At 42.1% G+C, this 72,089-nt stretch overlaps 2 protein-coding genes, 1 long non-coding RNA gene and 4 pseudogenes across 3 annotated transcripts; 4 read left to right on the top strand and 3 right to left on the bottom strand.

Annotated features, from left to right (window-relative positions):
• LOC130138411 (probable protein phosphatase 2C 25) overlaps positions 1–466 on the top strand; it is a 1,339-nt pseudogene extending 873 nt beyond the window's left edge.
• A 9,989-nt stretch (positions 467–10,455) lies between these two features.
• Positions 10,456–23,466, top strand: LOC115662244 (tyrosine N-monooxygenase-like; annotated as a pseudogene).
• A 10,991-nt stretch (positions 23,467–34,457) lies between these two features.
• LOC115662243 (tyrosine N-monooxygenase-like) lies at positions 34,458–51,947 on the top strand (annotated as a pseudogene).
• A 369-nt stretch (positions 51,948–52,316) lies between these two features.
• Positions 52,317–53,924, bottom strand: LOC130138465 (uncharacterized). The gene is made up of 2 exons (XR_008816869.1): positions 53,650–53,924; positions 52,317–53,035 (listed from the first exon to the last, which is right to left on the bottom strand). It is a non-coding gene; the product is annotated as an uncharacterized LOC130138465 (long non-coding RNA).
• Positions 53,925–57,430: 3,506 nt separating this feature from the next.
• LOC130138539 (tyrosine N-monooxygenase-like) lies at positions 57,431–59,300 on the top strand. Its single transcript, XM_056312811.1, has 2 exons — positions 57,431–58,381; positions 58,671–59,300. The coding sequence occupies exons 1-2, from the start codon at positions 57,431–57,433 to the stop codon at positions 59,298–59,300; spliced, it is 1,581 nt and encodes a 526-aa protein (XP_056168786.1).
• Positions 59,301–60,509: 1,209 nt separating this feature from the next.
• Positions 60,510–63,927, bottom strand: LOC115667193 (protein SCO1 homolog 2, mitochondrial). Its single transcript, XM_030588803.2, has 7 exons — positions 63,699–63,927; positions 62,866–62,998; positions 62,621–62,699; positions 61,471–61,671; positions 61,297–61,386; positions 61,080–61,212; positions 60,510–60,648 (listed from the first exon to the last, which is right to left on the bottom strand). The coding sequence occupies exons 1-7, from the start codon at positions 63,764–63,766 to the stop codon at positions 60,525–60,527; spliced, it is 828 nt and encodes a 275-aa protein (XP_030444663.1). The 5' UTR covers positions 63,767–63,927; the 3' UTR covers positions 60,510–60,524.
• A 1,481-nt stretch (positions 63,928–65,408) lies between these two features.
• LOC130138410 (succinate dehydrogenase [ubiquinone] iron-sulfur subunit 3, mitochondrial-like) lies at positions 65,409–68,106 on the bottom strand (annotated as a pseudogene).
• Positions 68,107–72,089: the final 3,983 nt, after the last annotated feature.

Below are 72,089 nucleotides of genomic sequence, written 5' to 3'. Positions count from 1 at the left end.
CTTGAGTAAGTATATCATAGATGAAGTGGTGAGAAGAGACCGGGATGAAACAGAGATGGTTACCTGTAGACCGATTTGGATTTTTTGAATGAGGAATCACGAGGCAGCTCATGCTGTGTAACTGCGTTGATTAGAAGGGGCAACCACTTCGTGTTTAAGGCTAGAGATTGTCAAGCTGTTCTTTGTTGAGCCGGCACTAAAGAGGCTTGTACATCTGATCATAGGCTTTGCAGGGAAGATGGAAAGGAACGGATTAAGGCTCTCGCAACATTCTATTCATTCTTTACTTGTAAAAAGATACTGCACAATTAAGTTCTTTTACCTTAGCCACTTACATTCTGAAATCATCTGAGTTACCAAACTCTGCTTGTGTAGAAGCTTGTGAGATTTCTATCCATTTTCATGAAAGCTAAGATTAATGATCAAGCTATTGTATCATGTATATTATGTTTTATTTCTATGTATATGGAGTGGGTCTATCCATTAATTTCACTTGAGAAAATATTCTTTTCCATTGTTGTGGCTGTGAAAGTCGTTCAACATACATGATTTATGTCCTAATGCAATGGCTTCCATTCTTGTCCTGGAGTTTCTGTAAGCACCCATCGTGAAGGGAGCTTCAATAGAAAATCGAGTCCCCTCATAGTTGTTCAATAGCATAGCTTAGGATTGTTGTTGATAGTGTAGCTAGAATCCCCTCATAGTTGTGACTAGAGGTGTCAAAATGGGTCTTAGACCCATATATGACCTATTTATTTTTAAATGGGTTTTAAATTTTAAAGCTTAAAGATAAATGGGTCTAAATGGGTTGAGTTTAGAACCCATGTTCAACCCATCCACTAGACTCATCCACACACTATCTCCCTCTTTATAAAAATGTTTAAAAAAATCGAAATTTAATTATTTTTATTTGTTCTCTTTTTCTTTTTTTCTTTTTTCTTTTCTCTTCTTTCTTTTTTTTTTTTATTTCGGCCAGTGGTCGGCCACGGCGACCGGCCATCGGGGCGAGACGGCCTCGCCGGAGGCGGGCAAAGCTCCAGTTCGCCGGCCTCAGGCGAGGCTCGAGCCTCCCTGATTTGGCAAGCCTCTAGCTCGCCCGATTCCGGCGACCTCGAGGCTCGCTCAATCCTGACGAGGCTCCAGCCTCGCCGATTTGGCGAGACTCAAGCTCGCCGGCCTCGGGCGAGCTCGACCTCGCCAAATCGGCGAGAACGAGCTTCGTCGGCCTCCGGCGAGCTCGTCCTCGCCTGTGGTCGATCGCCGGCCACGGCGGTCGGCGATCGGCCAAAAATAAAGGAAAAAGAAAAAAATAAAAACAAAAATAATTAAAAATTCGATTTAAAAAATAAAAAAAATATATTATATATTATTAAAATGTATGCACAAAGTAAAATAGATGTTATATATCAAATATCGAAAAATATTTTCTAGTTTATTTTCAGGTTTCAACCAAACGTTAGAAATTTTTTTATTTTCTTGGATAATGACTTTATGGAAAATATTTTCTAGAAATGTCGCATTTTTCGTAAAACAAATAGAACCTCAATTTTAAAAAAAATTATAAAAATTTTGCACTAGCTTTGTATTGCATAAAATGTTTTAGCAATATAATTTAAAAAAAAATCATAAGAAACAAGTATTCTTAGATTAGGTTAAATATAAAAGTGTTTTAGCAATATGGGTCGGGTCGGGTATGGGTCAGGTATGGTCGGGATATTTACACTATAAATAAATGGGTCATAAACGGGTTAATGGGTCAATTTGGGTTGGACCATTTATAACTCGACCCAAACCCGACCCGACCCACCCGTTTAACAGGTCTAATTGTGACTTGCGACAGATGAGTTTTCAAAGCGAGATCTAGATACAAAAAAAAATGGATCGTTTTTTAAGATTCATGTTCCAATTCATCATCATGCTAGTTTGAGGTGCCATTGGCAACCCCCCTCCCCTCTCTCTCAAATGTTTCTCATGTTTTTCTAGAGGTGGAATCAAGGCATAATGTAGCATGTCTCCAACCAATAAGCACGAAATAACGTAAAAAGAAAGACCAATCCCAACACACTAGTGTAGAACATAGATCCGTGAGGGAGAGGATATACACCACACGAAAAAGAGGACTTCATAACAGAGCATCATCTCCTTTTCTAAATCAACTAATTCGAACTACTTCAATAAAATAACATCTCAAGCAAGCTGCAAAACATCAACAACACTGCAATCAATTCTCTAATAGACAAATCCAATAACCGAACAGCAATAAGTAAAGGGTTCACACTCCAATTTTTTTTAAATATGTCAACGAGTTTAGCCAGCATCGATTCAAACTCAAATGCGACAACCTCGCTAACCAAATATGAACGAATCCCAAAAAAATAAAGAAATCAATCCGTCTCGAGTCGATTAATCCTATGAATTTCAAATCAAACGAACAGAACATCTGGCAAAAAGTAGAAAGAACTATCAGAAGCTGAAGCGCTATTGAGAAAAACGGAGAGAAGTTCTCTTCTTTTTCTTCTGGGTATGGCAGATTCATCATATAGAACACTTGAGTTTGCCTATAATTTCCAGCTGACTCGAGATCGGGTCAGCCATGCCCAACTCAGAAAGTGCGAGCAAGCGAGCGAGAGAGAAGATGGGTTTAGCAGATGAAGCTACGAAAGCCGATGAGAATGAGCGTCGAAAGCCGATGAGAATGAGCGTTTGCACTGGAATTTCATTGTCTTTGGGAAGTCAAGTTTCAATTTTTAGCCGCCAAAAGGAAATCACTTCTCCATCAAAATCGTCCAAACCCGAAATCGGAACCCGAGGCAAGCGGTTTCTCCGGGCGGTTTCTGGAGCCGGAGTCGGAAAGGCGAGGCCGAAGGCGAAGAAGAAGAAGGAGGAGAGGGCTTCGGGTGAGCTCGGGAGAGGAAGAGAGAATGGGTTGCAGAAGAGAGAGAAGGCAAAAGACCTCCTTCACGTTACAGAGAGGAGAGAGGAGAGAGAGCGAGAGCTCATAAGCAATAAATATTTACTGTGGTCAGTACTTTCCCCACGAACCAGCCAGAGGAGAGAGACAAAAGGGATTCCTTCCATTGCCACGTCACGCAACACATGTCGTCTTTTGGGTGGAACACGTATGTCACGTAAGATGATGACGTGGTGATTGACAATCACTAAATATTTTCTCAAGAATCACAGATGGGACAAACAATTGAGACGAGGCATAAAGTGGGACTCCTAGTCAAGCTTATCTCTTTGAAACTTTTGAAATCCTTTGCTAGCTATGCTGCCAGAATATCATTTGAAACTTGACATTTTCTATAGGATCATGTTGCTTTCTCTAGATTAATTCCTTTGATATCAAGTGGTCATTTAGGCTTTGTTGACAATAAACATTTTAATTGTTTGCTATGTAAGTTGGGAAAAACATCATTCTTTAATGTTTGATTTTAATAAATCTATCTCTTATGCTCCTTTTGATCTAATTTACTCTGACGTTTTAGGACCATCTCCTACTCCCACTATGGGGTGATCTCATTATATTGTAATTTTTTATGATCATTCTTGTTATACATGTCTTTATTATATGAAAACTCGATCAGAACTTGCTCATATCTGTTGTGATTTTGTTGCCATGATCAAAACATAATTTTCTCATGATACCAAGGTTTCGTACTAATAGTGCCGTGGAATATAATGACAGAGTTTCTCAAAATTATTCTCAAAATGGTATTACCATTTCTCGTTCTTGTCCAGCAACTTCTCAACCTAATGGTTGAGTTAGAGTATAAACAAATGTACAAAAGTTGTATGCACTTTTCTCATCTCAGCCTCATGTCCAGAATAGTTTATGGGAGAGACTTGCAAAATTGTTGTGTACACTATCAATTGTACATCGTCCCCAATGATAGGTAACAACTCTCCTTATGAGTATTTGTATGATAGTGTTCCTAATTACAATCTTCTTTGTGTCTTTGGTAGTGTTCGTTTTGCGCCTCTTCATCCAAATGAATGTACGAAGTTAGAACCCCGTGCTCATCTATGTTGCTTCCTTGGGTATGACATTAAGTAAAAAGGGTATAGATTTTGAGATCCTGTCTTTAACCGTCTTCGGGTGTTTTGTCATGTCACATTTTGGAAACACAAGATGTTCTTATCTTTTTGTCCTTTCAAATCTTCTCCTACTGTTCGCTTCTTTACCAATCCTTCATTGGCTTTATTCTCTAAAAATGATATACTTCACTCTATTTTTGAATTTCCATCTTCAGAGATGTCTTCTTCTAATCTTGATGCAATTACCTCCAGTGATACCACTTCGGCAGCTTTGGACATGTTTGCACCATCGGCAGATTCTCCACCCTTGGTAATTCCCTTTTTCTCCTATTCATCATTCCACCCACATAAGTCAATCTTTTATTCTGCTTTGTAATTTCCATTGTTCACATACTATTGCTTCTTTTCACGAGCCTCGGACATAGAGAGAAGCTAGTATCTAATCCTCTTTGGCAAAATCAATGGCAGATGAGATGTAGGCTTTGGACAAATCTCATACTTGGGATTTGACTGATTTGCCTCATATTAAATCTGCTTTAGATTGCAAATGGGTGTATAAGATTAAAATGAAGACATATGGCACCATGGATCACTACAAAGCTTGGCTAGTAGAGAAAAGTGTTACTTGGGAATACATAATTGACTATGAAGAGAATATAGCTCATGTTGCACATTTTACTTATGTTCGCATTCTTCTTGCTGCCACCGCGGTTAAGCGCTAGTTTTTGTTACATATAGATGTAAAAAATGTATTCCCAACTCATTGAGAAAGTTTGTATGGTGCCTCACTTTGGATACACTCATCCTTCCAACAAAGTATGTTGATTACATCGAGTATTATATGGCCTGAAACATGCTCCTCATGCATGGTATTCCAAGTTTAACTCTGTGCATCGCCTAGGTGGCGGTGTACAGGGAGAAGGGATGGTGATGCATCCGCGCCTTAGTCCTCAGACGTGTGCAGGGAAGGGAGGAGGAGCCTCTCTTGTCCCACATCGCCTAGGGGGGATTCCTAGACTGGCTTGTGTAACGCATTTTAAAGCCGTGAGTGTTAGTGGGCCCAAAGCGGACAATATTACATATCGTAGACCCGGGGCATTACAGGTGGTGTCAGAGCCAACTCCCAACCGCGCGTGGGGCCACAGCGAGGTCATCGTTTCCATAAGGGGTGGAGAGTGTGACCGCCTAGGTGGCGGCGGGGAGGAAGGATGGCGGTGCATCCTCGCCTCAGTCCTCGGACGTGTGCAGGGAAGGGAAGGGGAGCCTCTCTTGTCCCACATTGCCTAGGGGGAGTCCTGGACTGGCTTATAGGGCTTAAGGTTTTATATCTGTGTAACGCATTTTAAAACCGTAAGGGTTAGTGGGCAAAAAGCGGACAATATTATACAATATAAACCCTGGGCGTTACAAACTCAATCATGGAATCTTGAATCTAATCCTTATGACCATGCTCTTTTTATTAGACACACATCTCTTGGGTCCACTATGCTACTCTTATACGTGGACAATATGGTTATTACTGGAGATAATTGTTTTGGCATTTCAAAACTCCAGCAATTCCTCAATCAACAATTTGAAATAAAAAATCTTAGGCAACTCAGCTACGTTTTTGGCTTGGAGATTACTTCATATTACTCTAGTTACTATTTTTCTTAAGCCAAATATGTTGCTAATCTTTTTTCTCGAGCTGGACTCACTGACAACAATGTTGCTCCTACTCTTATGAGACCAATGTCAAATTTGATGCCAAAGATACGACTTCTCTTTTGAACCTTATAATCTATCGACTGTTGGTGGGCAGTCTTATATGTCTCGCTATTGCTCATCTTAACACTGCTCATGCCACTCACGTCATCAATTAGTTCATGACAAAGCCATGAACAACCCATTTTTCTGTAGTCCTTTGGATTCTTCGTCATGACAATGGTACTTTATTTCATGGTCCTCACTTTTCTACTCATTCTACCTTAGAGTTGACAGCTTATTCCACTGCTGACTCGGTTGGTATCATCTAGGATTATTGCTCCGCTACAGGCTATTTCTTTTTCCTAGGTAACTCTCTTATTTCATGGCATAACAAGAAACAGACCACAATCACTCACTCTAGTTTGGATGCAAAATCTTGCGCTCTTGCTTATACGACATTATAATTATTATGGTTGCGATGGTTATTGAAAGACATTTTGTGTCATTCATTGTGGATAAACTGTCATTTACTGCAACAATCGCAATGCTATCCAAATAGCACACAATGATGTTTTTCATAAGCACACCAAACACATTAAATCATATTGTCATTTCATTCGATACTATGTGCATCATGGCACTACGGGACTTGTCTCTACTTCATCTGCTGACTAGACTCCTAATATCTTTGCCAAGACACATCCACCTGGCCATTTTCAAGATCTTTTCTCTAAACTCTAGTTGACTTCTTCTACGTCACATTGAGTTTAAGGGGATATTAGAGATATTCCCTTGATTTCATTTCTCTCTCAATATTGTGTGTTACTTCCTTAATTGATCCCGATTGATTATAATTGATATCGTAATGTTTTGTTACTTTATAGTAAAGCCTATATAAATAGGCCCATGTACTCTTCAATATGAAATATCGAAATACACATAAATTTTACAATTTTATTTTCCGCATTATTCTTATCTATTTCGGAACAAAAAACATATGTCCATGATGGGTCAATCAGATCAAATCAAATGGAGGGTTTTCTCTAGATTTACAATGGCGGATCGATACTGAACCATCAAAAGGTCAAAGGGTTATCCAAGCATTATTGTTATTGAATATTTCGCTTAGGTAAACCATTCTTCCACGAAACTTGCGGGAATTAGCTTGATGTGATGTCTTACGTTGCAAGAGCTTCGTCATCATATGAAATCATACGATGTGACTTAGGTTGTGCAAAGTTGGACCCAAACGAATTTAGTTTTGTCGCCACACTCGTGGGAATCCTTTGTTTTTTTCTTCCATCATACGAATCATTTAATTGCTGGTTCTCTCGTCCGATACGTTCATGATGGCTTTTGAATTCGGGGTTTTAGCTGGAGTTTGGGATGTTCTGCTCTCTTTGGGGGGATTCTTTCGGCAATGTTAACCGTGTGATTTCAAATATGGCATCATCTCACTCAGATTCCGCACACGAGAGAGAATAAAATTAATCAGACAAAGGTATGGTTTTCTATTTATTATAGCACATACGTACTGCTAAAGAATCCCTGTAGCAATCCATGACGTTTTCCCGCCAAGATAATTATTTAAAGTTCCTTATGTGAATAGATTAACCATTGTCTAAGCAATCTTGGCATTTTACGTCGTATGGTTATCGCATATGAAGAAGACTCCCGATTACCCTTTGTCACGGTTCCAGCCGATTGACCTTAGCCATGAGATCGTGTAGCACCAGGCAAGCTCATTCATCTGGCCAATCTTCCCTTCTAAGTATAGTTTGCGTGGCTTATATGGTGGAATGCTTTATTGTACCTGATCGTACTACGTCTCCCTTTAAAAAGAGTCTCTTTCACAATCAAAGAATGAGTCTCGATTCAATACAAGAACCGATTTCGGCTTGCCGTGACCATCATAAAAAGAGCAGCATCAACTCTCGATTAATTTGTGCCTAGATGATCAACTTTGCCTTTGAACATCTTTCACATAGGATAAGTCGGATTGAGACAACCTTGCTCTTAGGTGGGTATAGCATGTTTGTTCTTTATCATATACATCAATCTAAAATATGTATTTGAGATATATTATCAAGAGATGTAGATAAAAGGAATTATTAGTAGTACTAATGTGAGACTTTGTAGAATGACTGATGCTTTGGCTATACTTCGATCTAGTACTAAGCTTGGAAATAGGCGAATAAAGGGTCCAGAAAGATTTGAACTTATGACTTACTGCTCTAATGTCGTGTGAGATTTTGTAAAATCAAACCAATTGCTCTAAAAGTTTAAACTTTTAGTGAAGACTTGATTTAATATTCATACATTCTAACAACGAATAACATGCATATACACGTGAAACAACTAGTCACGAAAATCACACAAAAACCTCTTATATCCTCTGAATTCCTAATATACTATATATAACATCAAATTAGAACTATTCAGGTACATGAATGCAAATGTCCTTTCCTTCCCTCACCAATGCATCAACCCTGTCTTGTGTTTTCATCTTTTGTTATAACAAATCCGATTTTCAACTATAGCCTTGAAATATGGCTTGCTTCACTTCCTTGCCCCTAGTCAATGTAGCAGCTGACAGAGCCGCGGCTCATGAAATAAAAGCTCCCGTCAATAGCTGCAAGCTGGGCCTCGGCTTGGCGACATGGCTTGAGGCCGTCCAAGCCGCCGGACGACTGGCCGAGCATTGGAGCTGAAGTCATGCACTGACGAGAACGTTCTCTTCTTCCTCATTGGATAGACCAATTTAGGCCCGAGTTTTGTAGAGCTGATGATGTCATCACTCACGCGTACTGCCATTGTTGACGTTAGCACTTTATTTATACCCTTGATCGACAAAGCAGCCCTCTGTCCATTTTAGTTAAATGTAGCCACATCATTCACAATAAAAAACATATATTCATGATGGGTCATTCAGATCAAATCAAATGGAGGAGTTTCTGCAGATTTACAGAAGCGGATTGATACTGAACCAGGAAAAAGATCAACGGGTTATCCAAGCATTATTCTTATTGGAAGTTTCGTTTAGGTAAACCATGCTTCCACGAAACTCGCGGGCATTAGTTTTATCCGATGTCTTACGTTGCAAGAGCTTCGTCATCATATGGAATCATACGACGTGTATTAGGTTGATGCTAGTTGGACCCGGACGAATATAGGTTTGTCGCCACTCTGGTGTGAATCCCCATTTTGTCTTTCATTTTCCATTGTATCGTTAAAACAGTATGAAACCCCAGCTTGTCGTTCACACTGCCGGAAGAGCTTGCGCGTTGCCTCAATTGCCAGAATGGCCAAACATTAGTAATTATAAAAGGTTCGCTGCTTCTAAGATAAAGTGTCGCAAAACGAGATGCTTCGGATAAACTTGGAAGTCGGAACTTTGCTCGAGGGTCGTATGTAAGTTCGGCTCTTGATTCTATCCGGAAATTATCAAAAGAACATACTACTTGACATATGCGATAAAGAATGATTTTACTGCCAAACTCGCGGAGATAAAGCAGGACAAGACGAGCATATCCGTGCGAGGAGAATTTTCAAAACAGAAAGTAAACGCTTACCCTTGAGCATGTGATGAAATAGAACGGGGTTGAGATAACTATCGACCTAATATAATCAGCTATGGAGCAGACACTCAACTACCAGCTTTGTACAACGTTAAATCATTGGAAGCTGGCGTGAGCACATGGTGTGCGCTGTTCATCAGTTTTCTTATCTTTCCTCCTCGTCAACCCTTTCTCTTGTTTTCACCACTAATATCAAGTTTTCTTATATGTAACTCCTTCTATTCGACCTATTTTTCCCCTCAAAAGAAAAAAAACCGGTCATCGAGAGAGCGATCAAGCGAAATAATGAGCTGTCATTAGGGCGCTACATCAAAACTGGTTGCGCTTAATGACAACTCCACACTCATACTCATTCTTTCATTGGTATTTAAAGCGTTCGTAGATTTCTTCCACTTTAATAAAGTACTCGTAAAGAGAGTCGTATTAGCATGGAAAAAAGAATGCTCGACATGCACGTTTGGTGTCACCGACCAATCAAGTTGATATGACTTATTAATTTGGTGATACCACATGGCCATGTTGATGTGAAGTTGGCACCACGTTATGCACTTCTAGAAAATGTACGTACATAGATCACGTGTGCTGTAAACATCATTTAGCCTCCAAAGTTCCAAAGCTAAAGAAGGACAAGACGAGCATCTTTGTGCAAGTAGCATCCTCAAAACAGAGTTAAATACCAAAATACAAATCGAACTCATCCAAGTGAAAGAAGCTGGACAAGATGAGCACTTGATTTAGCCAAAAGGATAAGAAAGGTAAGAGATAACCACGATTATAAGAGTAGCGGTTCTTCCAAGAACGCGCTAGCTTTGGAGATTAAACTACCATATATGTATTTAAACTTGACGTTGAGACGAGAAAATACCTGAAGACATTGGCCTATTTAACTCAGAACACTTACTCTTATTGAATAAACTTGTTAATTCACATGCAACTCTATTCCGATTTCTTACATTTAAATAGAATTTCTTTGGATACTAACTAGCTTGCCTGTAATTGAATGGTCGATTTCAGCTTTCCCATATAGCCACATCTATATATGTGTATGTCCATGCACAACTCTCATATCTTCTTCATTTTCCCAAAACCCTAGTCTTATAAACCTCCGTAGGCCAAGACTAGCCAGTGTGTCGACGGTTCTCTGATTGCCGCCATGATGATGAGTTCCGCCACCTTGGCCTATGCCCTACTTCTCATGGCGCTAGTCATCTTATACAACATCATCAAACAATTTTGGTGCAAAAGCGTCAAAGGAAAATCCAAGCCGCTCCCGCTGCCTCCAAGGCCTTCCCCGTGGCCAGTGGTCGGCTGCGCCCTAGACGTGCTCCTGAACAAGCCCACGGGCCGGTGGATCCTTTGTTGGTTGGAGGAGATGGACACCGACATTGCGTGCTTCCGCATAGGCACTACAAAAAAACACGAAATTTGCTACGGAAATTTGCGATGAACGTTTTTCCGTCGCAAATTTCCGACGGAATTTGCGACGGATTACATTTTCCGTCGCAAATTTGCGACGGTTTATTTCCGTCGCAAATTTGCGACGGATTTTGCGACGGTTTTATTTTCCGTCGGAAATTTGCGATGGAAAATGTAATCCGTCGCAAATTTGCGACGGAAAATACAATCCGTCGCAAATTTGCGACGGAAAAACATTCGTCGCAAATTTCCGACGGAAAATAAAGCCGTCGCAAATTTGCGACGGCATTGTAAGTCCGTCGCAAATTTGCGACGAAAACAACGTCCGTCGCAAATTCGTAGTTTATCAGCCCGTGATATTCCAACCCTATCTCTCTCTCTCGCTCTCTCTCGCTCTCTCTCGTTTTTCTCCCTCTTTCATATGTCTGAAATCAGCAAAATCCGCGCACGCACATATTAATCTCGGTGAAGCCTTTTGTACCGGTAAGTGTCATAGCTAGCTTCGTGACTATTCGTCGTTGCATTGTAATTTCTTTTTTTTAAATATATATTTATGTTTGTTTTTTTTTTTGTATTTGCATCACCGGTTTAACGACCGGCGACCGGCGACACCTCGCCGGCCTTTGGATGAGGCTGAACGGCCACGCCGTTTTGCGACGGAAATAGTTTCCGTCGCAAATTTGTGACGAATAAATGAAAATTCTGTTGCAAATTTGCGGCGGATACTATGTGCCGTCGCAAATTTGCGATGGATACCTGATTCCGTCGCAAATTTGCGACGAATAAATGAAAATTCCGTCGCAAAATTTGCGACGGATTTGAGTATCCGTCGCAAATTTGCGACGGATACTATGTGCCGTCGCAAATTTGCGACGAATAAATGAAAATTCCGTCGCAAAATTTGCGATGGATACATTCGGTTTTCATCGCACATTAAAAATTATTAAAAAATGATTCTTAAGTGATTATTCTTTTTTGGGTATGTGCCTAATTGAAGTTCTCGCAATCCAAGTGGACGTTGCAATTCTCATCAAATTGATCACTTTCTCCTACAAATATTTCAGTCAAATATTTGGGTAAGTCTTCTTTACATTGTAATTTTTTCTATTTTTGCAATTTCATATTAATTGTTGCGTGAATAACAAAAATTATAATTTTCAAAATTTTATGGTTTTAATTAAGAACAATAGATATGATATTTTAAATATTTTACCAGAATTTTTTATTTTAATACAGACACAATGCAAAGAGAAAGGGCTTGGATGTATAATAAGAACTTACCTGGACGTCAAGGATTGACAGATGAGTTTCTTACTGGGTTGGAACTATTTTAAGACTTTGCTAGTAGTAAATATGAGTTTATGGATGGAAATAAGTTAAGGTGTCCGTGTAAAAAGTGCGGTAATGGTAAATTTCTTGTGTGTGATCAAGTTAGAGAACACCTTATTAGATTTGGGTTTACTCCGAACTATTATAATTGGACTTCCCATGGTGAACCATTTATATCTGATGAAGGATATGGAAGAAGTGACCAATTTTCAGTTAGGGAAGAATGTGGCTATTATGAGCAATTGAACCCATACGAGAGGATGGTGATTGATGCAGCTAGTTATAATTTTGTCATAGAATTAAATCATGCAAGTACTAGTTTTACTCCTACACGTGAACAAGTGGGTACTAGTCATGCTTCACAATTGGAAGATATAGGAGTAACGGGTTTTGAGGAGAATGTGTATAATGAAACTTTTCAATCTAATCAGTTCTGGGATGTTTTGAAAGTAGCAGATGAACCTCTATGGGCAGGTTGTGAGGACCACACTAAGTTATCGGCGACAGTTCGACTATTAAATATCAAGGCAGAGCATAATGTGTTTGCGGATTGCTTCAACTCTTTTGTTGAAGTAATGCGGGAATCATTGCCTCGTGATAACAACATGCCAAGTGATTTTTATGATATGAAAAAGCTAGTGGATAACTTAGGTCTTCCGGTTGTAAGGATTGATGTATGTAGTAGGGGTTGTATGATATATTGGAGAGATGATGAAAATGCAGAATCTTGCAAATTCTGTAGCCAACCTAGGTACAAGATTAATAGGAGGCCGGGTCGTAATCAGAAGCGTAAACCATACAAGCAAATGTTTTATCTGCCCTTAATCCCCAGATTGCAAAGGCTTTATGCGTTTAAAGCCACTGCTGAACACATGACTTGGCATGCAAATCATGAAACCGAAGAGGGTATAATGTGTCATCCTTCAGATGCAGAGGCATGGCAACATTTTGATAGAACATACCCTGAGTTTGCAATGGAGCCTCGGAACATCAGGTTAGGTCTCTGTGCCGATGGATTTGCTCCATTTGGGAAAACAGGAAAAAGTTATTCATGCTGGCCAGTTATCGTAACGTCGTACAATCTTCCACCTGGTATGTGCATGAAGACACCTTATATGTTTTTGACATTGATCGTGACAGGGCCGCAAAATCCGAAAAAGTTGATAGATGTTTATATGAAACCATTGATTGAGGAGTTACAACGGCTATGGGTTGAAGGTGTCCCTACGTATGACGTTTCTACCGATCAAACATTTGTTATGAAGGCTGCCCTTCTTTGGGCGATAAATGACTTTCCAGCTTACGGAATGTTATCTGGATGGAGTACAGCTGGGATCTTAGGATGTCCAATATGTTTGGAGAGGACAAAGTCATTTAGATTAAAACATGGAAAGAAGCCTAGCTATTTTGACTGTCACAGACAATTTTTACCGCCAAGTCATCCTTTCAGAAGGAATAAGAAAGAGTTCAGCAAGAATAGGACTGAAAGAACGCGTCCACCATTGAGGTTGACTGGCGATCAAATTTGGGAGCGTGTGCAGGACTTTCCAACTGTTGTTGAAAATCCGCACGGCACGACTTTTGAGTACGGAAGTACACATAAGTGGACAAAACGCAGTATATTTTGGGATCTACCATATTGGAAGGCCCATCTTATTCATCATAATCTTGACGTCATGCACATAGAAAAGAATGTTTTCGACAATGTCATAAATACTGTGATGGATGTCGCCGGAAAAACAAAAGACAACTTGAACGCAAGAAAAGATATGAGAGATATTTGCGATCGGCCAATACTAGCTATGGATGCAAGCAACAGGGGACCAAAACCGAAAGCAGTTTATACATTGGATAAGGAGCAGAGGCGAGTTGTTTGTTAATGGTTGAAATCTGTGCGGTTTCCTGATGGATATGCTTCGAACCTCGGGAGATGTGTTGATTTGAAGGAATGCAAGTTGACAGATTTGAAGAGTCATGATTGTCACATCCTGATGGAAAGACTAATTCCAATAGCTTTGAAGGAAGTTTTACCAAACTTTGTATGGGGCGCCATTACAGAATTAAGCAATTTCCTCCATGATATTTGCTCGACAGTGCTAAAAGCATCGCACATGGAAAAACTAGAGAGAGATATTCCAATTATTCTTTGCAACTTAGAAAGGATATTTCCTCCAGCGTTTTTTGATTCGATGGAGCATCTCTTAGTTCACTTGCCTTATGAGGCCAAAGTTGCAGGTCCCGTCCAATTTCGATGGATGTATCCATTTGAGAGGTAATGTTTTCTTTAAAATACAGTTCAAATGAGTTTATCATATAATATGTCCCGATAAGCTTCTTTCTATTTCAACTAGATTCTTATATCATTTGAAGAAAAAAGTGAAGAATAAGGCACATGTTGAAGCTTCAATTTGTAATGCATATATTGTGGAAGAAGTGACGACATTTGCATCATACTATTTTGAGCCGCAAGTTCAATGCAAGAGGCGGAGAGCAGGCAGAAATAATGAGGGCCCCATTGATCCCAATTGCATAGCATTCTCTATTTTCAATTATCTGGGTCGACCAAGCGGCGCATGTCAGTTTCGTTACTTATCAGGCGAAGAACTTCATGTAGCCCATACTTATATTTTACTGAACTGTCGAGAAGTCGAGCCATACTTCAAGTAAGTGTAAATTTGTAAATATATATTTTGCGTGTCAAATATTTGCTAATAATGATATGGCTTTTAATATTAGGATTTTCCAAACTTCAATGTTTGGACTACAACCAAATGAGTTTGACCGTTTGTGCGATGAACAATTTGCAGCATGGTTCAAGACATATGTAAGTTGCCTATGGATCAAAACCAAGTTATTAAAATTATATACATTATTTAGTTAAATATATATTATTAACTTTGCATGTGTAACCTTAGGTTCACAGTAATTATGATGAAATTGGAGGGCAAGGATTGCTATATTATCTGTCATGGGGCCCATAGTTAAGAGTTCGAAGTTGGCCAGCATATTTCATAAATGGATATAATTTTCATACTCAAGAATATGGAATGGGAAAATCCACAATGAATAGTGATGTGTCTGTTCGGTCATCCAATGGTGACAGTTCGAAAGATGATTTTTATGGCTTGTTGGATGAAATCATAGAAATAGAGTACTCTGGACCATTAATGATGCGGGTTGTGTTATTTAAGTGCACGTGGTTCAACCCCGTCAAAGGAATGAAGGTGCATACGAAGTTCAATTTGGTTGAAATAAATTACAAGAAAAGGTATATGAAGTATGAACGATTTGTCTTGGCACAACAAGCAATTCAAGTATGTTATGCATCATATCCTAGTTTGAAACGTGACAAAGCTGATTGGTGGGCTGTATGTAAAATCAAAGCACGGAGGAAAATCGAGGAACACTAGAAGGATAGAGCCTACCAACAGGAGGAAGTGTCTAACACGGTTGAAATTGAGGAATATAACATACAAACTTTACGAGATCCGTGTGGAGCAATGATAGATGTGGATCCAACTGAAATTTGCGAGTTAAATGTACAAGAATGTTCAGAATCTGATTTTCAGACAAATGACGAAGACGAGGACGAGGACGAGGACGAGGACGAAGACGAAGACGAGGACGAAGACGAAGACGAGGACGAAGACGTAGACGAAGACGAAGACGAAGACGAAGACGAAGATTAAAATTTTTGTCACAAAACACTACAGATGTGTAATTATTAATTCTACAAGTGCTATTTTGGTTGTTATCATTATTATTCTTGTTATTATTGTTATTGTGCTTTTTTATTATTGTTATTGTCGATTATTCTTTTTATTTTAATTGATCGTCCGAAATTTTGTCCTTAAATGCTGACAAGTCTAATATTATTAACGTGCCCTAACATTTCCGATATTCTAATTTCTATTGCAACATTTGAGATGCCTAAATTTTGGATTGAAAAAAAGATGTAGTAAATTTAGGACCCAAATAAATGAGATGCTAAATTTTTGACCGAAAAAAAAAAGTCACAAATTTACAACGTTCATGTAGTATGTGCATTTTTGCGCCGGACTCAAGCTGTCCGTCGCAAATTTTGCGAGAGAATTTTTACCGTTCGAAATTGTATACGGATAATTTAATCCGTCGCAAATTTGCGACAGAAAGTTGATTTTGCGATAAGATTTTTACCGCTCGAAATTTTCGGCGTAAAAAAAATCCATTGTAAATTTGCGACGGACTAAGATTACTGTCGCAAAATTTGCGACGGACGGCTGAGTCCGTCGCAAATTTTGCCGTTGAAATTTTGCCTTTCCAATTTGTGACGGAAAAATTAATCGGTCGCAAGTTTGCAACGGACAGCTTCGTCCGTTCCAATTTGCAGTTCCAATTTGTTTAATTCCGTCGTAAATTTGCGATGAATTTTTGTTTTCCTCAGGAATTTTTGTTGGTGAAAAATTTGCGACGGACTGGAGCGTCCGTCGCAAATTTGCGACGAACTTACTCGATCCGTCGCAAATTTGCGACGGACGTCAGCGTTCTGTCGCAAATTTACATCGTTATTACCCCTCCCCCTTCCCCGACGTCGCCCCCCGCCCGATTTGTGCATTCCCCCCCGCCCGTCGCCGTCGCAGCCGTCGCCGTCGCCGCCCAGCCGTCGCCGCTCGTCGCCGGTCGGCCCGCAGCCCCCGCCCGTTGCCGGTCGCCCATGCAAGCCCCGCCCGTCGCCGGTCGCCCCCGCCGCCCATGCAACCCCGCCCCGTCGCCCGCCCCCGCCGGTCGCGCCCTCGGCCCCGCCTCGCCCGCCGCCGCCTCGCCGACCTCGTCGCCGCCCCCGCCTCGTCGCCCCCCCGCCTCGCCGCCACCCCACCGGCCCGTCGCCCGCCCCGCCGGTTGCGTCAGCCAAGTACCCGGCCCGCCGTCGCCGCCCGGCCTCGCCGTTGTCGCCCGCCCGCCGGAGTCGGCCGGCCCGCCGCCAACGCCGTCGTCCATTGTCGCTACCGCCGGCCGCCGCCGGCCAGCTGCCACCGGCCTCCCGATCGTCGGCCGAGGCTATGGCCGTCGGCCGCTCGTGCCCGCCGCCGCCGCCCGCTGCCCGACGCCGTCGTCGCCCCCACACCGTTGCCGCCGCCCGACACCGTCGCCGCCCCTGACGCCGTCGCCGCCGAGCTCCGCCGTCGTTCGCCCGGTCGTGGCCGAGCACCTGATCGACTAGTCACCATTTGAGCTCACGCTTGCGCCGGGACCGCCACTGTTCTATAGGCCGATTTTTATTGTCCTTGAACCAAGTAAGCAACTCTTTAAACCCTAGTTAGTATAATTAGGTAATTAGTCGGACTTGTTTAAGGATTATTTAGGATCACTTTTCGTTGGCTAAGTTACGGGTCGATTTCAGGATTGCATGTGGCTTTGATCGATGGTCGACTGGTTAATTTGTCTATTATGTGGATGATTAAGTGTTAAATGACGATAATGTGATTGATTAAGCGTTTTCACAGAAAATGCTTGAAAATTGAACAATTCTATAAAAAATCAAGGAAAATTACGGAAAATTAAAACAACGGTATATGTTGGTAACAAATATGAAATTTGACCGTAAAAGTTTTTTAAACTTTTTAAAAAACAAAAATTTCATAATATCACAAAATGGCAAAAATTAATAGTGACCACCCATTTTCAATGAAATTTAGATTTTTTAACGTTCCGAGGAAAAAAATATTAAAAAATTAAAAATTTCCATAACCTTATAAAATGGCTTAACATAAATGTGGCCACCCATTGTGAGGGAAATTTTTATTTTTTTTGGGTGAAAAAAAAATTAAAAAAATATAAAATTTCAATACTGCATAGAATTGCCTAGAAAACATGTGGCCATCAACTTGCAGTGAAATGTAAATTTCTTTAGATGGCCAAAAAAAAATTAGAATTTAAAAATTTTCAAAACTTCACAGAATGACATATAATACCTGTGGCCACCCATTTTTAGTTATATTTAATTTTTTTAACGTGCCCTAAAAATTATTAAAATAAATAAGGACAAAAATTTTGGAAACTTTACTTAATAGCTTAGACTACTTGTGGCCACCCAATTTTAGTATGGACAAATTTTTTTATTTCACGAAAAAAATTTATATTAAAAAATAATAACTAAAAAATGTTTAAAATTTTAAAATTTCAAAACTTTACAAAATGTCTTAGAATATCGGTGGCCACTAACTTTTAGTGAAATTTTTTTTTAGGGCCCAAAATTTTTTTTTGCAATAATAATAATTTTTTTCTTACAAAACTGTACAGAATGACTTAGAATACCTGTGGCCACCCACTTTCAGTGAAATTTAAATTTTTGTACGTTGTCAAAAAAAATTTAATCAAAATGAATGCGATTCATATAGTGATGTTTAATACCTGTAGCCACCCAAATCGTGCTCATACATTGATGTTTCATATCAAAATGAATGGGATTCATAGTATATTTGTTTGTAGGAAATTGCACGTCATAAACACTCGACATTGGCTCATTTCAAGGAAACATTTTCTCAGTCTTTCCATTAAAATGGTAAGCTTCGTCATGTACATCATTATGTGTTCGTAATACGTATCAATAGTTTTTTACATATTCGCATAACCTTCCTACTTGTCAGTATAAACGTGGAGGTCACATGCCTAGAAGACAAGACTCTTCCTCGTCCTCGTCCCCGTCCCTTTCCTCTTCCCCTTTCCCGGCATCTAATCCTCAACCACAGTATGGTCCGTCACAATATGGACACGTTGGCCCTTCCTCCAACACTCAACAACATGTTACGGGACTTGGCCATATGCGAACTGAACGTTCTCCAGTTCAATCTCCTTTAGCTCCTTCTCCTTCCGTTCCACCCCATTATTCGGCGGAATAATCGAATATTGACGGAAACAGAGGTCAAGAAGATAACCGATTCTTCATATGCCCATTTGGAGATTCGTAAGTACTTCATTTTTTTTGTATATGTAATATTTAGGGCTTTAGATATTGATGTCAATTGAATTGTCCATGTTACACAATATTCATATGAATGCAGATTCACGGATGCTCCGTCTGTTGTGAGGGAATTGAACAAAATAGTAAGAAACTTTTGGATGGGAGAGTATATTACTTACAGAAATGTTCCAGAAGAAGTGAAAGAAATGTGGTGGAATGAGTTCAAGGTAAGTTTTACATATTTTATTTTCTCACCAATTAAGTGTGGTGTAGTAAATTGATGGTCAAGAATGATGTAAAGGGACCAGAACAACTCTGTAGTTTTCGATACCTAAAGGACCAAATATTTTCCCCGACATGAACTTTACAAAATCTGTCTATATTTATCTGGTGCATGGTTATGGATATGTAATCATCATAATAATTTTCTATTTGTGTTTTTATTCATTGCAGCGGAAGTTCAAGTGGGAGGAAGCGGAAGACAATGAAGTGAGAAGAATTTTTGATAAGAAAATAAGTGATTTTATGCGAAATGTCATGAATAGAGCGAAAAGCAAGCAAGCGAAGCCGTCTTTCTTTACAGCTAACAATTGGGAGGCAATTAACACATTTTGGGCATATGAACAGAGTCGGCAACTCTGTGAGCAGAATAAGAAGAATCGATCTTCTAGTTCTAGTGGTGGGTCAGCCACATATGCTGGGGGTTCTATCAACATTGCGGAGCATCGCAAACGAATGGTAAGTCTGTTAAATGAGTTATAAGTTAATTTAATTCAATTACTCATGTTTACATTTTGTAGGCACATGAATTGGGGACGGAACCGACATTTGCAGCTACATTTGAACGCACATTTCAAAAGAAAGATAAGACATGGACTGGCGATCGAGCAAAAGCTGTTAAGGTATGTAAGGTTATACTTTGGCTTATATGTAAACTATAATGAAAACCGTGAATGCTTTCAATATTTTTGGTAGATATATATATAGTGATTTTATTTTCATCTACATTGTTAATGTAGGAAAAATATGATAAACTTTTAATGAGCAGTGCTAGTGGTAGTGATAATTGTCCTGAGTTCCGGCCACTAGTTGATAATATGGCATTATGGATGGAGGCAACGGGTGGGGCGAAAAAAGGGAAAATATTTGGGATGGGATCATTATCAAGGATGTACATGCCGAATAGTCCTGGAAGTTCATTATCCACTGGGACTAGTCGAAGGAGGTCACGACCAGACGAGCAATTGACCCAAGAAGTGAATCGTCCGAATAATTTACTTGTTAAGAAGGATGAACGAATACATAACTTGGAAGAACAAATGAGAATCGTTATGCAACACCTTAACATCAATCGCTATGGCGATCCTCCTGTACCTCCAGCCAATCCAGTAGGTGATGGGTACAATGATGACCAACACATTGATGCCGAGAATGCTGATGATGATGATGATGATGAAGATTTTCTCCGGTCTTTCTAGTTAAAATTCTCAAAATCGGGGGTAAGCTTGCTTCATAATCTTGGTTTTTCATAATTTCACTCATATTCATATGTAAGAACATTTATGTTCGTCCCGAAACGTATTTTTGTTAACCCTTTTGTTATTTTACACCTAGTTCCACATCCATGCATAAACGCTTTTTTTATATTCTGGACTGATTTATGTATCGACATTTCCTCAGGTCTCGACAAAAGTGACTACTTTTGGTGTCCTACCATCGTACCAAATCCGCGTCTTCTTCTGTATGGTTTTTTTGCGTCTTCTATGGTTGTCCCGTCTCTTAGTTCATGTCTTGACTGTATTGTAAGATTGGATATCAAATAGTATCATGTCAGACTCTACAACTTTCCTTCTGTTATTTGTTTCAATTATATGTCATTGTGGCTGGTTTGTCAGAATTTATGGTTTGTTTGTTTTTCTGTTTCAATTATATATCATTGTCTCCTTTGATTGATATGGACAAGAATTTATGGCCGAAATGATATAAAAATAGCGACGAATATTTTAAGCCGAATTTTGCTATCATTAAAGTTTGTCACTAATTTGCGACGAAATTCGCGACGAATTTTCTGACGAAATTCGCGACAAATTTTACAACGATTTTGCGACGAAATTGCGACGGATAGAGTCGTCGCAAATTTGCGACGAAATTTGCGACGAAATTGCGACGAATTTTGCGACGGACAAAATTCGTCGCAAATTTTCGACGAAATTTGCGACGAATTTGTGATGACTTTTGCGACGGATTGAGTTCGTCACAAATTTGCGACGAAATTTGCGACGAATTTGGGACGGATTTTTGCGACGAATTTTGCGACGGACAAACGTTCGTGGCAAATTTGCGACGAAATTGCGATGGATTTTTGCGACGAATTTTGCGACGGACAAACGTGCGTTGCAAATTTGCGACGAATTTGCAACGGATTTTTGCGACGAATTTTGCGACGGATTGAGTTCGTCGCAAATTTGCGACGAATTTGCGACGGACATTTGCGACGAATTTTGCGACGGATCGAGGTCGTTGCAAATTTGCGACGAAATTGCGACGGAATATTTGCGATGAATTTTGCGACGGACTATGTGCCGTCGCAAATTTGCGACGAATTTTTTTTCGTCGCAAATTTGCGACGACCTTGTGAATTTTCCGTCTCAAAATTTTGCGACGACCTAGTAGCGACGGAAAAAAATCCGTCGCAATTTCGATTTGCGACGGTTTTTTCCACTATTTCCGTCGTAAATTTCGTCGCTAATCCGGTGTTTTTTTGTAGTGAGGGAACACGCATGTCATTCCCATAACCGACCCAAAGATCGCCCGGGAGTTCCTCCAGAGACAAGATGCCAGGTTTGCGTCGAGGCCCATGTCGATGGCAGCCGGGGCGTTCAGCGGCGGCTACATGACCGCCGTCATCTCGCCCTATGGGGAGCAGTGGAAGTAGATGAGACGGGTCCTGACATCGGAGATCATATGCCCGGTGCAACACAAGTGGCTCCATGACAAGAGGGCCGAGGAAGCCGATAACCTAGTGAAGCATGTCTTCAACGAATGCAAAAGCCTAGGGCAGGTGAACTTGAGGCAGACAACAAGGCGCTACTGCGGGAATGTGATAAGAAGGTTGGTGTTCGACAAGAGGTACTTTGGCAAGGGAAGGCAAGATGGAGGACCAACCATTGATGAAGAACAACATGTGGACGCACTATTCAAAGCACTAAACTATCTCTATGCATTTTGTGTTTCCGATTACTTCCCATTCTTGGTGGGGCTTGACCTTGATGGGCATGAGAAGGAAGTAAAAGATTGCTCGAGGACGTTTCTGAGGTTGCATGAGCCCATAATAAATGAGAGAATCAAACAATGGAGGGACGATTCAAGTTCGCAGAGTAATGAAAAAGAGCCACAAGACTTGTTGGATGTTCTTATTATGCTTAAAGACTCACAAGGGAAGCCATTGCTAACGCCACATGAAGTCAAAGCACAGGCTACGGTAAGAAATTTATTCTTTCTTGTACATAAACCTATTATCATCCTTTAAGGTTAGAAAGCAAACTATAGGACGTTATATATTTGGTCAAGACGACTTTGTTAATAAAATTGTACGAATCGAGCCTTACAACTACCCCAAAAAATCCTAAAGAAAGACTTCCCTATATATAAAATGACCTATAACGTATGAACTCAATATCTAGGCGTCCTTATGTCAATGAGTTATACATATCCCAAAAGCTCCTTAAGAAAAATTTTCCTATAATCAGGACAAATTTACCTATACTTTTATTTGCATATTGTGGTTATGAATTTGATTTCAAAGTTAACTTATGATGCATACAATTTTATACATCTTGATATGTGTAGGAAATTATGATGGCCGCGGTGGACAATCCATCGAACGCAGTGGAATGGGCAATGGCGGAGATGATAAATCGGCCCGAACTCCTTAAGAAAGCCAAAGAAGAAATAGTTGGAGTTGTGGGAAAGGAGAGGTTTGTCCAAGAGTCCGATATCCCCCAGCTCAACTACATTAAGGCATGCGCCAGGGAGGCCTTTAGGCTCCACCCAATTGCGCCGTTCAATGTGCCACACGTCGCCCTATCGGGCGCCGTAATGGCTGGCTACCGTATCCCCAAGGGCAGCCACATCCTCGTGAGCAGGATGGGTCTTGGCAGAAACCCTAAAGTGTGGGACGAACCCCTCAAGTTCAAGCCTAAGCGGCATATCACAAGTGATGCCGAGGAAGTCGTGCTCATAGAGCCTGACTTGCGATTCATTTCCTTCAGCATGGGCCGACGCGGGTGCATTGCCATGCAGCTTGGGACAGCGATGACAGTGATGCTTCTTGCCAGGCTAATCCAAGGGTTTAACTGGAGTACATTGGCTAATGTTTCGAGCATCAATCTTAATGAGTCAAAGAATGACTTGTCTCTCGCCGAGCCATTGATTGTTCAAGCTGAGCCCTGCTTGGCAAATCATCTCTATCCAATATAGAGAAGTATGTGACTGTAGTATGTGCAGAGCTTGTGTATTGAGAACCCCGATCTTTCCATATGACATCTTAGAACATAACCTTATCGATAAAGAATTTATTATAGGTTATATATTGTGAAAGCAATCTAATGTTAAATATTTCATGCATCATATAATTCAAATAAAAAAGGTGTGACATCCCGAAAATTTGTCCATTTGAGATTTATAAATTATTGAGTTTTATAAATGTATTCGCAGTTGATTCTCGTCCGGAACTGATCATTCCTGGGATACTAACCATTGGGGAAAGGCTAATTAGGGAATTAAATTCGTACGACTATTAGAAAATTCGATCGTGAATTTAATTTCGATCATGAAATCGCCGAGGTAATATTTTGAGCCACTGTTGGCCGATCTAAGGGTAGCCAGGGATCAGTTCGCCACTGTCATAGTAGTGGATTGCGGGTGATTCCGCCGGACCACGAAATGACTTAATGAATTATCCTGAACCTATACCGAACGATCGTACCCCACGGATCTAGAGATTGATCCTCGCGATTTTAATGACAACCGAAATTGGCACGAACCGAACGGACTTGCACGTGACTCGATATATTATCAGTCACGAGTCGAATATGCGAATTTCCCCAACAAGCCGCCCGTTAGTTTAAGAAACGCTCGAGTTACGTTTAATAGAATTTAATTATTTAATTTAGCCCAAATCGGACACCGGAAAAATTTGGAAGTCACAATGGGACGTTAGGACGACGTTGCGGTTGTAACGTGCAATTTTTGTTGCGCCCGAATCCTTCAGAAAAACTTGATTTTGATGAGAAATGGAGAATCGGGCCATTTTACCCTTGAGAATTAACAAAGGGCATGCTTTATGGGCAAAGGGCATTTTGGTCATTTTGCCCTAACTTTTTGATTGGACAATTTTGCCCTTGGACTTTTTGAGAAATTACAAGTATACCCTTGGATATTTTTGGTAAGATTCGATCTGGGCCATCGATTTCAAGATAAGATCGAATCTGGACCGTCGGATCAAAAAGATTAGAGAAGGTTATTTTGGTAAATTGCCAAGATTGGTCTAATTTGCACTATTTAGTCAAGACCAAGGCTATTTCTCTCTCTCCTCATCTCTCTCTCCCACGTGAAATCCCCCCCCCCCCTTTTTGCCGTGAAGCTCCCTCCGGTCACCCTCTCCCTCGCCGATCACCGCCGTCCGTACGCCCGCCGGACCGCCACCGCGCCGTCCACCGCTACGCCGTCGCCGATCCGCCACGCCGTCGCCGATCCGTCACGCCCCCATCCTGCCGTTCTCTCTCTCTCTCTCTCCCTTTTCGGTCCTCCCTTGGCCGTGAGCCCCACCGGCCACCGCCCAAGCCGCGCCGTCGCCGCCCAAGCCAATCGCCGCCCACCGGGAGTCGTATACCGTTGCCGCCGTTCCCGATTGAGTGCCGCCACTTTCCGTTCTAGCCGCGATAGTCTAGAACGCGGGTAAGTCGCAATCTAAACCCAACTTAGGACTTCGGGTATCGACGGGCGATTTTGGGTGAAACCGGGAATAGATTAGGTGCGGAATGGCATGATTTAAGAGTGGAATTAGGTGGCGGGCCTTAGGATTGAACTCGGAAATTTTTTATTGGAAATTTGAGGACAACAGTGGGCTGTGGACTACTGTTCATGGGGCTGTGATGGGCCGATCGGGACACAAGTTGGATTTTTAGAACCGAGAATTAATGGTGAGAAAGTCCCGTGAAGGATCGGAATCGATTTGAGGCCATTTGGTTAGAGAAAAATAGCGATTTCTGTGTTTTACGTGCGTTTGAAATATAATTGAGTTGGGATGGTGAAATTGAATGTGTGATTATGCAATTGGTTGATTTAATTATGCCTGTTGGGTGCACGCGTGGGCCAGATTATTTTAATTATTATTACTGGCCATGTCAAATGCTGAGTGTGCATGGATTTCGTGTAATTAATGCGTGCACGGGCCGCGTGTGAAGGGCCAATTGTGTGTGGCAAATGCTTGTTGAGCATGTGCATAAGTAAGAAAGTGAATATGAGATGGCATGGGTGATCGTGGAATTTGTGCCGTCCTGAGGCGTGTACTTCAACGCGGGACGATGCCCGGTTTTACCGGAAGACTGCCAGCCTGAGGCGTGTACTTCAACGCGGGTTGCGCAGTAGGTGGTAGATGTTGAGCCTGAGGCGTGTACGTTTACGCGGGCAAGAAACATGGCCTGAGGTGGGTACGGGTACGCGGGCCTGGAGTGTTGTGATAAGTTGGTCACAGTGGACCTGAGGCGTGTACTGTAACGCGGGTCACTGGCGAGAATGTGAAAAAGGATGAGGTTGGATCGGAACGAGTACGCAAGAATGAAAATTTATGATGCATGTAATTGCTTATAATGTGAGCGTGACTAACGTGCAGGGCGCAAGCAGGATAAGCGCATGTAAAATAATTGATGTGCCTGCTATGTGATTATGTGGCGCATGTGTGTGATTGTGTTTTATGAAATTGTCTGGAGGTACGTGATAGCCTAGGTGGGGTTTAGGGGTGAACTTACTGAGAAGTGTCTCACGGTTGTTTCAACCAATAAATTTCAGAACCCCGATCGGATCCATGAATCCTCCGCCACCGCCACCAGTGCGTTTTGGGGTGCCAGTGCACATCGAGAACGACATTGCAGAATTCCCTATGCCAGATAACGTGACCTGGATTAGGTATACTACTACCATTTTTGTAGACGTAGGACTATCGTTGTGGGAAACCCATGTATATACAGCCTGGTTCTTCCGGGATGCAGACGGAGATGAGTTCGGGTCCGTTAGGGGTTTTGATGTCCCATTTGATTTAGTAGGGGACTGGGACCCGTCCGCCATACCCCCGATAGAAGGTGAGTTGACTAGTGCGGAAACTAGTCTAGCCCAGTCGGGTATGCATCCGGCGCCGGCAGCGCAAGTATCATCAGGGGCTGAACATGAACCCGAACCCGAAGTATCTCAGGCTGAGGGCGACCCAATGGATATAGATTTAGAACCGATTCTCGAGGAGGAACCAGAGTGGGTAGAGGCCGAGGCAGAACCCGAGAATGTGCCTGATGAGCCCGAGGAGTCGGAAGAGCTTGTAGGAGACCCGGAATATATACTCCCGTTCGAACAGTATATGGATCCCAATTTGTGCCCGAGTTCAACTTCTTTGATTTTCTGGCTGAGGAGTATCAGAATGCAGCTCCAGCTGAGTCGGGCGACATCAATCACCCGATTGAGGTCGGGGCAGAGTCAGAGCCCTCAGAGGAGCAGATCGATCAGGAGAGTTCAGATTCAGGGGACGAGGAGTCAGACTCGGAATGGATGCCTAGCAAGGGGCGTAGGGACTAATGTAGGGGTTAAGAATAGGTGTTTTGGATGAGTACCATTTTTGAAGTCAGCATACCAGGTCGATGATCTTTTTGGTGTATTGGTGGTTAATTGCAGTGTGCTGGTACGTATGGTGGTTGTAATCTGTAAATATTTTATAAGTGGGTAATGAAAAGAAATATGTGTATTCTGCCTGAATATTCTCCACAGTTTAATTGTCCGGGTTAATTATGGATTCCGCCGTGCGTTAAATCTCTGATGATCGTATTTGAGGTCGGCGATAATTCCCGGGATGTCGCGAAATCGACCAGTGGCGGATGTCGCGAGCTCGATAGGGTTCGGGGCATGACAAAAGGCCTATTGTGTTTATGTAAAAGAGTCCAAAGGTAGTTTCGTGTTCTTTGGAATGACATGAGGTGCAACGATGCCGCTCGCCCCCCTTGGGTTTATCGCAACTGAAGCTAGTATGTATTTGCCTAAATGATTTGATATCATGCACCACCGGTGGCGACATACTGGTACCAGAGCTAGTATTTAAAAACGTGAGGCTAAGAGGTCTAAACCGAGTGCAATAGTAACAAATGTATCCGACTTTGTGCATGTGGATTCTGTACCCCCAAAAACTCCCATTATGGAGCTCTGACCACCAATTCGACAAATCTCACATACTTTCATACCATCGATGGTGCTGAGCAATGGTGATCAAATATTATGAAACGGACATGGCACTCCTATAATAACATTAGCAGGAGTAATCACCCTCTCGGTCAATCCTCGCACTTTCAAAGAGGATGAAAAATCGCTATTGTGGGAATCAAAGTACTGTGGCGTGTTCGGACATCAAGATGAAGAGGCCCGACTCTTAGGAATTACTAGCTTATCTGCGGATCGATGCCGAAGCAAACCCTCCGCCTCCTAAATAGATTGTATAGTTTGATGATGGTATAGCTCATCGTCTTTGCTTGATTGATCTCTCTAGTGAAGCTAACAACCTCATCCTACACCTGAGAGGCTTGAAGAACTTCATTAGGAGCTGTCTCAACAATGGGATCCTGGACTATAACAAGCTCAATTTGTGGTGCAAGAGGCTCTACAACCGTCTATATATATAGAGAAAAAAACACAGTGGTCCCAACTGTACTATTATTCTCAATAGTTTGTGAGCTATTATCCTCCTCGGCCACATCAAACTCCGAATACTTCGCTGTTGGTAATTCCGTAATTCTTGTATCACCATTGGGATTATAAAACTGATGCCCCTTCGAATGATCTGGGTAAGATACAAATTAACACTGAGTGGCTCTAGAGTCAAACTTACTTAAGGTTAGATTATATAACTTCACTTCTACCGGAGATTCCCAAACTTTAAGATGATTCAAGCTAGGTTTATTTTCAGTTCGTAGCTTAAAAGGAGTCAATGGAACAACATTAGTAGGAACATGGTCTAGAATGTAAAAGGCGGTTTTCAAAGCTCCATCCCTACAGAAAACTAGGTAAATTGGTTTTACTAATGATACTCCTCATCATTTCCATTAGGGTGTGATTGCCTTTTGGCTACACCATTTTGTTCAGGACTCCAAGCACAGTAAAACGAGCAATTATTCCAGAATCCTCTAAGTATTTGGCAAATGGCCATTTAAACTGTCCAGCATCGCCATACTTGCCATAATACTCACCACCCCGGTCATATATGAAAACCTTTATGACTTTTCCTAATTGTTTCTCGACTTCAGTCCGAAAAATCTTAAACTTGCCAAGATACTCACACTTTTCCTTAATCAAGTACAAAATAACCATATAGGGAATAGTCGTCAATAAATGTGATGAAATAAAAATTTATACACAAAGGTTCCATATAGATATCAATGTGAATGACCTCCAATAAGTTAGAACTATGAACTACAGTTTTCTTTTTTATCTTAGTTATCTTACCTTTACAATAGTCTACTCAAGTATCTAGGCCACTTTTAAGAGCAAGCAAAATGTCAGCTTTTATTAGTCTTTTCTCTCTTTCCCTAAAATTGTGACCAAGTCGTTAATGCCACAATGCATAAGACTGTTCATTAGGTGGAGATTTTTTAGAAGTAACTTTTTCAGCCGTATAAGCGATATATATATATTATTAGGAGTTAAACACAATCTGTACAATCCATTTGACATACTGCAACACCCAACCTTATTTGAATTAAAAAACATAAAAACTGCATTGTTCTTTATTTCAAAAGAGTAGTCACACATGTCTATTCATAATACATAAACTAAGTTCCATCTAAAGGTACATAAAATGTGTTTCTTAATATCAAATTAAAATCAGAATCTAAAATTAAAATGACATATCTCACGAACTCGACATCGACTTTATTATTGTTTCCATGGTGAGCTTTGATTTATTTTGATTTGGCTTCCTCCGATTTATAAATCCCTATATGGTAAATGCAACATAATTTGTTGCACAGCTATCTAGCCACCATGAACTAGATGGGGCTTCTGATAGATTGGATTCGTAACAAATGCCAAATAATCATTATCTGAGTGTTCACGCTTGGACAACGAAGTTTTATATTTGTTGCAGTTTTCTTTATGTGACCTTTCTTCTTACAAAAGAAGCGATGGTCAGCATCCTTCTTGAAGAATGCTTTCTTAGGACCCAAATAGTCAGAATGACCAGTGGTTTCATGAGTTCCTTTTATGAGTATGGTTTTTGGACCTCTTAGGGTGCGTTTGGTAACCATTCTGTTTTCGAAAATAATTTCTGTTCAGAAATAATTTTTTTTTATTCCATTCCTAGAAACAATTTATAAGCATTTGAAGGCGTTTGGTAACTGCCCAAAATTTCTTTTCCTAGAATAGAAAAAGAACAAAAATGCATTTAGTAATTGCACAAAATTTCTTTTTATTAATAATATTTTTATATTTCTTTCTTTTTTTTTTCTTCTCCCCCTTCTTTGGCCCATGGCTAGGTCACCGGCGCCGGCGACTGGCCACAAGCTAGGGCCGGCAAGGGCGTCGCGACCCTCGCCGGCTCCGGTGAGGACTGGACCCTTGCCACCTGGGCGAGGGCCACTCTAGTTAGATTTGGCAAGGGCAGCACCTTTGCCGCTACCCTCGCCAGATTCGACGAGGGCCATGACGCCCTCGCCAGCCTTGGCCTATGGCTGGTTGCCGGCGGCCACCAACAGGCGACCGGCCATTGGCCAGGAAAAATGAAGAAGCCAACCAAGAAGAAGAAGCAGAAGGAGAAAAAAATTTCTTTTCCATTTTTGATTCTTGTTCCCAGAATCAAGAAGCAATTTTTTTTATTCTTGATTATGCTCCAAAACTGATTCTGGGAACAAATTTGTGCAAATTTGTGCCTGTGAACAAAAAATTTACCAAACAGATTTCTGTTCTTTTTTTGTTCCATGGAACAAAATAATAGAATCAGTCACTATTTGGCAAATTACCAAACGCACCCTTACTCTTCTTATCCCTAACCTTACAAGCACTATCATACCTCATATTAAAGAGTCCTTGCAGATGCGTCCCAATCTCAGCATTAGACAAGACACGGTTCCTAACCACCAATGCTTCCATCATCAGTTGAGTAGTGCAGTTAACTAGCAAACCATTCTTCAAATGTTCATGAATGGATCGCTTCATAAATAACAAGAAAATCCTATTACTCTTTTCCAAGGCAGCAAAGTGTGCTTTCCGAGCTTCCGTACTCATGTCAATGAGATCTGCCGGCTTATTCTCAATAAAAGCAATATGAACATCCTCCGGTTCTATTCCAAACAAAAAATCCTCATTCCATTTCTTAAAGTTTGAATGAGTAAGAACCTCAATCGTAATGGAGTTGCCGTTTATAGAGAAGGTGATTGAAAAATAAGCAATGTATACAATTAGCATCATGTTAGTATTGTGTAACTTGAAACTATGGTTGTTGACGTTGTCTTGGTGAAGAGAACGATTAACTTGGACCATCCAATTTTTATCCCAAGAAGGAACTGTTTCAAGAATTTGTTGTTAACCACTAGAGATTGCTCCAGTGGCCACCCTTCCCACTTAGGAAGGGAGGGGTGGGGAGTTTGATTCCCTACCTTAACGGTGGGACTAGAGTGGGAACACGTGAGTGAGGGAGTACGGTTTCACAACTTGTGCATAGCATATAGCACATATAGTGGCTTGTAAAATATATATAGGATAAGTTATGATCAAACCAAAAAGGAATTTGTTGTCGGAAGAACTGCATTCAGAGCAAAAGATCGAGCCGTAATATCTTGTCAACATTTTATAAGAAGTCGATGTTGCTATTAAGATCCTTATACCTAAGCAATTTTGACCTTTTGTATCCTATGGCTATCGAAAAACAAGAATGCTCTCATGGCCCTTTGACACGGTCTAGGCCAATTGACCTCGTTCGTCAACCATGTAGCCCCCGACGAGCACATACATTTGGCCAGTTTTCCCTTTTAAATATCATTTACATGGTTCATGTAGTGCAATGCTCTATAGTGAGCGACCACACTATGTCTCCCTTTAACTTGGGTATCTCGTGTCATGAGGAAAGAATGAGTTTCGATTCAACACAACAATCGGATTCGACCAACTAGGGTGATCATAAGGAGAGCAGCATCACCTCTTAACTAATTTGATCATGGATGATGAACCCCGCCTTCGAAAATCTTCCTCATAATATTCCTCTTATCTGTAGGATCCTAGCACAAAATCCCTAACGCCTTTCCCATGATTCAGTGGTCTCGTCCGTCTCCCGTTCCTCATGCTTCTCCCGGTATTGCGAAGCTTACTTCCATGTCTTCATTGATTAAGATTAAGTCGGACCGTGACACCCTTGCTCCTACTTAAGCCCATATAGAACCATGTAAAATCTGTATTTCAGACATATATCATACTATCAAGACGCCTAAATAAAAGGGAGAATTATTAGTAGAGATAATAAACATGCCTATACAGGTGGAACAACTAGTCACAGAAACCTCTTATATTCCCAGAATTCCTCCGTCTATTATTAGCAATTTAAGTCGACTAATATTTATATAGAACATTAAATTAAAACTATTAAGGCATGCAATGCAAAGTCATTTCATTCCCTGACCTATCCATCATACATATATCTTTCATATTGTATTAAATTACTTATATGTATATATTGAGATTTATGCACCCTCTCTTTATGGTTTCTTCCAGAAAATATATTTTTTAAGTTTCCTGCAAATTTATCTTTTCAATGATTTAAATTTTCCACACCCTTTACCATTCTTGCAACCTTTGATTTCCAGTACCTACATTTCAATTTCTTTACTTTATATTTCTATTTAAAACCAACAAAGAACCCAATTTGTTCAAAGTCCATCAATTTCATCCCTACTTTAAGATTTTCACTTTTTTGTGAAACAACAATTATAAATAACATTAAATTAGAACCAGTCAGTGCAAAGTGCTTCCGTTCCCTCACCTATCCATCGTACCTATATACGCATCATACATACATACATACATACGTACATAAATATACATATATATAAATACATATCCATCAACTTTTCATGCTTTTTCATCTCTCTCTCCCCCTATTTTGTCATATTTTGTTATTACAAATCTGATTTTCAACTATAACCTTGAAATATCGCTTGCTTCTCTTGCTAGTCCCGGCCAATGTATTAGCTAACCGACCTGCAACTCGTGAAATAAAAGCTCCCATCAATTGCTACAAGCTCAGCTTGGGCTTGGCGGCAAGGCTCGAGGCTGTATGTACCAGCCGGCGGAGGACTGGTCGAGTGTTGAAACGAGCTGGTGGAGAAGAGATCGTGTACCGAAGAGATCATTCTATCCTTCCTCGATGGAGAGACCGATATAGGGATCGAGTGTCGCTGAGCCATCGATGTCATTACTCACGACTACCGGCATTGTTAATATCAATACTTTGCTGTGCTCTCTATTCTTAAAGCAGCCGTTTGCTCATTACACGCTAGATGCAGCCATGGGGTCAATCAGGTCAAATCAAATGGAGGGGTTTCTCTAGATTGCCTGAACCAGAAATAGGTCAAAGGTTAGGTAAACCATTCTTGCAAGGAACTTGCAGGCGCTAGCTTTATGGAATGTATCTTGCGTTGCAAGTGCTTTGTCATCATTTGAATCATCCCATGAGTCCTAGGTTGTCGTGCAAGTTGGAACCCAACGAATGCAGTTTCGTCGCCAGACTCGTGTGAATCCCTCTGTTCATATTCTAAATCATTTCGATCACATGGGTTTTGCAGTCTTCGTGAGTAAAATAGTATGAAATCCTATTGTCTCGTTCACACCATGGGCACGGAAGAGAGCTTGCTCTTTGCCTCGAGCCAAAATGGTCAAACATCAGTAAACCCTAAAAGGTTCGCTGCTTATAAGATCAAGTGTCGCAAAGAAGAATTTGTTTTGGATAAATTTATATCGAGGAAATTACCAAACAAGTCATAAATTTATTGTAATTGTGCCAACTTAGTCTTAAACCTTGATTTTTTTTGCCAATTGAGTTCTAAATCTTTTAAATCTATGCCAATTCAGTATTGACTGGAAGTCACTGACATGAACGCCGGCCGTCCTACATTGTACAATCGGCGTAGAATGACTGGCACTGACGTAGATATTTTTTAATAATATTTCGATATTTTTCATTTCTTTTTTTTTCATGTTCTTTTTTTTTTCTTCATCCCTTCCTTCTTCCTCGAGTTGGTCGACAAGGTCTTGGACATAAAATTTGGGAAAAAACTAGAGCTATGATGTGGAAATGCCACGTCACTACGGGTGATTTTGGATGGAGGGTTAACATATGGTACTCAAGTAAAAGCTAAAGATTTTTTATGAGACAAAAAAAAAGTTCAGGGTAAAATTGGGACCGGGTGATTTTTATGAGACTAAGAAAAGTTTAGGGTAAAATTAGAACTAAACCGAAAGTTTGGAGGTTTTTATAGGACAAAAAAAGTTTATGATAGAATTGGGACTTGACCTAAATTAAGAGTTTTTTTTTTTGCGGTATTAGGCCCAAAAATAAGGGGATACCTTAAGAATTTGCAAATTCACAACAACTCAATTTTTGGACGTACCACGTTAAACATCGTCAACCCTTTCTTCTTATTTTCAGCACTAATGACAAGCATCCTTAATGGTAACTCGTTCCGTTCGACATATTTTCTGCTCAAAAAATGTATTCTTTCCCTTTGTCCTTACATGGAGCATTAGTATACAATAACGAATCAGTCAACTACCAACGTACAAATTTGACTCATCAAAGAGAAAGAAGGTCCATGAAATGAGCACGTGATCTTAGCCCAAAGGCCGAGAAACGTATGAGATGAGCACAATTACAGAGTAGCATATCTTCAAATACTCGCTAGCTTTGGACAATCAAAACTACCACAAATGTTGTAGCTAGACTAGATGTGGAAGCAAAAAAATCCCTAAGAAAACATTGGCATATTTAATTCCTTGACTGAAGTCAAGTAATTGATTGGTCGATTTCAGCTTCCCTATATAGCCACATCTATATCGGTGTATGTTCATGCACAACTCTCGTGATCTTCTTCATTTTCCCAAAATCCTAGTCTTATAAACCTCCAGAGGCCAAGACTAGCTAGCGGGTCGACGGTGCTCTGATTGCCACCGCGATGATGAGTTTCGCCACCTTCGCTTATGCCCTACTTCTCATGGCACTAGCCATCTTTCACAATATCATCAAACCTTTTTGGTGTAGAAGCGTCAAAGGAAAATCCAAGCCGCTCCCACTGCCTCCGGGGCCGCCCCATGGCCAGTGGTCGGCTGTGCCCTAGACGTGCTTTGGAACAAGCCCACGGCCCGGTGGATCCTTCGTTGGATGGAGGAGATGGACACCGACATCGCTTGCTTCCGCATAGGGAACATGCACGTCATTCCTATAACCGACCCGAAGATCGCCCAGGAGTTCCTCATGAAGCAAGATGCCACATTCACATTGAGGCCCATCTCGATGGCAGCCCGAGCATTCAGTGGCGGCTACATGACCGCAGTCATCTCTCCCTATAGGGAGTAGTGGAAGAAGATGGAGCGAGTCCTGACGTTGGAGATCATATGCCCTGCGCGACACAAGTGGCTCAATGACAAGAGGGCCAAGTGTTGACACCTATTTTTAATTGCCCAAAATTAATTGTACAAAATTTAGGAGTTAATTTTCTTTAATTCCTAAAACAAAAAAAATATTTCTATTTAATTACATTGCATATAGATATTAGGCACATTTGCATTTATAGGGCCTATTAGAGCATATTTTCTTAATTAATTAAAAAACTTCAAAAAAATTATTATTAAAAATTAAAAAAAAAAATTTAATTCGACTGGTCGACCCGGCCCTTTCCTTTTTTCCCCCGCGGGCCCAGCCCACCCTTTTTTTTTTTTTCTCTCCTTTCCCCTCTATTCTCCCCTATCCCGACCGGCCACCTGGGGGAGGTGGACTTTCTGCCCCACTACCCAGCTGCAGCCACTAAAGTCGCGAAGTAGCTAGGCCGGCGCAAGGACCATTAATGACAACGACTTCTAGGCGGAGCAGGTGGCTGTTGACCTCTATAAAAGACAGCGAAGGAGAGAGAAGGGGGCGGTCTTTCTCAGTTCAGAACAAGAAACAGAGGAGAAAAAGAGAGATTTTCAAGGAGTGAGAGAGAAATAGAGAGAAAAGGAGAGGTTTGAGGGTTTACAAGGACTGAGAAGGATGCCAGCCAGCCTTCCCATTGCCCGTGGACCGGCCGGTGACCCCTCGAAGCAGTCATGACCAGTGAGTTTTCCCCGATCTCGAGCTTCCTTGCCTGCCCCTATTTTTGTGCACGGTTTGGCCGGGGCCCTGAAACAAGTCGGATTCCCCTTGTTTTCTGCACATACACCAAGTGTTCAAGGAAATGCTTCAATGAGGCTCATTTGTTTTTAGTTTCCGACCAGCGAACAAATGGTCGGACGGTGAGTTGGACGATCGGAGAGCTTTTTGGGGGTCCCGGGAGGCGAAAGCCAGGCTAAAATTGACCTGGGTCGGCCGACGAGATGCCGGATCTCGCTCGGCCGACGCCCCTACGAGTCTGTACACACTGGGACCAACCCGACCCAGTTCACAACCCGAGCTGACCGCTTGACCCGGTTCGAATCCAGAGATCCAACCTAGGTCAATGTTTTGGGTTGGATCCGTCGACCCGGGTTGGATTTGATCTGACTCGGATCCACTAACTTGACCCGAACTAATATTATATTAATATTATATGTTTTTTTTAATTTTTTTAAAAGTTAAAAAAATTATATATTTTTTCTTTTGTTGCCATATTTATTATTATTATTAAAAATAAAATAAAAAATTATTTTTTATTTCTTTTAAATTAGAAAATAATTTATAAATCAGTACTTTTTACTATGTGAATTATTTGATTAATAATCATGTTTAAATCGGATAAACCTATAGGGTTATACGGTAGGATTTTGTATGTTATTTTTACCACCGTTGTATTATTGTATGCATGTTGCTTTTAATTAGAATATAATTACATAAATTGCCATGTTTTGAATGTTGTCGCCTTAGTTAGGGATAAAACCCTAAGCTGCATGTCTATCTAGATTACTAATCGTTAATGATTGTGCACTCGGTCGATCACCTCACATGTTAGAAGAAATGTCCTAAAATCAATCCAAATTGCCTGACAAATATTTTTAGAAATGAACAGGGTAAAAAGGTACCGAAGGGAATTGGTTATCCAACTAATGTAACCAAGTCCCCGAACTCATTTAATCTCTGGTTCGTAGGAGTAGGGTGATTCTCCCGTTATCTTACTTGGGTTTCTAATTGACCCACCCCAAACCAATTAGTGGCGATTCCTAGATAAAAATCACTTGTAGGATAAAAACCTAAACCCCAAGTCGCGATATGGTATGTGCTTGGGAGAGCCCGAGTTAAGTCTTAGACCTAGATTTAACGCATACCAGGCGAGGCCCACTTTTGTGTTTAAAAAACCCAGAGGTTGGTCGCGACATCGAGGAAGCCGGTAACCTAGTGAAGCATGTCTTCAACCAATGCAAAAGCCTAGGGCAAGTGAACTTGAGGCACACAACAAGGCACTATTGTGGGAATGTGATAAGGAGGTTGGTGTTCAACAAGAGGTACTTTGGCAAAGGCTAGATAGAGGACCAACGATCGATGAAGAAAAACATGTGGACACACTATTCAATGCACTAAACTATCTCTACGCATTTCTGTGTTTCCGATTATTTCGCATTCTTGGTGGGGCTTGACCTCGATGGGCATGAAAAGGTAGTGAAAGATTGCACGAGAACGTTTAGGAGGTTGCACAAGCCAATTGTAAACGAGAGAATCAAACAATGGAGGGTCGATTCGAGTTCGGAGAGTAATGGAAAAGAGCCTCAAGATTTGTTGGATGTTCTTATTATGCTTCAAGACTCACAAGGGAAGCCATTGCTAACGCCACATGAAGTCAAAGCACAAGCTACGGTGAGAAATTCATTCTTCCTTCATGTATATAATTAATCATCATTGAAGGTTAGAAACAAACTATAGGAAGTTATATATTCGGTCAAAGTAGGACTTCGCTTCTATTCATTATTTTACAACTAACCCTAAAATCCTAAAGAAAGACTGTATATACAAAAGTACTATTGACACCTAAATTTTGGCGTATCATTTAGTGTAATTTGCATAGAAAATTAGGGATTAAATTTTTAACCCCTAAACAAAAATATTTAAATTGCATAAACATATAGTTTAGGTCCATTTAATTTAATTGCATTTTTTGCATCAGATTGGCAGTGGGCGAATGAGCTTAAAATTTCATCGAACGAGACTCGGCTCGCTCGGAAGGCAAGGGCCGGGAATTACAAGTCAAACGGGCTCGGTTGTTTTAATTTGAGTTTAATTCAGCCCATTATGCTTAATTAAATAAAAGCCCAAGTTAAATCAGCCCATTTAAATTAAATTAAACCTAAGCCCAAGCCTAAGCCCATTAGGACTATAGAGCCCATCTAATTGACCTAGGTTAGCATTATATCAACATGTTTAGGTCAGATTTCAAAGGGGGGGGGAGAAAAATTTTCAGATCTGATTTTGAGAGCTCAAGTGCGAGAGTGAGAGCTCAAGTGCGAGAGTGAAAGAAAGGGAGAGAAGGGAGGCCGGCAACACCACCACCCGTGGTCGTGCCTCCCATCGCGCGTCACTGCCGCGTCGGAGGACCGCCGACACCGTCCCGGTCAGCCACCATCACTCCTTCCCTGTCCACAAGTTATAGCCGTTGAAGGACCATCGTCGCTGTTTTGCCTCGCCGAACAGCCTGTCCCGAGAGGTTGTCGCTGCTGTTGCTGCTTCTCCATGCACTAGCCACGTCTTCTCCAGTCAACCGAGGAGCTTGTCAACGCCTCCTCTCCATCCTATTGGTCCACGAAGCAGCAGCTACAGTTTTGAAGATTCCCCATGCAGCGTGCATAAAGACGTCTTCGTTCGGCCGCTTTCCCTCGCCAAGGCGAAGACTCTTCCCTGTCCGACCAATCAACGAAGGCTGCGGGCGGTGCACGTCGGTGAGGCCACGGCAAGCACTTCGTCCAGCGCAAGATCAGTACCACATCACCCAGAACCGTTCGTGCATCGCTGTGAGCCCCCGCCAAGTTGCTGTTCAGCCGGTCATCGCCCCCGCCGTCTTCGACGCCCGTGAGCCACCGTGTCGTCGCCACCACCGCCGTCTCGATCCGCAAAGCCCGATCCCGATCCACAATTCGAATTTGGAAGTTATCTGCAAATTAGGTAATTCAACATTATCCGATATTTTCAGAATATTTAATTTCCTAATATGGGTGTTTGAATATTTCGTGAATATCATGTGGATATTTAGATATCTTAGGATAATGTTCGATATATCCGCAATATTTTTAAATATTCAAAATTAGGAAAACTTCCTAATTTAGCAACGTATTTGGACGACTATCCGACCTTATCCCTAAGGTTCGATACGCGGCGATACGGAAAATTATTATCTTATCCATAACTACTTGGGTACGATAATGATTTTTATCCGCTTTCCAAATTTGAATAATCGGCTTTCCGTCGATATCTATAACCCTATAGATATGACCGATAGTTTGATTTGTATGCCTAATCCGAGTTTGAAACAAATATGGCGGATCGCGTGGACGTTTTGAATGTGGTTGCTATCCTTGTTTATTTAATTGCTTTCCTTTTTCAAATAAACAGAAAATTCAAAAAATATTAATTAGATTTGAATTAGAGTTTTTGCATGTCTAGGAATCCTAAATATATCTAGAAGATAGAGTAGTTATTTAATTTAAATTAGGACTTGAGATGATTTATTTCCTAGTTTAAATTAAGTAATATTCTAATCTTAATAGATTATTCAGGTTATTTTATTACTTCGAATTTCCATGAAAATCCCAAGAAAAGAAGAATGAATTGTTTTAGGATAGATTAGGATAGATTGTATTCTTAATTTAAGTAATTCATTATTTCGAATTTTAATAAAAATCCTAAAAAGAAATCATGCTAGGGTAGATTAAGTCATCATAGTTTGCATGTTAATTTAGGCATTTTTATTATTCCGAATTTAAATTGAGAAAATACTAAAAATAATCATTCGTCTTGTCATTAGAAATAGGTCACGTCGTCGCACGACATATAGTTTGCATGCTAGGTTGCATTAATCACATGTCATTTTCGTATGTCATTGCATATAGGCTAGATTTCATTTAAATAAGTGAAAATCCAAAAAAGAAATTGAGTGAATTGCTTGTTAATTAGAAATCATATTAGGGTGTCAATGTGATTTTCTAGCTAACAATGCAGATGCTTACGTTGCTTCCAGGTAAATAATTCTTCCAAACTTGCAATTTATTTAATGCTTTCTGGGTGTTAAATTGGTGGTTTGCGCACCCGCATGATCACCTCACATGCTAGTGACTAAGTTAAAATGAATCCAAACTGTCTGCCAAAACATTTTTTTTTTGAAAAGAAAAGGTACCGAAAGAGCGTTAGACTAGACCTAGCGTAACCAAGTCCCCGAGCTTAGAATCTTTGGTTCGTAGGAATAAAACATATCTCCCTATGTTTTATTTAGGTTTCTAATCGACCTACCACAAATAGATTAGTGGCGACTCCAAGCATGAAAATTTTTGCATGTTAAAAACTTAAACCCTAAGTTGTGAATTGGTAGGGTTTGGGAGGGCCCGAGTTAGGCTTAGTCTTAATAATCCATTAGCCTGAGAGAAATTTTAGGTCGCGACAGCTTGGCGACTCCACTGGGGATTTGAGTTAAAACTCTTAGTGGACTTAGGCCAGTTTTTCTTTTCAAAAAAATATTTTTGTTTGGCAGCGAGGATCCCAGGTACGTCCCTAACATTTTAGGTGTTAAATGTTTTTGCAGAATGGGAGGTATAAGGGGAGGCGTGATTGTTAACCCTTGTTTTGCAGGGAGGTGTTTGGATGTATGGTTTATTTTATGCACGAAGCGCTGTATGATATAACCTGTTGTGCATGTCTTGCATTTACACTACACCGCACACATTACCCGCTGCCGGACCTGGGCGGCATAGGTTTAGGATGGTACTGAGACAGCAGACACCCCGACCACACCCGCGTGGTATGGGTCGCCCTTCTTGGTCCCGAAAGTTCTTTCACGGTGTCATTGAGTTCCCACCACGGTTGCACCCTTTGCAACCCGGGTCGGCTCCTTGACTGAGCCGGAGTCAGGGGAACCCCGGCCTAACCACAACCATGACTGGTTTAGCCCGGTAATCCTCGCGTCTCCATTTTGCAAGCCAGAGTCTAGATAGAAATCGAACCTCACATTTCATGCGCATGTCTATGTGGTTGCCATGGTCGTACCAGGTGAATAAGTCTACTGAACCTTTTTCTTGCAGTTTACTTATTTTCTCGTATTTTTTTGGGTGGTCCATGACAGGTCTAGGTAGGTTTTAATTTGAAAGCCATAATCATTGAGTCCTTTGAAAAGAAAAAAGAAAGAAAGAAAGAAAGCCTTTTTTTTAGAGAATTTATTTCCTGGGTGTGTCATAGGTAATTATTTTCACAAGAGGTTGTTATCGTTTTTATAACAAAAATGGCGAAAAAAAAAACTTCAGAGAATTTGTTTTCAGTTCATAGTTTCTAGGGAGTCTTAATTTTTGGTTTTCCTAATTTTATGATTGGGGATTTCGATGTGTCTATTTCCTAGGTTGTGTCTAGAGTATTATTTATATTTCTTTGCTTAGAGCACTTTTCCATAAAGTCTCGTTCATATACGAGTATTTTTATGAATAAACGAAGAATGAAAAAGACTAGAAAGCGTGTCATGGACCAACCTTGTCTTAACCATGTGCTTATTTGGTTCATTTCTCTTGAATTAGGTGACACGGATCATCCACAGTTATCGATCCGTTGCTCGAGCCTCGCCAAGGGGCAACCTCGCCGAGTTCCTTCATTGTTGCTCCTCCGCCACCGTGAGCTCACCGCCCGGCACAAACCGCAACTCCGTCCACCACTTGCTGTTCTCGCGGCGATTGCGGCTTCTCTACATAAACGCCGTCCGTGTCCTTGTTTCTCAGAGCCTCATACATCGGCCAGCCGCTAAGCCAAGACGCCCCTAGCTATGAGCCACCACCGTGAGGAAGTTGATACTCAAGCTAAGTGATTATGGATCGCCGACCATCAGTTGTTCATACGTGGCCACGAGCAAAAACAACCGATCAAAATGAAGTGTTGAACTGTGTTGCTAATGACATGAACAAGCGAATTGCGAGCCTCCAAAATCAAGTTGATGAGTTGCGTGCTACTATAGCCCATCTCGTCAAGCAGAAGCACCGTGATGACATGGATGCCTCATCTTCGATAGGGAATTTCAACCCGAAGGAAAAAGACAAAATGGTCCTTGAATGGTCTAGTTTCCCTGAAGTAGCAGAGTTTGACACCGCTATGGAGAGACTGGTAACATATTTGGAAGGGAGAATATTTGACTTGGAGGGTTCGCCACACAAGACCAAGGAGGGTGAAGAACCCAAGCACACGTGATTCATTGTCCCAAGCACCTTGATTTCCCTATTTAAATGGGGGCATCTTTGATTGTGTTAATCCTCCCCTACATGGGAGTATTTCTCGCTTTCTAGAATTTCATTTGTTTTCTAGGATTTTTAGTTTTCTGAACTTTCAATTATGCTTAGGACTTGTTTGCTTGCATTTTCAATTCCAATAAATGTAATTCATTTGACTCTATTGAATGAAATTACAAGTTATTTTCATTTTGAGGGCATGTTGAGGTATACCAAACTAGCCCGGTGATGATATCCAACCGATAAAAGAAAAATATAGTCCAAGGAGAATTCTGAGGCCTGGGCTTCTTCATGCTTCCTCGTGTTAAAACTTTTTTGAAAAAATTTCGAAAAAAAAAGGTCACAAAAAAAAAGAAGAGAAAAACAATTTAGAAAAAATGCAAGGTTTACCCCTGTTTGTCCTTCTGAATCCCTTACTTTATGTTTCAGGGGCAATCTTATGACGCGTGAAGGTATGGGAACGGTCCAATCTGATGAATTATGTGCCGCCGAGCCTGATCTTGATGACACCAACGAACTCGAAGATTCCTCGGATCTTCAGCGCGATCTAGAGCATCATGAAAGACCTAAAGTCCTGACGGTAGACCAAACTATCACCGTCAACCTGAGTGATTCCGGAGAACCCAAAGAGGTGAAGATAGGGGCAACCCTTCCCGAAGGTGAAGCAAAACGCCTGGTCCAACTGCTGAAGGATTACCAGGATATCTTTGCATGGTCGTATGCCGATATGCCGGGTTTAGACCCTTCTATCGTGGAGCATAGTCTACCTACTAATCCAGGCATGCCGCCCAAGAAACAGAGGCTACGGAGAACCAAGCCTGAACTTTCGAAGAAAATAGAGGAGGAGGTCATGAAGCTCTTGAAAGTGGGATTCATCGAAGTCACCCAATACCCCAGCTGGGTGGCCAACATCGTGCCAGTCATGAAGAAAGATGGTCGAGTTCGGGTTTGCATCGATTACCACGACCTAAACAAGGCCAGCCCTAAAGACGATTTCCCTTTGCCACACATAGATGTTTTGGTGGACAGCACCGCTGGGTTCGAGCTGTTTTCCTTCATGGATGGTTTCTCGGGTTATAATCAGATAAAAATGAAAGACGGCGATAAAGAAAAAACGGCGTTCATTACCCCTTGGGGGACATTCCATTACAAGGTCATGCCCTTCGGCCTTAAAAATGCCGGGGCAACATATCAACGGGCAATGGTGACGTTTTTCCATGACATGATGCATAAGGAGATCGAGATCTATGTCGATGACATGATTGCCAAGTCTCAACTCGGAGAGAGTCATGTTAATTCCCTGAAAAAGTTGTTCGACAGACTCCGTGAGTTTAAACTCCGTCTCAACCCAGCGAAATGCATATTCGGAGCAACCTCGGGCAAATTACTCGGGTTCATAGTAAGCAGCAAGGGCATTGAAGTTGACCCTTCCAAAGTGAAAGCTATATGTGAGTTACAACCCCCATCGACCGTGAAAGAAGTACGAAGCCTCCTGGGTAGGTTGAACTACATAGCCCGCTTTATTTCCCAGCTCTCTGAAACTGCTAAGCCATTTTTCAAACTTCTAAAGAAGAATGCTCAAGTAGAATGGGACGATGATTGTCGGGAAGCGTTTAATGAATTAAAATGGTACCTGATGAAACCACCAGTGCTAGTCCCACCAATGCCGGGCCAGCCTTTGATCCTTTACCTCACGATTCATAGCGAGTCTCTGGGTGCGATGCTAGCCCAGAAAAGTCCTGAAGATGGAAAAGAGCGAGCCATTTATTACCTGAGTAAGAAGTTCACCGTCTCGGAGTTGAATTATCCTGAAGCCGAGAAGACTTGCGCTGCACTAGTATGGGTGCTCCATAGGCTGCGACAATATACATTGCATCACCAGACTTTGCTTGTGACTGAGAATGATCCCATCAAGTATTTACTTGATCAACCGGCTTTGGTAGGGAAGTTAGCCAAGTGGCAGATTTTAATTTCAGAATTTGATGTCCAGACGATGTCGCAGAAGTCGGTTAAAGGCCGAGTAATTGCTGATGTGTTAGCCGAAAATCCTGGAATCCCTGATGATGATAGATATTCCCCAGAAGATCGCATTTTGGTAATAAAGGAAGATACATGGACCATGTTTTTGATGGAGTCAGTAAACTTGGTGGGTTCCGCCTGGGCGCGGTTTAATATCCCCGGATGGGCAACATTATCCAAGATAGCAGCAAAGTTGGTGTTCCCATGTACCAACAACATAGCCGAGTACGAAGCTTGCATCTTTGGACTCCAAGCTGCAGTGGAAATGGGGATAGCCAAGTTGAAAGTGTTTGGTGATTCCGCTCTGATTATTCTCCAAACTGTAGGGGAGTGGAAGACGAGAGACACCAAACTGGTACCGTACCATGAATACCTCGAAGAAATCATAGAGGAATTCGAGGATATCTCTTTTGAGTACTTGTCGAGGTCCCATAATCAGTTCGCCGACGCGCTAGCTACATTATCATCCATGCTGCAAGTGACTGGTGGAATAGAGGTAGAACCCCTGAAAATTGAAGTCCTGACAAAACCGGCCTACTGTATGGTTGTAACTGGAGAACCTGACGAGAAGCCATGGTATTATGATATCATGAGTTACATCCAGAAACAAGAATTTCCTAAGGGAAGCACCCCGGCTGACAGGAAGTACATAATGAAAATGGCTTCAAAATTCTTTTTCAGTGGTGAAAAGCTGTACAAAAGATCCTATGATTCGATCCTACTGAGGTGTGTAGATGCGGCTGAAGCTACCAGAATCATGCAAGAAGTACACGAGGGAATATGTGGTCCATACATGAATGGTCACATGTTAGCAAAGAAGATCATGAGGTTGGGTTATTATTGGCTTAGCCTTGAAAGTGATTGCATCCAGCATGTTCGAAGATGTCATCGCTGTCAGGTGCACGGGGATAAAATAAATGTTCCTCCGACGGAATTACATCAGTTGTCTGAGCCATGGCCTTTTTCAATGTGGGGTATTGATGTAATTGGCCCAATTAATCCCAAGGCATCGAACGGACACCGGTTTATCTTGGTCGCGATTGATTATTTCTCCAAGTGGATTGAGGCGGCATCTTATGCGAACGTCACTGCAAAGAATGTTGTAAGATTCATTAGGCGAGACATAATCGCTCGTTATGGTGCCCCTGAAGCTATTGTCACCGATAATGGGACAAATTTAAACAACAAGTTCATAGATCAGTTGTTCAATGAGTTCAAGATCCAGCACTTGAATTCATCTCCCTATCGTCCACGAGATGAATGGAGCGAGTTGAAGGCTGCTAACAAGAACATCAAGAAGATCCTGGCCAAAACGGTGAAAACTATCGTGGATCGGCATGAAAGGTTGCCATTTGCACTAATGGCGTATCGGACTTCCATCCGAACCTCTGTTGGGGCGACACCTTTTTCCTTAGTGTATGGCATGGAAGCAGTCCTGCCCGTCGAAGTAGAGATCCCTTCCCTGCGAGTCTTGTCTCAGGTGGAGTTATCCGAGGCGGAATGGATGCAACAAAGGCATGAGCAGTTGAACCTAATAGATGAAAAGCGATTGAAAGCCATTTGCTACGGTCAAACCTATCAGCAGAGGATAGCTAGATCCTTCAACTAAAAGGTGCGTCCAAGACATTTCGAGGTAAATGACCTAGTCCTAAGGAAGGTACTGCCAGTCTTTCCTGTTCCTGGGGGTAAATTTGCCCCAAACTACATTGGTCCATATGTGGCTAAAAAGGTGCTTCCCGGAGGTGCCCTGATTCTCACAGAAATGGATGGTCGTGAGTTCTCCAATCTTGTTAATTCTGATGCTGTAAAGATGTATTATCCTTGATAAAACCTGACATTCTGCAGCAAAAGTTTCTAGTGTTTGGCTTTATACCTTTGAATTGCAAACATTTCACTGATGAATAAATGGTTTCAACCAATTTCAAGTTAAGATGTTTGCATTGGCTTTAATTTCTGCATGGTTATTTTGTCGATCAGTATCATTGACTTCAAAGGAGAAGTCTATTTAGACAATCTGATAACTCATGTGGAATGACTTGAATGTGTCGAATGAGGTACATCGGGATGATGGAAGGCAAGCCCTATCCTATACATAGTCCCATGCACTAATCTCCAGTGAGTTGAGCGGAAAAATTTCATGTCTGTAAGGTAAAGGGTTATCTCGCAAAAGGTACGGCAACCGAAATGACGAGAGGCGGTTCATTTCTCTATCCCAAACACTACAGGTTATCCATTGTTTTGCCACTTTGAGCCTAAACACTTGGAGAAATTCTTTCAAATTACCCCTGTCAAGAATTACCCCACATTGGGGCAAACTGGAGGTAAGTCAGCATTATAAGGTGAAAAATGAGTAGAAATTTTCTTGCTCTCACTTGCATCAATCTTCGAGTGTTGCTTTTTTCAGATGAATTCACACGAAATTCAAGTGCCTTAGGATGACGAAGAGCATTTCTTTCTCTATCCTATACACACTTTATCCTTTGCTAAGCCCAATTGAGCCTGCAAATTCGTTTCTTAAAACCAGTTGGTGATCATCCCCCATATTGGGGCAAGGTAAAAGTTGTCACCACCAAGCAGCATATTCAGAATGTCAATCGAAGGCAATTACCTCTGGAAGTCTAATGTTGAATCATTCAGTCAGAGTATAGTTGGCCAACATATGCATTGTAAACAGCATATGTCAAGTGTAAAAAAAAAAAAAAAAGAGAGTTCAGTGGGCAAGAAAGAGCAGTGTGCCTGGTAAAAGCAAGGCCAATGCCCAAGGATGAAAGATAAGTGTATCAAAATCATCCCCAGTGGGATAGTCATAGTCCTACAAATTTAAAGAAGTGGTGAATTCAAGCCCAATGAAGCATTCGCTAAAAAGACAACTCCCAAGAATGAACAAGAAGACCGGTGACAATGCCAAGATGATCACCAACTTATTCACCCCAATTATACACATTTTGAGCCTAATGATCTATTCATTTCTCAACCCATGAGCCTAGCCTACGTTACGTCCCTTGTAAAGTCTCTTCAGATTAGGGCACTTGAACTAACGAAGGATTCAGATGTTTATAAGCTTAGCTCGAAGAAGTGCGAGCAAGTCCATTTCTATCTCGTTTTGCAGGGTTCTTGACTTGTAAACCCGGAGACGATTGCGGAGTATTGTTCTTTCAATAGCCTTGACTCAAAGAGTCCCCTTTTGCTAAGCCATTGACCAAGCCCATGTTACGGTCCTGACAAAGACCTCTCAGATTGGTAAGGTCGTACCGCTTGCGAGAATACTCGGACCCTTGTCTACATGATGAAGGTGAGATGGAGTGATTCTCATAAATCAGCCTTTTTCAATGAGAATGAGAGAAAGCCCTTTTAGATCGGAAGTCCCTCATTCGGCATTTTCAAGACACCCACTTGTAAGTTCGGATTGTCTTGTCATGATTGTTCCCAATGAGTTTGTAATACCGATTTGACAAAACCATCGTGCATGAAAATCAGTTGAAAATCATAGTGCATGTGTATATGTGTTCTTGACAGTGTGCGAATGCATATTACATATTACTTAAATCCGTGTCTAACAGGAGACACACCTTCAGAGTTGGAGATATCGCCAGGTACGTATATCTCTATCCCTAGGATGTCTATGACTATCTAGGTGTCCCTAACCTGTTCGAGCAATCGTCAAGACCCACATTTGATCATTTTTGCGATCTCTATATGCCTTTGATGATGTTTAGGTGTCTATTGATTAAGCTTTTTCAGGTACCTCTGATGATATCCAGGTACTTTGTCAAGGAACCCTTGAACACTTGGGCTAGCCCCTTTGTTCACCAAATCACAGATTTTCATACAATCTCGAGAAGATTCCCCCGTTACTCACCTATGAGCAGGTATAGGTGAGGCGGCCAAATCTTTGCATATGAGCAGGTATATGTAAAGGTCGGAATTCTCCCCAAATCTCAGGTATTCCCCCGCTACTCGCCTATGAGCAGGTATAGGTGAAGTGGCCAAATCCTTGCATATGAGCAGGTATATGTAAAGGTCGGAATATTCTTTCAACCCCAGGTGTTCCCCCGCTACTCGCTTATGAGCAGGTATAAGTGAGGCGGCCAAATCTTTGCATATGAGCAGGTATATGTAAAGGTCGGAATATCCTCTTGACTTCAAAAGTTCTCCCCGCAATTCACTTATGAGCAGGTATAAGTGAAACGGCCAAATCTTTGCAAACACCCATGGAGATGTATAGGTAGTTGGTAAAGATCGGAACTGTTCTCACGAATCCAGATGATGATTGGATACGTCGAGCTTTCTTCGTGTGTTTTGACTTAACTGCAGATCACCGAAGTTCATCAACGTATATCAGGCAATACCTATGGAAACGAGCCCAGACATTTGCCAAACAACATACAAAGTCCGAGTCGTGCCTCGAATTGCGCTATCTCACTCCTGTCAGGTAAGTAATTCCAAGTATGTTTTCCACTCATGTTAGCATGCATCATTTCTTAATGCATTTTAAAATGGGACTCATAATCCCGACAAAAACAACATTCATTGCATTTGCATGGTTGAAATTTAGGTATCATTTAGTCTTTGAATGCAACCTCTACGAGCTCACCTTCAAAGAGGGGCAGCTGTTGACACCTAAATTTTGGCGTATCATTTAGTGTAATTTGCATAGAAAATTAGGGATTAAATTTTTAACCCCTAAACAAAAATATTTAAATTGCATAAACATATAGTTTAGGTCCATTTAATTTAATTGCATTTTTTGCATCAGATTGGCAGTGGCGAATGAGCTTAAAATTTCATCGAACGAGACTCGGCTCGCTCGGAAGGCAAGGGCCGGGAATTACAAGTCAAACGGGCTTGGTTGTTTTAATTTGAGTTTAATTCAGCCAATTATGCTTAATTAAATAAAAGCCCAAGTTAAATCAGCCCATTTAAATTAAATTAAACCTAAGCCCAAGCCTAAGCCCATTAGGACTATAGAGCCCATCTAATTGACCTAAGTTAGCATTATATCAACATGTTTAGGTCAGATTTCAAAGGGGGGGGGAGAAAAATTTTCAGATCTGATTTTGAGAGCTCAAGTGCGAGAGTGAAAGAAAGGGAGAGAAGGGAGGCCGGCAACACCACCGCCCGTGGTCGTGCCTCCCATCGCACGTCACCGCCGCGTCGGAGGACCGCCGACATCGTCCCGGTCAGCCACCATCACTCCTTCCCTGTCTGTAAGTTATAGCCGTTGAAGGACCATCGTCGCTGCTTTGCCTCGCCGAACAGCTGTCCCGAGAGGCTGTCACTACTGTTCTTCCCCTTCTCCATGCACCAGCCACGTCTTCTCCAGTCAACCGAGGAGCTTGTCAATGCCTCCTCTCCATCCTGTTGGTCCACGAAGCAGCAGCTACGGTTTGAAGATTCCCCATGCGGCGTGCATAAAGACGTCTTCGTTCGGCCGCTTTCCTCGCCAAGTGAAGACTCTTCCCCGTCCAGCGGCCAATCAACAGAAGCTGCAGGCGGTGCATGTCAGTGAGGCCACAGCAAGCACTTCGTCCAGCGCAAGATCAGTACCACATCACCCGGAACCGTTCGTGCATCGCTGTGAGCCCCCGCCAAGTTGCTGTTTAGCCGGTCATCGCCCCCGCCGTCTTCGACGCCCGTGAGCCACCGTGTCGTCGCCACCACCGCCATCTCGATCCGCAAAGCCCGATCCCGATCCACAATTCGAATTTGGAAGTTATCTGCAAATTAGGTAATTCAACATTATCCGATATTTTCAGAATATTTAATTTCCTAATATGGGTGTTTGAATATTTCGTGAATATCACGTGGATATTTAGATATCTTAGGATAATGTTCGATATATCCGCAATATTTTTAAATATTCAAAATTAGGAAAACTTCCGACCTTATCCCTAAGGTTCGATACGCGGCGATACGGAAAATTATTATCTTATCCATAACCACTTGGGTACGATAATGATTTTTATCTGCTTTCCAAATTTGAATAATCGGCTTTCCGTCGATATCTATAACCCTATAGATATGACCGATAGTTTGATTTGTATGCCTAATCCGAGTTTGAAACAAATATGGCGGATCGCGTGGACGTTTTGAATGTGGTTGCTATCCTTGTTTATTTAATTGCTTTCCTTTTTCAAATAAACAGAAAATTCAAAAAATATTAATTAGATTTGAATTAGAGTTTTTGCATGTCTAGGAATCCTAAATATATCTAGAAGATAGAGTAGTTATTTAATTTAAATTAGGACTTGAGATGATTTATTTCCTAGTTTAAATTAAGTAATATTCTAATCTTAATAGATTATTCAGGTTATTTTATTACTTCGAATTTCCATGAAAATCCCAAGAAAAGAAGAATGAATTGTTTTAGGATAGATTAGGATAGATTGTATTCTTAATTTAAGTAATTCATTATTTCGAATTTTAATAAAAATCCTAAAAAGAAATCATGCTAGGGTAGATTAAGTCATCATAGTTTGCATGTTAATTTAGGCATTTTTATTATTCCGAATTTAAATTGAGAAAATACCAAAAATAATCATTCGTCTTGTCATTAGAAATAGGTCACGTCGTCGCACGACATATAGTTTGCATGCTAGGTTGCATTAATCGCATGTCATTTTCGCATGTCATTGCATATAGGCTAGATTTCATTTAAATAAGTGAAAATCCAAAAAAGAAATTGAGTGAATTGCTTGTTAATTAGAAATCATATTAGGGTGTCAATGTGATTTTCTAGCTAACAATGCAGATGCTTACGTTGCTTCCAGGTAAGTAATTCTTCCAAACTTGCAATTTATTTAATGCTTTCTGGGTGTTAAATTGGTGGTTTGCGCACCCGCATGATCACCTCACATGCTAGTGACTAAGTTAAAATGAATCCAAACTGTCTGCCAAAACATTTTTTTTTTTTAAAAGAAAAGGTACCGAAAGGGCGTTAGACTAGACCTAGCGTAACCAAGTCCCCGAGCTTAGAATCTCTGGTTCGTAGGAATAAAACATATCTCCCTATGTTTTATTTAGGTTTCTAATCGACCTACCACAAATAGATTAGTGGCGACTCCAAGCATGAAAACTTTTGCATGTTAAAAACTTAAACCCTAAGTTGCGAATTGGTAGGGCTTGGGAGGGCCCGAGTTAGGCTTAGTCTTAATAATCCATTAGCCTGAGAGAAATTTTAGGTCGCGACAAGTACCAACAAAATACGAAGTCAATATCTATGTGTTCTAATGTCAATGTCATTTACAGTATATCCCAATGACTCCTTAAGAAATATTTTCCAATAGCCAACACATATTTTCCTATACATTAAATCGCGTGTTGTGGTTATGAATTAGATTCCAAAGTTGACTTAAGATGCATACGGTTTTTGTACGTATTGATATGTGTAGGAAATTTTGATGGCCGCCGTAGACAATCGGTCACACGTAGTGGAATGGGCAATGGCGGAGATGATAAATCGGCCCGAACTCCTTAAGAAAGCCAAAGAAGAAATAGTTAGAGGTGTGGAAAAGGAGAGGTTAGTCCAAGAGTCCGATATCCCCCAGCTCAACTACATTAAGGCATGTGCTAGGGAGGCCTTTAGGCTCCACCCGATCGTGCCCTTCAATGTTCCGCACGTTGCCATGTTGCATGCCATTGTGGCCGGCTACCACATCCCCAAGGGCAACCACATCCTCGTGAGCCGGATGGGTCTTGGCAGAAACCCTGAAGTGTGGGACGAACCTCTCAAGTTCATGCCTGGGTGGCACATTAGGAGTGATGCCGTGGAAGTCGTGCTCATAGAACCCGACTTGCGATTCATTTCCTTCAGCACTGGCCGGCGTGGGTGCATTGCCGTGCAGCTTGGGACGACGATGATAGTAATGCTCATTGCCAGGCTAATTCAGGGGTTTAACTGGAGTACACCCCCTAATGTTTTGAGCATCAATCTTATCGAGTCAAGAAATGACTTGTCTCTTGCCGAGCCATTGGTTGTTCAAGTCGGGCCGTGCTTGCCAAACCATCTCTATCTAATATAGAAAAGTATGTGACCGTAGTATGTGTAGGACATATACGTATTGAGAACCTCGATTTTTCCATGTGACATATGAGATTATCACCCTATCAATTATTCTAGGCTATTTATTGTGAAAGCAATCTAATGTTAAATACTTCATGCATTATATAATACAAATAAAATGGAATGACATGAGGTGTAACTGTGTCGCCCGCCCCCCTTGGGTCGATCGCAACTCATGCAAGCTTATATTTGCCTAAATCAATTGATATCATGTACCACCGGTGGCTACATAAAGTTACGAGAACCAGTTTCAAAACGCGAGGTCACGAGATCATAAGTCAGTGCTATAGTAATATCTTCGTGCCTGTAGATTGTAGACCCCCAAAACTCTCATAATGGAGCTCTGCCCCCCGATATCGACAAATCTCGCATACTTTCATATCATCGATGGTGCTGAGCAATCGTGATAAAATATTATGAAATGGATATGACACTCTTATAATACCATTAGCGGTAGTACTCAGGCTATCTGTCCATCCTCGCACTTTCAAAGAGGAGGAAAAATTGATATACTGGGAATCGAAGCACCATCGTGTGTTTGGACATCAAGATGGAGAGGCCCTACCCCGTGGAATTACTGGCTTATCTTCGGCTCCATGCCGAAGCAAACCCTCCGCCTTCGGTAGACCATCAGATTGACCTCCGCACTTTTAGCTTGTCTATGACGTTGCCGACGTGGCAAAATCTGGGCAGCAATATCGCCGCAGCTCCTACACACCTATCGACACTGCCCTTTCTCGCTCCGACTTCTCCGTCTTCTCTTCTCATCAATCATCATCGTCGTCTCGTGGAACATGAAGAGAGAGAGATGCTTCCGTTTCAATCTCAAGTCCTCTTTGCAGTCACTCGCTGCTCAGTGGTCGCAGTACTGTCCCTCTCTCTCTTTCGGTAGTCTTCTATCATGGATGATTTACTTGATGATGTACTACAAATAGGATTGTACTCGTATAGTTTCAATATGAGAAAGCAATGCACATCTTCCTCCATTTAGCTTTCCATCACCCATATTGTGCAGAGTATACTAGCTTCCGTACACCGTTCTTCAGCCTGCAAGGAAGAGATGCCTAGAAATCAGAATTCAAAATCTGGCACATCAAACAACCGCGGAAATCCCTCCAGACGAAGGAAGGGTAACATAGACAGCCAGACAAACCAGAACTGCGCCCTTATTGAACAAAAACTCGCAGGACCGGAGAACTACTCCATTTGGTCCCAAGAGCTCCGATGTGCCCTAATCACGAAGGATAACTATGGATTTATTGATGGCACCATGCTCATATTATCTTACGAGCGGCTTGCACGGCATTGGAGGAAGTGCAACCAAATCGTTCGAATGTGAATCGGCAACTGCCTCACCCTAAAGGTCGCTGCTTGACTTCCTCCGACTGAAGACGCAAATAAAATTTGAGAAAATATTCGAGAAATGTACGGTAAGTTCGACAGGGCCAAACTTTTTGGGATAACTCAGGCCCTATTGGAGCTAAAACAGGGCAACCTCTTGGTCACTGCTATCTTAAACCGATTGTTGGCCCTTTGGAATGAGCAAGAAATGGCTGAAGAAAAACTTGAAAGACTCGAAGCTACCCTAGCGCAATACCGAGCAATCAAGGAACAGGAGAAGGTCACTAGGTTCCTACTCATACTAAACGAAAGCTGTTTACCTTTTCGAAGCCAGATTCTCGCTACGGATCCTGTTTCCTCGCTCAAACGGATCTACCAACTCGGTATGCAAGAAGAATCCCAATGCCTTGTTTCTTCAGAGTATCTAAAGGTCGGCGACCATGTTGTTCTTGTGGCAAAGGCAATGTAGGAACAGCGACGTGCCGTGGCAAGTTCCGATCATGGAGGTCTCGCTCACTCAGGCATAGCACTAGGGTTCCCAAGTGAGGAAGACGACTTCCCTTCTTCCTTCACAACCGACGATCACGATTTAATCGTGTCATCCCTGATCGGACGGTCTAGGGCGCACCCGAGGATCAATGCAAATGAATGGCCAAGATTTGATAACGAAATTGGACGGCTCAATGCACGTGGCGCAATCCGACAGCGCATCTTTCATCCTTGCCGCACCCAAATTAGACAACGCAAATCATGCCACGTCAGCACCCGGTGGAAGGCATCTTACGGCCAAAATTCGACCACGTCATCCAAATCCAATGGCCCATATTCCAATAAAGGAAAATGTAAATTTTGCAAACATTGCAAACGTCATTATCATACTAAGAAAAATTGTTAGAAATTGCATGAGAAGCCGGTAAACAAAGAAAGGAAAGGACAAGATATTTCAGTCGCAGCGCATGCCAAGGTTAACTAGCCCATCAATCACGATCAATTTCGGCAAATCATGAGAGCTCTAAAGCCAGCTGGGTCCCCAAGACAAAACGACCAGCTATGTAGGTATATCCTATTGCTTAATCAGCTCTATTTCAATTGATGCATGTATTATTGATTCAGGTTTTAGTGACTAAATAGTTTACAATAAACATTTCTTTTACCATAATCATAAATCCTCTCATCACAATTTAGTCTGCCTTCCAAATGGAAGTGACACCTTTATCACTAAAATTGGAAACATTCGTCTCAGTCCATCCATCTCATTGAAAAATGTCCTTCTCATTCCCGAATTTCAATTCAATTACATTTCTGTCTCGAAACTTTGTGAGGATAATTCTTATCAAAATTCTTTTTGATTCTAATGTCCGTTTCTTTCGGTCCCTTTCGATTAGAAAACTGATGGGCTTGGGTAAAAATCATGATGGACTTTATTTTTAGGCTACACTACCCAAAAATCTTGATTTTTCATGTATCCCCCAAAATAAGGGTACGATCTGCTATGCCAACATTAATAATAATATTTCTTAATCTGATCAACGTTTGGGTCACAGTGCTAGCTTTTCTCATCCCAAGTGCTCTATTTGTCCATTGGCTAAACAATGTGACAACCTTTCCCTCATGCTTTATGGACATTCGGAGACCATATCACACTCCACATCGTGATGGGTCCTTTTTTTTTTTTTCATAATCGTGGATAATTATACATGTGCAACTTAGGTTCTCCTCATGAAATCCAAAGCCCAAGTCTTTTCCCATATTAAGAGTTTTCCTACCTTGATAAAATAATCAGTTTCATAAATCCGTCAACGGATTCGTGCTAACAATGCCCGCGAGTTTTTAATAATGAATGTTCTTCATTTTTTACCTTGAATTAGGGGTGTACAAAGGAATCGGGAATCGCCCATAACTGGATCGGATCATCCCGGAACCAGCGATTCCCGGTTCCAATTTACTAAAACAGGTGAATACCGATTTGATTCCCGATTCTAGGCATAGAACCACCCACCAGGACGGGACTGATAATACATATAATTTTTAAGAAAAATTTCAACAAAAAAAAAGAAAACTTTTAAGAAAAATGAAAACACTAAAATCTCTAATCTGAACCTCGACGCTCAACTCCCACCTTCTCATGGCTGTGCCTTTGGCCATTGATCGCCTTCCTCTCTCGCTCTCGATCACCTTCATTTACATGAAACTTGGTGGAACCAGTTCCATAGATCTATTCAGAAACCGGACTGGCGGTGCGGTTTCCAGTTCCAATTTTTCGGAACCGGTCCTTAGTGGGCAGTTCCCGGTTCCATGGTGGGAATCACCCACCTGGACCATGCTCATCCCTACCTTGAATGGCATTCTTCATGTGAGTTCCTGTGTCTACACACTCCCACAAAACGAGGTTGTCGAGAGAAAATATTGTCATCTTTTAGAGGTTGCTCGTGTCATCAAATACCAAGGTTTCATTTCTGAAACGTTCTGGGGAGACTATGTGGTCACTGCAGCCTACTTAAAGGGGACGCCTTTAGAACTTGCAAATTCACAACAACTCAATTTGTGGAGGTACCACGTTAAACCTCGTCAAACCTTTCTTCTTATTTTTAGCACTAACGACAAGCAACCTTAATGGTAACTCGTTCTATTCAACATATTTTTCTGCTCAAAAAATGTTTTTCTTTCCATTTGTCTTTACGTAGAGCATTAGTATACACTGAGGAATCAGTCAACTACCAGAATACAAATTTAACTCATCAAACAGAAAGAAGCTTCATGAGAAGAGCGCGTGATCTTAAGCCCAAAGGCCGAGAAAGGTATGAGATAAGCACAATTACAGAGTAGCATTTCTTCAAGTACTTGCCAGCTTTGGACTATCAAAACTACCACAAGACTTGTATTTAGACCGGGAAAATTGTCTAAAAAGCTCTAAACCCATTGTACGATGGTCAATGCAATTGTAAATCTTTAAATTGTGCTAATTTAGTTCAAACCTTTAAATTGTGCCAATTTCATCCAAACCTTTAAACAACTTTTCAATTTAGTCCCAAACCTTCCAATTGTGTTAATTTGTTTATAAAGTTTTTGATAATTTGTTAATTTAGTCTTAAAACCTTTTGACGATTTACCAATTTAGTCTTTCCATTGAATTTGGCTAGAAATTGCTGACATGAACGCCAACCGGCCATCCTACGTGATACGGCCATCGCTGATGGGGATAAATTTTGCATTTTTTTTAAAAGAAAGATATTCGTTTTTTATGTTTTTTTGTCCGTTTTCTTTCCCTTGAGACTGTAGCCGGTACTCAGCCATGACTGGTGACCGGCCATAGGTGAGGGCTAGCGAGGGCATTGCAAGCGAGGGTTGAGCCCTCGTCAGATTCGGCGAGAGTGACCTTCGCCCAAGCCATGAGGGTTGAGCCCTCGCTAGATCCAATGAGGGCGACTCTTATATGTGGTCGGCGAGGGCCATGACGCCTTCGCTTGTGGTCGATCGCCGGCCATGACCGAGTTTTAGCCACAAGCCAAATGGAAATAAAATGAAAAATAAAAATAAAAATGGAAACTTTGTCGATGGTTGTGTCGGCCACACCGCATGAGATGGTCGGGTGACATTAACGTCAGCAATTTCTTACCAAAATTAGTCAGAACGGCTCAATTGACAAATCGTCAAAAGATTTATGACTAAATTGGAAAATTATTAAAATGTTTCGGACTAAATTGGCAAGTTGCAAACGGGTTAACACTAAATTAGCATAATTGAAAGATTTAACACAAGATTTATGATTTTTTGACCATTATCCCTACTTACGCTAGATTTGAAACAAGAAAATCCCTAAAAAAACATAGGCATGTTTAATTCCTTGACTGAAGTTATTAATTGCTTGCGAATCTACTCCAATTAATCACATTTATATAGAATCGGATCCTCTTGCATTTTATTTAGTAAGTACTTGATTGGTCGATTTCAGTTTCCCTATATAGCCACATCTATATCAGTGTATGTACATGCACAACTCTCGTGGTCTTCTGCATTTTCCCAAAATCCTAGTCCTATGTACCTCCGGAGAGAGCTAAGAATAGCTAGCGCGTCGACGGTTCTCTGATTGCCGCCACGATGATGAGTTTCGCCACCTTGGCCTATGGCCTACTTCTCATGGCACTAGTCTTTCACAACATCATCAAATCTTTTTGGTGCAAAAGCGTCAAAGGAATATCCAAGCCGCTCCAACTCCCCCCGGGGCCCGCCCCGTGGCCAGTGGTCGGCTGCGCCCTCAGCGTGCTCCGGAACAAGCCCTCGGGCCAGTGGATCCTTCGTTGGATGGAGGAGATGGACACCAACATCGCGTGCTTCCGCATAGGGAACACGCACGTCATCTCCGTAACCGACCCGAAGATCGCCCGGGAGTTCCTCATAAAGCAAGATGCTACGTTTGCGTCGAGGCCCGTCTCGATGTCGTCCCGGGCTTTGAGCGGGGGCTATTTGACCGCCATCTTCTCGCCCCACAGGGAGCAGTGGCAGAAGATGAGGCGGGTCGTGAAGTTGGAGATCATATGCCCGGTGCGATACAAGTGGCTCCACGACAAGAGGGCCGAGGAAGCTGCTAACCTAATGAAGTACGTCTTCAACCAGTGCCAAAGCCTAGGGCAGGTGAACCTGAGGCAGACAGCGAGGCACTACTGTGGGAATGTGATAAGGAGGCTGATGTTCAGCAAGAGATACTTTGGCAAAGGAAGGGAAGATGGAGGACCAACCATGGATGAAGAACAGCATGTGGACGCACTGTTCAAAGCGGTGAACTATCTCTACGCATTCTGCGTCTCCGATTACTTCCCGTTCTTGGTGGGGCTCGACCTCGATGGGCATGAGAAGGTAGTGAAAGATTGCACGAGGACGTTTCGGAGGTTGCATGAGCCCATCGTGAACGAGAGAATCAAACAATGGAGGGACCATTCGAGCTCGCAGAGTAATGAAAAAGAGCCTCAAGACCTGTTGGATGTTCTTATTATGCTGAAAGACTCGCAAGGGAAGCCATTGCTCACGCCACATGAAGTCAAAGCGCAGGTTACGGTGAGAAATTTGTTCGTTCTTGTTGTATGTATCTATTATTATCATCATCAAAGGTTAGAAAGCAAACCATAGAAGGTTATATACTTGGTCGAAAAAGTCGATATCTATGCGCCCTAATGTCAATGTCATTAAACTTATCCAAAAGCTAATTTAAAAGCTCCTTAAGAAAGATTTTCCTATAATAAATACATACTTACACATACTCTTATTTCCATATTTGTGGTTATAAATTAGATTTCGAAGTTAACTTAAGATGCATACCTTTTTTGGTACGTCTTGATATGTGTAGGAAATTATGATGGCCGCGGTGGACAATCCATCGAGTGCAGTGGAATGGGCAATGGCGGAGATGATAAATCAGCCCGAACTCCTGAAGAAAGCTAGAGAAGAAATAGATAGAGTCGTGGGAAAGGAGAGGTTAGTCCAAGAGTCCGATATCCCCCAGCTCAACTACATCAAGGCATGCGCTCGGGAGGCTTTCAGGCTCCACCCGATCGTGCCCTTCAATGTCCCGCACGTTGCCCTGTCGGACGCTATTGTGGCCGGCTACCACATCCCCAAGGGCAGCCACATCCTCTTGAGCCGGTTAGGCCTTGGTAGAAACCCTAAAGTGTGGGACGAACCCCTCGAGTTCAAGCCCGAGCGGCACATCACGAGCGATGATGTGGAAGTCGTGCTCGCGGAGCCTGACCTACGATTCATTACCTTCAGCACGGGCCGCCGTGGGTGCGTTGCCATGCAGCTCGGGACGACGGTGATCGTGATGCTCCTTGCCAGGCTAATCCAGGGGTTTAACTGGAGCATGCCTCCTAATGTTTCGAGCATCGATCTTAAGGAGTCAAGGGATGACTTGTCCCTGGCTGAGCCATTGGTACTTCAAGCTGAGCCGTGCTTGCCAAACCATCTCTATCCCATATAGAGAAGTATGTGTGACTTTAGCATGTTTCGCCATCTGGCATCTCAAGGTATCACCCTCTCAATAAAAATATATTCCGGACTTTTCAAAAATTATATTGCGGAAATAATCTAATTTTAAGCATTTCATACACCATATAATTCAAATAAAATGAAAAGACATGAGCCGTAACTATCCGGGGCGACCTCCCCATGGGTTGATTGCTGCTCATGCACCGCCGGCAATGACACAGTGGCGGTACGAGAGCTAGCATTTTAAAACGCAAGGCAAAGGGGTCGAAACCCTCTGTTGCGATACTAATAAATGCATTCGACCTCTGCGTGTGTACTTCCACAACGGAGCTCTGACGACGAATTCGACATACCTCTTGTACTTTCTAATCATTGGCGGTGCCGGGGCAATCACGATCAAGTATTTCAAAATGGGTACGAGACTCTTATGGTAACGTCGGTCCATCCTCCTAGGAGGGGGACCAAGAAAATTTGATGCGACCGGGGGAGTCGAAATTAACACGCGGCGTGTTTGGACACAGCGATAAGAGAGAGGGGGCGCTGCTGCCGCCCCGAGGAAGTGCTAGCGTATCCGCGGATCCATGCGGAGGCAATCCCCCACCCGGCTCGGGTCAGACCCTCGGATTGACCCTCTCCTAAGCCCGTCAACGGGCGCCGCTGACGTGGCGAGATCCGGGCGGGCGATGTTCCCCGCGGGCTCACGTGGACGCGCCAACACAGTACCCCTCTTTCTTCTTCTTCTTCTTCTTCTTCTTCTTCTGCTTCTTCTTCTACTCCTTTCTTCATCAATCATCACCGTGTCGTCCTCGACCTCGTCTTCGTCGCGGGCTGTTCCGCGGATAAGAAGAAGGAGTTGGTCGTCGGGTCATCGAAGACGAAGAGAGAGAGAGAGATGCTCCCGATTCAATCTCGAGTGCTCTTGGCGGTCGCTCGCTGCTCGTCGTCTTCTCCGAATCGCCCTTCCGCGAACGCTCTCTCAACTCTGTAAACTCTCTCTCTCTCTCTCTCTGGTGTTGGGTTTCATGTTGGAGGGTTTGCATGGTGCGTCTGCGTATTTAGGGTTTTGGGTAGGTGATGTATGGAGAAGAAGTTCTGCCGAGCGAATCGTATAAACCCTATCTCATCGTCTGTGTGCCGCCCTTGATGTTTTTGCCTGGGACTTGTTAGCGTTTGGTTCGTGTTTTTTTCTTTCTCTCTCTGCCTACTTGATCAGTCGTCACTGGGCAGTGCGACTTCTTGGGTTTCTCTGTATTTCGGTGGCTATTGCTTCCGACAGTTCTTCAGTACCGTACTCCACTCCGAAGCAGCGCGCCACCTCCATCTTCGGATTCAGCAAGTACCTGTTGAAGTTTTTGGGCGTCATGACGCATTTTCAACAGATTAAAACAGAGCTTCACACACAAGTACACAGAAAGTGTATAGAAAAGGAACCCGGCAGTGTACCCGATCCTTTGTTTCCTTGAGAGGCGAACTACCCAACCAAAAAACCCAGTCGGATATCAACCTCAACTGAACTGAAAAGGCCAGTCCAATCCCTCTCTAGTTTTATATTTGCATTTCATTGAAAGTTCAACTCTCTGGATTATGTATACCAATTAAACACAATATGACTAAGAGTATATATTTGTCAATAATGCCACATTTATCACAAAACCCCTCACTATCTATGCACTTCACGCCATTTTAGTTTACCAGGGCAATCAAGGCCAGAGTCATGGAACTACATGAATTTAAAGCGCAAGAGAGAAACTTATAGGTCAAAAGGGCTTACATGTTGTGAGAGGTCTCTACAAGATAATCATCCCCGTCCTCTTCGACCTTCCTGAAGTAAACTCGGTATTCCTGCGCCATCTGTCTAACAGCAGCAACAGGTCCTATAAGTCCAGTTATTCTCGAATGGAACTCTGCAGTCCTTTAAAGAATTGCAGACACTTAGCGGCAAATCATGTTTGGAAACAAAGTAATGGAAAAATTAGGGGAACCCTGACCTTTAAGATAAGCACGGAGATGAGAAGGTGTATCCCTCTGAGGATCAATCGTGACAAATACTGGTAAAATCTCTGCGTTCTGTTTTGACTCTTGCTTGTAGCAGTATACAAAATGTCAGTGACACCCTCAATAAGATAATTGATGTCACAAATATGTTGGTACAAGAGCCAAACCTAATGTGTCAATAGCCTTCGCCATTGTATTGAGTTGTTCGGGACCAACATCAGGTGATGATGTATACCCGAAATAGAGGAGTACCCATTCTCCTTTGATGTCCTTTTCAGTGACAATCCGATGTTCCGTGTCAATTAAAGAAAATGGTCCACCAATAATCGGTCCCCTGACTGCATTTCCTTCCCTGGTACTACCTTGACCTAATTCAACAGAAGAGATCCTATAAACGGTCACTTACGTCTTCACAAAACCAGAGCTTTATTTCTAGATCACCAGCAAATTTTCAGGTGTCCTATTCTGGTCAGTATACCAAGGTAACAAGCCTCACTATAGAGATTGCACGTGTAAATCCTCAAGTTGATCCTGGATTAATTGGGTGCTGGCTACCCTCAGTTCCAGATCATCACATTACAAGTTTCTTCATGAATATTTAATGCAATTAGTTACTTTCGGAACTTTAGTTTTGAGGCAGGAGAAATGAAGTAAAACATTTAGTTGAATTTAAATGATGCGGGAACGGGAACTTCCACAGGAAGCAGGAGGTGATAAGTAGCAGAAAAAGCTTGAATACATGTGTTCTTTAATTCACTTGAACCTAAACTAAAGCACGAAAAGGTATCCATCCTAAACAGAATGAGCTTATCTGAAAACTGCACCAAGCAAAGCGCACATATGGAGTTTAAGAGAGTTGAATTTCCAGAGTAATATAAGTGAGGTTTTACTTTCGGCATCTGCTCATAATGGGCACGTAACCATCAGTAAGTGGGCGCTACAAGCAGTATCCTCATTAAATTGCTTTGAAGATTCTGGCAATAAAATCCATGGGACAAAAAAATCACTGACTACAGATGTCTAATCATGCTTGACAAATTAATCTTAGGCCTCTTGGTTCATATGTTTCCATCTTTCTCATGCAACTTACTTTGGCATCTCAGAAAAGCACACCCATAAAACTGTTGACTTATCTCAAAATGAAAGAGAATCGCTCAATGCTCTTAAACCTTAAGTGCTCCGACACAGATATGGTAGGAAAGGAAAGACATGGATGAAAGGAAAGATTATTCCTCAAGGCACAAAAGCGATTCCTCCTATTTCTTCTATTTGAACCTTTGTAAGATAAAAAAAGAATAAGTCAACAACAAGAGTTACCTTTTAAAGTTGCTCTCCTCTCGTCATTATAACGGACTAGAACTCCAGCCCCGACAACACCTCCTACCATAAGACTAGGCTGCATAAGATTGAAAAGAAAGAAATAAGAATGCATAAAGAAGCCCACGCACACTACAAGACTGTGACCAACTAGTGTAGGTGCCTAAATATTTACAATATGTTGCACAAGCCAGAAAAGCAAGACAACAATCATCTCACAAAGAAAATGAACTATGGTGACATACGATGAGATAGTTTCGCCAAGACCGAGAAGCATCTGCTTCTGCAGGAAATACAGGATACACATTTCGACTCCCATTACCATTTCTGGAGGATTTTGAATAATTAAAAGTTTGAACCTTCCTCTGCGGCCCAAACCTACAACAGATTCACAAGTGGTCAACAAAGTGAACAAGGCAGGTACTTCTGACCATAAAGCTTTTCCAATGCACATGACTATGGCACTAGCAATTAGACCATCCTAGATGTTACTCATACTTCCATACTTCATATACTCTGCCAAAAAAACAAGAATCCACATTACTCAGCTAAAAGACTGAGAAAACATTGCTTCCAATCATCTAATTTTAGACATCAAGCATAGTCGCAAGCTTTTCACAAAAGAACAACCCCAGGAGCCATCCGCCTAATAAAAACCTGAATCGAGCAACCATCTGAACACCAGTGAAACTACAGACCAGTACTGACCCACATCTTGCATGCTCAAGATGAATCTTTAAAACCAAAGTAGAGCAAGCATAAACTGAATCACCACTATGAGTCTATGATTTGGCTTCATAAGTTTCACAAAATGCTTCCCACTAGAAAGCCCTGACAGTAACAATTCGCCAGGAAATTTTCATACCAAATAGCTCCCTCCAAATTGAAACACAACCCAACCCATTAAAAGATCCCAACAAGAGTCCCTTCATCGAAATGAGGCTAAACATCAGCAAAACCACAGACGCATAACTCGAGAACGGGAATATCGAGGCGTGAATGAAACTCAGCGAGACAAAAAAACCAACTTTGAGATGGAAAATCCGAAGAAGCGAAAAAGGGTTCAAGGTGTCCCCACCTCTGGAGCAAATTCGAAGCGTCTCTCAAGCGGTGCTTGGGAGACGGGAGGACGCGACGAAGAAGCATAGTCTAGGCGGTGAAAAAGTTTGACATGGGGTCAATCCCGAAATGGGTTTAAAAGACGGACCGGTGGGCAACTCTTTGGATTGTTTTCCAAGGATCCACGAAGCATTTGCATTGTTGCCCAAGGCAAATGGTGTCGATCATGCGGTACGCACGAGCAGGGACAGCCGAAGTTCATATTTCTCTTCTCTGTAAGAATCTCCCAAGCAGAAGATAGGTTCAGCGGTTGAGCCGGGCCAGGCCGGGCTGGGCTAGGGTCATTTTTGGGCCGGGTCGGCATTTGGACGGGCTTGATTGGGCCGGGTCGGGGCTTGGACGGGTCTTTCGTTTGAGCCCGGCTACGCCATCGCAGCACTAAGAACTAAAGGGTGAAACCGAGTCGGGACGAGTCACTCGCTAGTAGGTTTAGGACTCAACACGATAAATACTCGACATCGACACGTCCGATCCCAAATCAAGCTCGAACTTGAGCTCGGCTAGTTCAGTGGTCTAATCCAATTTCTATCATGTTCGATATTCTAGACGCGTGAGCATTTTGAGAATGCGTAACGTGTCTACAAACATACATTGATGGAAGGAACGTCTTCGAACTTATTGAACACAAACTCGAGCTTACTTATGGTGAGCGGGTTAATTGGCTGCCGCGTAGCCCCAGCCCGAGTTGCCAACACCCGAAATTTATTTTAGCTTCTTCCTTTTTTTGGGGGTCTGCTTGTTTCAAGGTAATATAACCTTGTAACTTTACAGGCACGTTTGATTTTTTCATACATAATCATCGTTTTTTGCAAACTTTCAAAGGCTGAAAGAGTATAATGTTAGCAGTTGATGAACATCTTTCTGAAGAACATGATGTCCGTCTGGCTTAACATTGTTTGGCGCCTAGTATACGTCGTTGAGTAGGGTGGCCGGATCTAACTATTGGGGATAGGACTACTGTTTGGATTATGAAAGGTTAGGTATATAGAGCGTAGTTAGCTGGAACAAATCATGCACAATTTACCGCACTCGATTTACTCAAAATATTAGTATGATAACGATTAAGAAGGATTTCAAGTAATTATGACAGAAAAGGAGAGAGAATTTGAACAGATTGAACTGTGATAATGTTTACACCAAAGATCAATCAAGTCACTATAATCGGCATGACATCGATTTGAGTAAGCATATCACCTGAGAGCAGGTGAGTTGGCTATCAACGAGATACTGACTACAGGGTCATTATCGATGGCCATACTGATCACAAGAATTCTTATGACAACAACCATTTAGTTGACAATTGCCTAGTAAAATTGATCAAGTACCGGAAACCAAGTGCCAAAAAAGGTAAAGATATCGATTGAAGGACATCGATTGGCATTTGAATGAAAAATCATTTGAGAACAAACCATATTGTGAGCAAAGTGAACGCGAAGGTTAGGGCACAACAGATCGTGATCGTAATTAGAGGACGAATTTGAAGGAGTAACAACTTTTCATTTTCTTCTTTCATTTTCTCAAAAGGAGAAATGAAAGCAAAAGCCATTGTTTACATCATTCAAAACAGTTTACGGGACGACCACGAAGTAACCAAACAATTCATTTACATCGTAATGCGATAGCTCGAGAACATAGAGATCATTGCACTCGTGCTCCTAACAACACTTGCTCAGCGACTCTCGGCCTTCCCGACTGGCACCGAAAGTAAATGCCAGGTCTTCATCTTGTGAATAGCACCGGTAGGGTCAAGGCTTTTCGGACAGGTCTTGGTGCAATTCTTTTTCGTCCTGCATCTGAACTGTTGGTAGCGCGCAACATAAATCCAATACCTTCACCTAGGGAGATCGCCAAAAGATAGCTCAAGTACGAGCCTATCAACATATCCTGTTGGACCCACCTTCACTCAAAATCTTAAGTCAATGAATTATGGGTCAACTAGGATATATTAACTGCTCAACACCACATCAATTATTCAATGTGGGACTTCTCTAACACAACTCATACTTGTATCTTAACAATCTTCCCCTCAAGTGTGAGCTCAGTGTTAGGTTTGCTCGTCCTTAATTTAGGTATTATTCTACATCTGTTTATCTTAAGCTGAATCTCCAAATCATTGCAATGCACTCGCAACTAGGCACAACAACCATCATCAACTGCTAACTTGGGATTGCATCACCCATAGTCTTTATCGCGTCACCAAACCAACTGTCCATGAACAAGAATTCACTGAAACACCCACTGCCAAGCACTCACTGAAACCTCTAATCTATTCTGGTGTTTGGTGAATATTTCAGTGGATTACATTACCCATGGTCTCTATAGTGTCACCAGACCAACTGTCCATGGTCATTTTCTCGCCAGACCTTTGATGACAATTTCCACCCAAAACAAGTGTTGATTATGAGATTTCTTTCTTGAAATATTCACCAAACACCAGAATAGATTGGAGGTCCACCAATCAATCATCGGCTCTGATACCAATTGTTGCGGAAGCCAAGCGATCGAACAATAAAATATATAGAACAAGAATAAATCAGACACCAGATTTACGTGGTTCAGTCGTAATGACCTACGTCCACAAGAAGAGCAGCACAGAATTTCACTATAGATCAAACGATACAACAAAGATTACAACCACACTCGAGTCACTCAAACACTCTTCCCAAGCCCCAATTACACCCAATAAATCATGCGGTATTTAACCTTAATAATTCCTCACGAAATAATCTCTCAATCTCACGAAAGAATTACACACAAATCTTAACACAAGATTTTTGCTTGAACACTAATTTCTCTTGGATGTAATTCACGAACAAGAATTCACTGAAACACCCAAAGCAATTCACTAAAACACCCACTGCCAAGCACTCACGAACGCGGCGCTTCAAGATTGTGCATGCCGTGTGAGTGCACAAGAAGCGCAGTTACTGTGCACAGTCTTGAAGCGCCGCGTTCGTGAGTGCTTGGCAGTAGGTGTTTCAGTGAATTCTTATTCATGAATTACATCCAAGAAGAATTAGTGTTCAAGCGAAAATCTTGTGTTAAGATTTATGTGTAATTCTTTCGTGAGGAATTATTGGGGTTAAACACTGCGTGATTTATTGAGTGTAATTGGGGCTTGAGAAATACTTAGAGTGTTTGAGTGACTTAAGTGTGGTTATAATCTCCGTTGTATCGCTTGATTTATAGTGGAATTCCGTTCTACTCTCTCTGTAGACGTAGGTCACTACGTTCAAATCACAAAAATCTGGTGTCCAATTTATTTTCTCATTCTGTCTATTTTATTGTTCGATTGCTTGGCTTCCGCAACATGTACAACCTTTTTCGGTCCTCCGTTAGTGCCTGGAGTCGCTCGTCAGCGAATTCGTTACCATTGTCAAAGAAGGGAACACAATAGATGACCGATATAATCTAGTTCCTGCACTAAAAAAGACCGACAGATACTTTACCACACCAATGAATAACAAAAGGCATTGCTTGCTTTATCCTAGCTCCCACATTGGTTAACTTCAAATTCGAGCTCGGTGAAACAAAATGGAACTTTACTTGCTCTTGTTAGTCATAGTTCAAACTTGCCGTAAGACACGGTCCATATGCACCCAAACTCATATTGAAGCCTTAAAAACCGAATGAGACATGCCGGATGCACAACCAGTTTATCGAAAAGGCTACCAAAAAATAGCGATTACCATTTTGGACAAGAAAATATGAAGCCTTGGAACCGAAAGGAGGATATGGATTACCTATCACATATCCATCTATAAGCGCGGAGAAGCGGGGCTGGTCCCAAGGACTCTTCTGGATTCCACCAATAGGACGGGCATGAACTGCTACAGCACGCACATAATGTGCATTCGTAAAGCCCGTCCAATCTCTTTCTTTCTGCCGGAGTTTACCGGTATTCCCGACCATCTTCAGGCTGATGTCTTGTCTTAAGCCATGGCTCAATTGACCTGTTCAAGGCAAAGAGAAACCATATATGTATATAAAGTATAATTGAAAGAATGACCCTTTTAACCAACCTCGACTCTGTGTATTCTAAATTCTGAAAATCCAGTATAGTAACATGAATAAATTCGCGACTATATACCACAAATTAGGGAGGTTAATTATTGTGAATGGCTTACTTGTACTGCTGATAGAAGCTGGTGAGGTCGACAACGAGGTCCTTGATGACAAAAGTGTGCGGGAGGGGAGTGAGGCCACATCCTTGTGAGCCGGATGGGTCTTGGCAGAAACGCTGAAGTGTGGGACGAACCTCTCAAGTTCATGCCTGGGTGGCACATCAGGAGTGATGCCATGGCAGTCGTGCTCACAGAACTCGACTTGTGATTCATTTCCTTCAGCACCGGCCGACGTGGGTGCATTGCCGTGCAGCTTGGGACGACGATGATAGTAATGCTCCTTGCCAGGCTAATTCAAGGGTTTAACTGGAGTACACCCCCTAATGTTTCGAGCATCAATCTTATCGAGTCAAGGAATGACTTGTCTCTTGCCGAGTCATTGGTTGTTCAAGTCGGGCCGTGCTTGCCAAACCATCTCTATCTAATATAGAAAAGTATGTGACTGTAGTATGTGTAGGACATATACGTATTGAGAACCTCGATTTTTCCATGTGACATCTGAATTTATCACCCTATCAATTATTCTAGGCTATTTATTGTGAAAGCAATCTAATGTTAAATACTTCATGCATTATATAATACAAATAAAATGGAATGACATGAGGTGTAACTGTGTCGCCCGCCCCCCTTGGGTCGATTGCAACTCATGCAAGCTTATATTTGCCTAAATCTATTGATATCATGTACCACCAGTGGCTACATAAAGTTACGAGAATCAGTTTCAAAACGCGAGGTCACGAGATCATAAGCCAATGCTATAGTAATATCTTCATGCCTGTAGATTGTAGACCCCCAAAACTCTCATAATGGAACTCCGACCCCCGATATCGACAAATCTCGCATACTTTCATATGTTGACACCTAAATTTTGTCTATTCATTTAGGGTTTTATCGCATAAAAATCAGGGTTTAATTTTTTAACCACTAAACCAAAAATATTTTCTTTAAATTGCATGGCATGTAGACATTAGGCACATTTGCATTAATAGGGCCTATTAGGACATATCCGTATATAAAAAATAAAAAAAAAATTCAAAAAATTTCCGGGCCAGTTCAGTATGCCCATTTTGTTTCTTTTCTTTCATGCGGCCCATCTCTTCTTTCTTTCCTTTGTTGCATGTTCCGCGCGGGCCGGCCCTTTTCCCGTCGGCCGGGCCCGCACGCCCTTTCTTCTCCCCCCAGTCAACACTTTTGAAGCGTACGGGGGAGACGAACGGTAGCGAGCGCGAGAACGAGAATGCGAAGCCGGAGCGGGGGCGAGGCACGAGGAGAGAGTTCCGAGAGAGAAGACAAAAGAGAGCTTTTCACCAAGGATAGCTCTCCCTCTGCACGCGCACAGAAGAGAAGCAAAAGACAAAAGGGGGAGCTCTTTCATGGACTGGGAGGGAGGCCTTTCTTTCTCTCTCTTTGGTCTCCATCCGCAGACACACGACAAAGGAAAAACTACAGTTTGCACATCCAGAGGGAGAGAGTTTTCTGGAGACGAGGAGAGTTTGACTAGGGAGAGAACAGAGAGAGATTCGGAGGGAAAGAAGAAACGGAGAGGGAGTTGAAGAAGAACCGGAGAGGTCCGAGGCTTGCCCGCTCGCCGGAGGTTCGCCCGAACCGTCGCCGAATCCCCCCAACCGTAATGCTTCGCTCCGGTCGGCTGCAAACCAGGTGGGTCTCTCTCGGCCTTCCCCTGTTTCGATCTCCTTCCCCTGCCTCTCGGGTGCCGGGCACACCGAGCTTATTCGATGGTCGTCCGGCCCCGTCGACCGAGGCAAAAATTTTTTGGCAACCGGTGAGGATGGTCTAAACGTTATATGTTGAGAATCGACCATAAAATCGGTCAAAATCGGATCTGTGGCTCCATTTTCGGGTTGCACCACACATGTTCGATGAAGTGTCCAAACGAGGAACCAAATCGATTTTCGCGAATCCATGCTTGGAACTTGTTTTTTTACGCTTGATTAGTTCTCATATATGTTGAATGGTGACTGCAATATGTGTTGTTACGTGGCTTTGTTGCGACATGCACTTCGTCCGAGTCGGCTGTGTGTACGCGTTCCTTCGCGGAGGAGCCACTCCCTTGCCAATAAAGCCTACGGTTGAAAGCCGTCCTTGTTAGCTCCCTGGCCTTCCCACTCCTGCACAGGAATTCTTGTTTTGTTTGTTGGTTTGTTTGCTGTTGGTGTGGTCTTAGTTAGTGTCGAAAATCGGCCGCCGATGTTAGTGGTTTGGTGGCCGGAGAGGTGGCCGATGGGGGTGATTCAGTGGACAGCTGCGGTGGCTAACGGTTAGGGCGTGAGCCCAGTGGCGGTCATTGGCATTGGCGGCCCGTGCCGGCGGTCGGAGTGCCGAGGTGAGAGTCACGTGGAATACAGGCAGGCGTGAGGAAGTCTCGGTGAAGGGCCACCGAAGAAGAAGAAGACTCCAGGAAGGAAATGCTCGTGGGGAGAGAGACCAGAAAAGACAAAAGAGAAAAAAAGAATAAAGAGAAAAACAAAAGAAAAAAAAATAGAAAAGAAATTGCTAAAGGGGGGTTCCGAGCAGGTCAAAGAGAACCGGGCCGGGCGGACGGGTCGAAACCGGGTAGGGTTTTGTGCTTGGGCTGACTTTAGGTTTATTGTGTTTTAATGGCTTTGGGCTCTTCTTGGTTCGTTTCGTGAATGGGCTGATTTGGTCAATTTGGGCTGAAGTGTTATTTAGGTTTTCATTTATAGTGGGCTGGACCTAGGTGTTTTTAATTAATTGTTTTTGGGTTGTAGTTTTTTTTATTCCGAAGTGGGCCTTCGCGCGCCGCCTCGCGGCGGAACCGGGCCGGCGCGCCCGCTCGCGGCCCCGGGCCGCCCGCCTCGCGACGGACCCGGGCCGGCGCGCCCGGGTCAATCCCGATCCGGGTCGGATGTGGAGATCCGACCCGGATCCGATTTTATAATATTTTAATATTATTTTTATTATTTTAATATTAAAAAAATTTTAAAAAGAAAAATTGCAAAAAAAAATATATATATATATATATATATATATATTTTACCCTGGTCGGATGTGGAGATCCGACCCGGTCTATTTTATATTATTTTAGTATTTAAAAAAAATTTCAAAAAACAATTTTTAAATTTTTTTTTAAAAAATTATTTAATTAAAAAAAATTCGAAAATTAAAAAAATGTTATTTGGGCTTTGAAATTGGCTTTTCTTGCCCCTTTTGCGTGATTAGCGTCATATTTGATCGCACATTGCCTGATTCACACACTTTGAATTGCGCATTCAATTTAATCTCGCATGTGGCTGATTATGCACGTTAAGTTCAGGCATTGATTGTTGCTTCTCTTAGCTTGGTTAGGAATGAATTTTTGAGACTCCCAATTAGTGTGAACACGTTAGGTGGTGAATTGAGCAAGATTAGGTACCGAAAGGGCACTAGTTGTTCAATTAGTGTAATCAAGTCCCCGTATCCATTGAATCTCTGGTTCGTAGAAGTAAAGCATTTCTCCCGTGTTTTACTTGGGTGTCTAGTCGACCCACCAAAAACTGATTAGTGGCGACTCCTAGATGAAATTGATTTGCATGTTAACAACTTAAACTTAAGTCGCGAATTGGTATGGGCTTGGGAGAGCTCGAGCTAGGTTTAACTTAGTAATCCATTAGCCAAACCCCTTAGGCGGCGGGGCCGGTTCGGGGAGGTCGCGACAACTTGGCGACTCCACTGGGGACTTGAGGACTTAGGCCTAGTATAGCTTGATTGCTTGTTAACTAATGTGGTCTTATGGCAGCGCATCGTGAAGGCTAAGGTAAGTCCGCTAACAAAGTGTTAAATGGTTTTGTAGATTGGGAGTTATAAAGGGTGGAGTAATTGTTGACTCTTTGTTTTGCAGGTTTGGAGTTTGGGAATGAATGTTTATTTTTTCGGATGCTTGAAGCATTGTTTGCTTATAAACTGTTGTGCATGCTTTAAATGTTTTAACACTACACTGTTGCACACACAATCATCTTTGCCGGACTGGCTGCACTAGGAATGTTTAGGATGGTATTGAGTTGGATACGACTTCGACCGCGAGGCCGCGTAGTAGAGGTTGCCCAACTCAATCCCGAAAACTTATTTCTTGGTGTCGAGGATGCTTACCTTTGCCCGTGAGGCCGCGTCGCATTGGGGTATCATTCTTGACTGAGCCGGAGTTACGAGGACTTGGCTTAGTACGCGAGGCCACGACTAGTCATCCCACCCTCGTAACTCCAATTTGT

This window comes from Syzygium oleosum, unplaced genomic scaffold, assembly GCF_021117445.2.
Source record: "Syzygium oleosum isolate NSW1041296 unplaced genomic scaffold, Sole_v2.1 Sole_v2.06, whole genome shotgun sequence".
Lineage (NCBI taxonomy): Eukaryota > Viridiplantae > Streptophyta > Magnoliopsida > Myrtales > Myrtaceae > Syzygium > Syzygium oleosum.
The sequence above is the reverse complement of the archived record's forward strand: the minus strand, read 5'-3'. Positions and strand labels throughout refer to the sequence as shown.

What these genes read in the sequence shown, in the direction of transcription:
- LOC130138539 (XM_056312811.1), top strand. Translation starts at nt 57,431, where the DNA reads ATGAGTTTCGCCACCTTGGCCTATGGCCTACTTCTCATGGCACTAGTC. An exon ending in AAGTCAAAGCGCAGGTTACG is followed by an intron (nt 58,382 to 58,670) that starts GTGAGAAATTTG and finishes TGATATGTGTAG; the next exon opens with GAAATTATGATGGCCGCGGT.
- LOC115667193 (XM_030588803.2), bottom strand. Translation starts at nt 63,766, where the DNA reads ATGCTTCTTCGTCGCGTCCTCCCGTCTCCCAAGCACCGCTTGAGAGAC. An exon ending in GAGGAGAGCAACTTTAAAAG is followed by an intron (nt 61,672 to 62,620) that starts GTAACTCTTGTT and finishes CTGTTGAATTAG; the next exon opens with GTCAAGGTAGTACCAGGGAA. An exon ending in GTAGAGACCTCTCACAACAT is followed by an intron (nt 60,649 to 61,079) that starts GTAAGCCCTTTT and finishes AAACTTCAACAG; the next exon opens with GTACTTGCTGAATCCGAAGA.